Source organism: Triticum urartu, chromosome 1A (genome assembly GCF_056163025.1).
Source record: "Triticum urartu cultivar PI428250 chromosome 1A, HENAU_Tu73, whole genome shotgun sequence".
Taxonomy (NCBI): Eukaryota; Viridiplantae; Streptophyta; class Magnoliopsida; order Poales; family Poaceae; genus Triticum; species Triticum urartu.
In genome coordinates, this window is record NC_141873.1 from 448,937,370 (window position 1) to 449,009,458 (window position 72,089).

At 45.1% G+C, this 72,089-nt stretch overlaps 1 protein-coding gene, 1 long non-coding RNA gene and 1 pseudogene across 5 annotated transcripts; 1 reads left to right on the forward strand and 2 right to left on the reverse strand.

The window, feature by feature from the left end:
• Positions 1 to 14,500: 14,500 nt before the first annotated feature.
• On the reverse strand, positions 14,501 to 17,103 carry LOC125535257 (uncharacterized). 3 transcript variants are annotated; one of them, XR_007294607.2, is made up of 6 exons: positions 16,888 to 17,103; positions 16,699 to 16,781; positions 16,048 to 16,105; positions 15,415 to 15,491; positions 15,074 to 15,172; positions 14,501 to 14,947 (listed from the first exon to the last, which is right to left on the reverse strand). It is a non-coding gene; the product is annotated as an uncharacterized LOC125535257 (long non-coding RNA). The 3 variants fall into 3 exon arrangements; XR_015613965.1 differs by having other exon boundaries at positions 15,297 to 15,491; XR_015613964.1 differs by having other exon boundaries at positions 15,074 to 15,491.
• Positions 17,104 to 22,566: 5,463 nt separating this feature from the next.
• LOC147991648 (uncharacterized) lies at positions 22,567 to 28,397 on the forward strand (annotated as a pseudogene).
• Positions 28,398 to 28,460: 63 nt separating this feature from the next.
• LOC125517347 (pyruvate, phosphate dikinase 2) lies at positions 28,461 to 48,013 on the reverse strand. Of its 2 annotated transcripts, XM_048682543.2 has the most exons (20): positions 47,750 to 48,013; positions 47,444 to 47,652; positions 37,367 to 37,423; positions 36,887 to 37,258; positions 35,146 to 35,308; positions 34,801 to 35,036; positions 34,356 to 34,484; positions 33,873 to 34,052; positions 33,312 to 33,455; positions 33,015 to 33,179; positions 32,698 to 32,859; positions 32,459 to 32,548; positions 32,162 to 32,300; positions 30,325 to 30,502; positions 29,994 to 30,123; positions 29,633 to 29,761; positions 29,284 to 29,421; positions 29,018 to 29,095; positions 28,846 to 28,937; positions 28,461 to 28,757 (listed from the first exon to the last, which is right to left on the reverse strand). In XM_048682543.2, the coding sequence occupies exons 2-20, from the start codon at positions 47,636 to 47,638 to the stop codon at positions 28,715 to 28,717; spliced, it is 2,820 nt and encodes a 939-aa protein (XP_048538500.1). In that variant the 5' UTR covers positions 47,639 to 47,652; positions 47,750 to 48,013; the 3' UTR covers positions 28,461 to 28,714. The 2 variants fall into 2 exon arrangements, with proteins under 2 accessions (XP_048538500.1, XP_048538506.1); XM_048682549.2 differs by lacking the exons at positions 36,887 to 37,258; positions 37,367 to 37,423.
• Positions 48,014 to 72,089: the final 24,076 nt, after the last annotated feature.

Genomic DNA, 72,089 nt, shown 5'->3' on the forward strand with positions numbered 1-72,089 from the left:
GATAGGGAAACGTGTTCCCCTTGTGGGCGAAACATAATCACTGCCTCTTTTCGCCTTGTATTTTCTTCCATGGGCAGCATGGAACGACATGATATCCGTGCTGAAATTTAAACTTATTCAGGGTTCATTTGGCCTTTCTATACACTAATTGAGTTTCCTAGGCATTTAATGTCCATAATTCAAATCTGAACTACAAATACATGCTCCAGTTCACCAAAATGGCTAGAAAAATTATACATGTGTCCTTGGGTGCATGTTTAGGTCTCATGCCAGGAATGGGAACGAATCACAACCGTACCGGTGTCCTGGCTCGTCCTCAAACATTTTGAATCTCGGTTTTTAAGTCCCCATAAATCCTAAACTCGCCAAGAAGTCATCAAAGGTGGCATGGTGTCACGTCATGGCACATATATGTTCTGGTAAAAACATTGCCAATTTGGGCCAAGCTTTATTACAAACCTCTTACAAACCGGAGCCTGTCGCAAGAACCCTCGTGGTTTCGATAGGGAAATGTGTCCCCTTGTGGGCCAAACGATAATCACTCTCTCTTCTAGCCTTGTATTTTCTATTTCATGCGACACGGAACAACTGGAGATTCGCGCTGAACTTTGAAATTATTTAGGGTTTGTTTGACCTTTTTTATTCATTAATTGAGTTTTCTAGGCATTTAATGTCCATAATTCAAATCTGAACTACAAATACATGCTCCAGTGCACCAAAATGGCTAGAAAAAATGTACATGTTTCCTTGGGGTGCATGTTTAGGTCCCATGGAACGAATGAGAACGAATTTAACCATCTCGCCATCCTAGCTTGGCCACAAACATTGCGAACCTCGGTTTTTAAATCTCTGTAAATCCAAAACTCACCAGGAAATCATGAAACTTGGCATGGTGTCACTACATGGTACATATAATTGTCCAATTTGGGCGAAGCTATATTACAAGCCTTTTACAAACCGGAGCCTGTCGCAACCCTCGTGGTTCCAGTAGGGAAACATGCCCCTCTTGTGGGCGAAATGATAATCGCTGCCTCTTCTCGCCTTGAACTTTGTTTCCTACAGGCAACATAGAATAACGGGAGTGTCGGGCTGAAATTTGAAACTGTTCAGGGTTCGTTTGGCCATTATATATATATATATATATATATATATTACTAATTACTAAGTTTTCTATGCATTTAATGTAGTCCATAATTCAAATTTGAACTACAACCACATGCTTCAGTGAAGCAAAATGGGTGGGAAATCATACATGTGTCATTGGGTGCGTGTTTAGGTCTCGTTTAAGGAATGATAATGAATTACAAACTTGTCGTCGTCCTGAAACATTGAGAATCTCAGTTTTTAAATCCGAGTAAATCAAAAAGTCACCTAAAAACATGAAACTTGTCATGGTTTCATGACATGGCACATATATGTTGTGGTAAAAAAATCATCCAGTTTGAGAAGAGGCGCACACATTAGTAGCCAACGAAGTCCTTTTTGAAACAAAAAACTGACACAATAATATCGCAAATGGTTGTATTATATTAACCGTGTCGAAATTTAACCATACTCAGTGGCGTGCGTGCAGCTGTTTGATTAGACGGGACGAGCACGAGAAGTCCGCCATGCAGGCTCGACGGGACGCGTGCGAGCAGTCTGTTGCGTAGGCTCGACGGGACGCAGGCATCCTATCCACCTCGCAGGCTTGACGGGACACGTGTGAACAGCAAGGCTGCCCATGCTCACCGGGAAGCGAGCTCTTTGACCTCCATGCACCAGCCGCCGCCCGCCTCGCTCACAACTTCTCCATTAATGGATTAATTAAAGCACCTAGACGGAGGGTGTTTGCTTGTGATCCCATGGAAGCATTTTCTTTGTTCGTGTTTTCAACTCGTATTCCGCCCTAATTTAAATTGCCACATAGGGCAACGGATAATACGACCACAAATAAAATGGCAACGGATAATACGACGACAAATTTACAATGGCACAGATAATAATTGTCTCACATATTCCAGATAATTTAAAATGCCACACGTGGCAAAGCCCGAAAGACACAGGGGCAAGAGAAGAAGGAAATTGCAGACAACGATCTGGGTTGCTACTGTCTCTACTAGTCGATGGATCGCCGGGCGGCGAAATCCTCCAGCTCCTTCTTCAATTCCTCACGACTTTGCTTCAAAGCAGCCACGGATTCCTCCACCTCCTCCTCACGCTCGATCCGAAGCTTCCTTAAGCCACCCATCAGTTCCTCGATGACCGCTTTCAGCGTCATCTCTGAGGCACTGCTCTGCTCATGCAACATCTTCTAGCTGGCGGCCTCCTCCTCCTTCTCGGGGACCAACTTGAGGAGCTTCGCATTGTCACCCATGAGTTGCTCGACGAGGCTGGTCGCCTTGTCAACCGAGGCATCACTGATCTTGAGCAGCTTCATCAAGCCGTCGACCAGCTCCTGCTGCGTAGTGATGCCAGCGAGAATGTCGTCATCGCCGGTGAAGGACTTCAGGAATGCCGGCTTGTCGTGATGGCCGACGCCGCGAATGCGCTTGTGAGAGCCCTTGCGTGACCATGAGATCTCGTTCGAGGGCTCCGCGGCGCGCCCAGACATCTATGCTACGGCTGCGGCTTTGCAGCGGGACCTCTCTAGTGCTTCCACGGCCTTGGTCTTTGCTGCCTGGTTATATGTCCGCCCTAAACTCCTCCTACCGATCATGGCAGAACGACTTGACAGAAAAAACCAGTTTTGTGGGTGATGAGGAGAGGAACTGTGAAGTAATTTTCGAGTGGGTAGTTTTTATAGCTCGGTGCTAAGTGTGAACACATATTAGTTTGATAGGTGTGAACAGATTTGCAATTACTTATTACGTTGTAATCAGCAATGTGACAAGAAACCACGTGGTTGCTCGCCGTTCAGGCGGCCGCGGCGCGCTCCGCTCTGGCGTCCCTGCGCGCGCTCTGCTCGCCGTTGAGGCAAAGTTACAATGGCAACGGTTAATAATTATTAATAATTGTCTTACATATTCAGGATAATTTAAAATGCCAAATGCGGCAAGGCCCAGAACACTCATGACCTACATATGCATACAATTATAATAAAATATAAGCTAAAAGGCTGAGCTGGCAGCCTTCGGACGATGGTCTTCTCGGACTCCATGGTCAGCATAGCACCCTTGCAGTCGTTCACTCTTAGTGTCTTGACCGGCCTCCGCCTACGGAGCTGCTGGCGCTGTGAGGCTCTTGGGGCTGCTGGGCCTCTTCTAGAAGAGCTTGACAGCGTGCAATCGCGTGCATGAAAACTCCGCGGAACGCTCCATTTCCATGTCTCTGGCCTGGTAGCAAATTCCGTTGATCACCTACATCCTCAAGATATCATGTTCGTGATGTTCTACTTCGTCGAGGACGTCAACTCTGCCAAGGATGCGCTCGAGCCTGGCCACCACATCATCGGGATCGAGGTTGACACGGCCGCCGCGGGCAATGATGAAGCTGCAGGCTGCCTTTGTCTTGACTGAATCGCAGAGGTCCTCTGCCCATTCCTTGCGGGGCATCAGGCTCTCGATGAGCACTGGTGACGGCGGTTCTTCAGGTGGGTCATCGATCATGCCACCGAGCAGCTCTGGATGTTTTGCACGGTGGATGGCAAACTGCTCATCACACCTCCTCTGCAATATGTCAATTGTGCTCCCAAGGACTGTGACGCCGATATCGCTGCCGATGGGCCATGGTGCCTGCACCGGTCGATGAAGCTCTTGCTCCCCGACCTGCTCCGGCTCGTTCTCCTCGCCGAAGGTGTAACACAGGTAGGCGTCGACGTCGAAGCTTTTGTCGTTGCCTGGCATGCTTCAAATAACTAATGGTAGATGGGTGAGAACTAGATCTTCGCAGAGTGTCGCGGCAGTGCGTTGCCGCCTGGTTATATGCAGCAAGCCGTTAGCTGGTGGCGGGAAACCGGTGAGGGAATAGGCGTGGATTTCATAATTCACCCATGTGGAGCGTGGGAAGCATTCGCTGGAGCGCGGGAAGACTAAGTGGAGCACACACACAACCCGAATACCGTATCTGGTGCCACGTGTTATTTATCACACAAGTGTTAGCATAAGGAAATGCATGTATAACTTACTAATCATCGCACGCGAGTACTCGCAGACGCATCGTGTGTGATACTCCTAGCCACCGCAAGCAACTAGTTTACATTTTTCAAAGTTTTTTGTACACACAGAATTGCACACGAACTAAATGTATTAACCGTCTGTGTTGTAAATTCTCATCACAAACAGTTCATCTGAGTCGGCTATTTGCCATGTATCACACACATCTTGTTAATTTGAACCATTTCTATTGCGTTCGCTAATCGAAAACGGTTCGTCCGAGTGAACCGTATGCCCTATATCACACACACCTTGATCTGGCTAACCGTTTATGTTACACTCCCTAATAGCAAACGGTTCATCGGAGCAAACTGTATGTCGTATATCGCACACACATTGATATGGCTACCCGTTTCTGTTGTTATGCCTCATCGCAAACAGTACGAACTGGTTAACCGTGTGCCCAGCATTGCACACGCAACTAAAATCTGAACCGTGTTTTATGCATCCTCCATCGCAAATGTTTTGCAACTTTTTTGATGGTTTTTTTACATCCCCGTTTTTTATTAATGCATCACACATAGTTTCGTCAAAGGGTCTCTGATCATAGTGTCACGTTAGCAGCATCCTGCAGTAGTGGAAATGCATACGCCATGTAATTGATTTACTTTATCGCTATGAGTTAGAAATAGTTGGAGAAGCAATAGTTGGTGAGATGACCACGACGCTACGATGGAGATCAAGGTGTCAAGCCGGTGACGATGGAGATCATGACGATGAATTGGAGATGAAGATCAAAAGCACAAGATGATGATGGCCATATCATGTCACATATTTTGATTACATGTGATGTTTATCTTTTATGCATCTTATTTTGCTTAGTATAACGGTAGCATTATAAGATGATCCCTTCACTAAATTTCAAGGTAAAAGTGTTCTCCCTAAGTATGCACCATTGCTACAGTTTGTCGTGTTGAGACACCACGTGATGATCGGGTGTGATAGACTCTACGTTCACATACAACGGGTGCAAGGCAGTTTTGCACATGCAGAATACTTGGGTTAAACATGACGAGCCTGGCATGTACAGACTTGGCCTCGGAACACTGGAGACCGAAAGGTCGAACGTGAATCATATAGTAGATAGGATCAACATAGAGATGTTCACCATTGATGACTACCCCATCTCATGTGATGATCGGACATGGGTTAGTTGATTTGGATCACGTATCACTTAGATGACTTGAGGGATGTCTATTTAAGTGGGAGTTCTTTAGTAATTTGATTAATTGGAATTAATTTATCATGAACTTAGTCTTGATAGTTTTGCATATATATATGTTGTAGATCAATAGCTCGTGATATAGCCCCTCTATATTTTTTATATGTTCCTAGAGAAAACTAAGTTGAAAGATTATAGTAGCAATGATGCGGACTGGGTCCGTGATCTGAGGATTATCCTCATTGTTACACAGGAGAATTATGTCCTTGATGCACCGCTAGGTGACAAGCCTGTTGCAGGAGCAGATGCAGACGTTATGAACGTTTTGCAAGCTCGATATGATGACTACTTGATAGTTTAGTGCACCATGCTTTACGGCTTAGAGCCAGGACTTCAAAAACATTTTGAACGCCATAGAGTATATGAGATGTTCCAAGAGCTGAAAATTGGTATTTCAGATTCATGCCCGTGTCGAGAGGTATGAGACCTCTGACAAGTACGTTGCCTACAAGATGGAGGAGTATAGCTTAGCCAGTGAGCATGAACTCGGAATGTCTGGGTACCACAATCGCTTGAATCAAGTAATCTTCCAGATAAGATAGTGATTGACAGAATTCTCTAGTCACTATCACCAAGCTACTAGAACTTCGTGATGAACTATGATATGCAAGGGATGACAAAAACGATTCCCAAGCTCTTCGCGATGCTGGAATCGGTGAAGGTAGAAATCAAGAAAGAGCGTCAAGTGTTGATGGTTAACAAAACAACTAGTTTCAAGAAAAAGGGCAAGGGAAAAAGGGAAGTTCAAGAAGAATGCCAAACAAGTTGCCACTCCCGGGAAGAAGCCGAAAGCTTGACCCAAGCCTGAAACTGAGTGCTTCTATTGCAAAGGGAATGGTCACTTGAAGCGGAACTGCCCCAAATACTTGGCAGATAAGAAGGATGGCTAAGTGAACAAAGGTATATTTGATATACATGTTATTGATGTGTACCTTACTAGTATTCGTAGTATCCCCTGGGTATTTGATATTGGTTCAGTTGCTAAGATTAGTAACTTGAAACATGAGTGGCAGAATAAACAAAGACTAGTTAAGGGTGAGGTGATGATGTGTGTTGGAAATAATTCCAAGGTTGATACGATCACCATCGCACACTCCCTCTACCTTCGGGATTAATGTTGAATCTAAATAAATGTTTTTGGTGTTTGTGTTGAGCATGAATATGATTGGATCATGTTTATTGCAATATGTTTATTCATTTAAGTTAGAGAATAATTTTTGTTCTGTTTACATGAATAAAACCTTCTGTGGTCATACACCCAATGTGAATGGTTTATTGAATCTCAATCATAGTGATACACATATTCATAATATTGATGCCAAAATATACAAAGTTGATGATGATAGTGCAACATACTTGTGGCACTGCCGTTTAGGTCATATTGATGTAAAGCGCATGAAGAAACTCCATGCGGATGGATATTTCGAAACACTTGATTATGAATCATTTGATACTTGCGAACCATGCCTTATGGGCAAGATGACTAAAACTATGTTCTTCAAAACAATGGAGCGATCCCATGACTTATTGGAAATAATACATATCGATGTAGGTGGTCCAATGAGTGTTGAGGCACGCAGCCGGTATCATTATTTTCTGACCTTCATAGATGATTTGAGCAGATATGGGTATATCTACTTGATGAACACAAGTCTAAAACATTTTGACTAGTTCAAAGAATTTCATAGTGAAGTGGAGAATCATCGTAACAAGAAAATAAAGTTTCTACAATCTGATCGCGAAGGCGAATATTTGAGTTACGAGTTTGGCCTTCATTTAAAACAATGTGGAATTGTTTCACAACTCACGCCACCTGGAACACCACAGCGTAATGGTGTGTCCGAACATCGTAAACCGTACTTTATTGGATATGGTGCATTCTATGATGTCTCTTACCGATTTACCACTATCATTTTGGAATTATGCATTAGAGACAGCCGCATTCACGTTAAATATGGCACCGTCTAAACCCGTTGAGATGACACCTTATGAACTGTGGTTTGGCAAGAAACCTAAGCTATTGTTTCTTAAAAGTTTGGGGATGCAACGCTTATGTCAAAAAGCTTCAGCCTGATAAGCTCGAACCCAAAGCGGAGAAGTGCGTCTTCATAGGATACCAGAAAGCTATTGGGTATACCTTCTACCACAGATCCAAAAGGGTAAAACTCTTTTGCATAGAATGGGTCCTTTCTAGAGAAGGAGTTTCTCTCGAAAGAAGTGAGTTGGAGGAAAGTAGAACTTGATGAGGTAATTATACCTTCTCTCAAATTGGAAAGTAGCACATCAGAGAAATTGGTTCACGTGATGCCTACACCAACTAGAGAGGAAGTTAATGATGATGATTATGAAACTTCAGATCAAGTTACTACTGGACCTGTAGGTCGAACAGAGCACGTTCCACACCAAAGTGGTACGGTAACCCAGTCTTGGAAATCATGTTACTAGACCATGACGAACCTACGAACTATGAAGAAGCTATGATGAGCCCAGATTCTGATAGATGGCTTGAGGCCATAAAATCTGAGATAGGATCCATGTATGAGAACAAAGTGTGGACTTTGGTGGACTTGCCCGATGATCGACAAGCCATTGAGAATAAATGGATCTTGAAGAAGAAGACAGGCGTTAATGTAATGTTGCCATTTACAAAGCTCGACTTGTCGTGAAAGGTTTTCGACAAGTTCAAGGGTTGACTACGATGAGATCTTCTCACCTATAGCGATGTTTAAAGTCATTCCAAATCATCTTAGCAATTGCCGCATTTTATAATTATGAAATTTGGCAAATGGGCATCAAAACTACATTTCTTAATGGATTTCTTAAAGAAGAGTTTTATATGATGCAACGAGAAGGTTTTTTCGATCCTAAAGGTTCTAACAAAGTGTGCAAGCGCCAGCGATCCATCTATGGACTGGTGCAAGCATCTCGAAGTTGAAATATATGCTTTGATGAGGTGATCAAAGCATATGGTTTTATACAGAGTTACGATGAAGCCTGTATTTACAAGGAAGTGAGTGGGAGCTCTGTAGCATTTCTGATGTAATATGTGGATGACATATTGTTGATTGGAAATGATATAGAATTTCTGGATAGCATAAAAGGATACTTGAATAAGAATTTTTCAATGAAAGACCTCGGTGAAGCTGCTTACATATTATGCGTCAAGATCTATAGAGATAGATGAAGATGGTTGATAAGATTTTCAATGAGTACATACCTTCACAAGATTTTGAAGGAATTCAAAATGGGTCAGTCAAAGAAAAGGTTCTTGCCTATGTAACAAGGTGTGAAGTTGAGTAAGACTCAAAACCCAACCATGGCAGAATATAGAGAGAGAATGAAATTCATTCCCTATGCCTCAGTAATAGGTTCTATAAAGTACGCCATGCTGTGTACCAGACCTGTTGTGTGCCTTGTAATGATTTTGGCAAGAGGGTACAATAGTGATCCAGCAGTGGATCACTCAACAGTGCTCAAAATTATCGTTAGGTACCTAAGAGGACTAAGGAAATGTTTCTCAGTTATGAAGGTCATAAAGAGTTCGTCGTAAAGAGTTACGTCGATACAAGCTTTGACACCGATTCGGATGACTTTGAGTTTCATTCTGGATACATATTGAAAGTGGGAGCAATTAGCTAGAGTAGCTCCATTCAGAGCATTGTAGACATGGAAATTTGCAAAATACATATGGATCTGAATGTGACAGACCCGTTGACTGAACCTCTCTCACAAGCAAAACATGATCATACCTTAGTACTCTTTGGGTGTTAATCACATGATGATGTTAACTAGATAATTGACTCTAGTAAACTCTTTGGGTGTTGGTCACATTGTGATGTGAACTATGGGTGTTAATCACATGGTGATGTGAACTAGATTATTGACTCTAGTGCAAGTGGGAGACTGAAGGAAATATGCCCTAGAGGCAATAATAAAGTTGTTATTTTATATTTCCTTATTCATGATAAAAGTTTATTAATCATGCTAGAATGTATTGATCGAAAACCTAAATACATGTGTGAATACATAAACAAATACCGTGTCCCTAGTAAGCCTCTACCAGACTAGATGATTGATCAAAGATGGTTAAGGTTTCCTAACCATAGACATGTGTTGTCATTTGATAACGGGATCACATCATTAGGAGAATGATGTGATGGACAAGACCCATCCGTTAGCTTAGCATATTGATTGTTCAGTTTATTGCTATTGCTTTCTTCATGTCAAATACATATTCCTTTGACTATGAGATTATGGAACTCCCGGATACCGGAGGAATGCCTTATGTGCTATCAAACATCACAACGTAACTAGGTGATCATAAAGATGCTCTACAGGTATCGCCGAAGGTGTTTGTTGAGTTGGCATAGAATGAGATTAGGATTTGTCACTCCGAGTATCGGAGAGGTGTCTCTAGGCCCTCTCGGTAATACACATCATAAGCTTGCAAGAAAACGACTAAGGAGTTAGTCACGAGGTGATGTATTACGGAACAAGTAAAGAGACTTGCCAGTAACGATATTGAACTAGGTATGAAGATACCAATGATCGAATCTCAGGCAAGTAACATACCGATAGACAAAGGGAATTATGTATGTTGTCATAACGGTTCGACCGATAAAGATCTTCGTAGAATATGTAGGAGCCAATATGGGCATCCAGGTTCCGCTATTGGTTATTGACCGGAGAGGTGTCTCAGTCATGTCTACATAGTTGTCAAACCCGTAGGGTCCGCACGCTTAACGTTCGATGACGATATAGTATTATATGAGTTATGTGATTTGGCGACCGAATGTTGTTCGGAGTCCTGGATGATATACGGACATGAAGAGGAGTCTCGAAATGGTCGAGAGGTAAAGATTGATATAGGACGATGGTATTGGGACACCGGGAGTGTTTCGGGGGTTACCGAGTACTTATCGGGTCACCGGAAGGGGTTTCGGGCACCCCTGACAAAAGATATGGGCCTTATGGGCCAAGAGGGGAAACGCACCAGCCACAAGGGGCTGGTCTGCCCCCCATATGGGCCGGTGCTACCTCTTTTAGCACTATGTTGGTTTTCCCCAAAGAGGAAGGGATGATGCAGCATAGTAGCGTAAGTATTTCCCTCAATTTTTGAGAACCAAGGTATCAATCCAGTAGGAGGCTACGCGCGAGTCCCTCGCACCTGCACAAAACAAATAAATCCTCGCAACCAATGCAAATAGGGGTTGCCAATCCCTATAGGGCCACTTACGAGAGTGAGATCTGATAGATATGATAAGATAATATTTTTGGTATTTTTATGATAAAGATGCAAAGTAAAATAAAGGCAAAGTAAATAGCAAAGTAAATAACTAAGTAGTAGGAGATTAATATGATAAAGATAGACCCGGGGGCCATAGGTTTCACTAGTGGCTTCTCTCGAGAGCATAAGTATTCTACGGTGGGTGAACAAATTACTATTGAGCAATTGACAGAATTGAGCATAGTTATGAGAATATCTAGGTATGATCATGTATATAGGCATCACGTCCGAGACAAGTAGACCGACTCCTGCCTGCATCTACTACTATTACTCCACTCATCGACTGCTATCCAGCATGCATCTAGAGTATTAAGTTAACAGAGTAACGCCTTAAGCAAGATGACATGATGTAGAGGGATAGACTCATGCAATATGATGAAAACACCATCTTGTTATCCTCGATGGCAACAATACAATACGTGCCTTTCTGCCCCTACTGTCACTGGGAAAGGACACCGCAAGATTGAACCCAAACCTAAGCACTTCTCCCATTGCAAGAAAGATCAATCTAGTAGGCCAAACCAAACTGATAATTCGAAGAGACTTGCAAAGATAACCAATCATACATAAAAGAATTCAGAGAAGATTCAAATATTATTCATAGATAGACTTGATCATAAACCCACAATTCATCGGTCTCAACAAACACACCGCAAAAGGAAGATTGAATGGTTCTCCACAAGAGAGGGGGAGAACATTGTATTGAGATCCAAAAAGAGAGAATAAGCCATCTAGCTACTAACTATGGATCCGTAGGTCTGAGGTAAACTACTCACACTTCATCGGAGAGGCTATGGTGTTGATGTAGAAGCCCTCTGTGATCGATGCCCCCTCCGGCGGAGCTCCGGAACAGGCCCCAAGATGGGATCTCGTGGATACAGAAAGTTACGATGGTGGAATTAGGGTTTTGGCTCTGTATCTGATCGTTTGGGGGTACGTGGGTATATATAGGAGGAAGAAGTACGACGGTGGCGCAACAGGGGGCCCACGAGGGTGGAGGGCGCTCCTGGGGGGCAGGCGCGCCCCCCTACCTCGTGGCCTCCTATTATGTGGCTTGACGTAGGGTCCAAGTCTTCTGAGTTGTATTCGATGAGAAAATCACGTTCCCGAAGGTTTCATTCCATTTGGACTCCGTTTGATATTCCTTTTCTTCGAAACCCTAAAATAGGCAAAAAAAACAGCAATTCTGGGCTGGGCCTCCGGTTAATAGGTTAGTCCCAAAAATAATATAAAAGTGGATAATAAAGCCCAATAGTGTCCAAAATAGTAGATAATATAGCATGGAGCAATCAAAAATTATAGATACGTTGGAGATGTATCAGCCGGCCTAAGAGGAGGAGGAAAGACGGGAAGGGAAAGGAAAGAGAGGAATAGGATTCCCCCTTCCTTCCCTCTCCCCCTCTCTTTCCTTCCCCCTCCGACATATATGGCAGGGGGAGCGCGGCTAGGGAGGAGCCCAAGTAGGATTCAGACCTACTTGGGGCGCCTCCTGGCCTCTCCCCTCCCCCTCCCACCTATATATATATATGTGGGGGGGGGAGGGGGCGCCTAGCACACCCCAGACAATTGTTTAGCCGTGTGCGGTGCACCCCTCCACCGTTTACTCCACCCGTCATATTTTCATAGTGCTTAGGCGAAGCCCTGCGAGGATCACTTCACCATCACCATCACCAAACCGTCATGCTGACGGAACTCATCTACTACCTCGATGTCTTGCTGGATCAAGAAGGCGAGGGACGTCACCGAGCTGATCGTGTGCATAACATGGAGGTGTCGTGCGTTCGGTACTTGATTGGTTGAAGTGCGATGAAGTTCGACTACATCAACCGCGTTGTGAAACGCTTCCGCTTATGGTCTACAAGGGTACGTAGACACACTCTCCCCTCATTGCTATCCATCTCTATGGATAGATCATTGCGTGTGCGTAGAAAATATTTTGTTTTCCATGCAACGATTCCCAACACCACAAGGCAGGGGTTGCGCCCTAGGGGGGCCTCCACCATTGTGGACAGCCGCTGGGTCCCCCTCTATTGATTCTTTTGCCAATATTTTTTATTAATTCCAAAAATATTCTCCTTTAAGTTTCAGGTCATTCCGAAAACTTTTATTTCTGCACAAAAATAACACCATGGCAATTCTGCTGAAAACAGCGTCAGTCCGGGTTAGTTCCATTCAAATCATGCAAATTAGAGTCCAAAACAAGGGCAAAAGTGTTTGAAAAAGTAGATACGATGGGGACGTATCACCCCCGCTGAATCAAACATCCGACAACGGTCTCGGAGACTACACCCAGTGGGTGCACTCAGTGTGCCCCCACTGGATCGACTTTCCACTCGGTACGGCCTGACCGATCCGAGTGGAAGATTACAAAAAAACATTCTCAGACCCCCGCCGAATCAAACATTCGACGGCAGTCTTAGGGACTACACCCACTGGGTGCACTCAGCGTGCCCCCACCGGATCAATCCCCACTCAGCGTGGCCTAACCGGCGCGAGTGGTGAACTACAAGCAAAAAATCTGAAGACCCCCGCCGAATCAAACATTCGACGGTGGTGTCGGGGACTACAGCTACACCCAGTGGATGCACTCAGCGTGCCCTCACTGGATCAACCCCCACTCGGTGTGGCCTGACTGGCGCGAGTGGTGATCTACAAGAAAAAAATACTAAGGCCCCTGTCGAATCAAACATTAGACGGTGGTCTCGGGGACTACACCCAGTGGATGCACTCAGCGTGCCCTCATTGGATCGATTTTCCACTCGGTACGGCCTGACCGGTCCAAGTGGAGAACATTAGAATGTAAGGCTACGACTAAACAAGTACTAAATCAAGAACACCCAGTGGGTGTGCAGAATCAAGACAAACGGGACAAAATCCAATCAGAAATCCACTTACAATCGCACTTACTCGAACATTCACGTGAAGGGTCATGCTGGCGTCATAAGCTAACTTGCTGCCTTCATACACCGCCTACAAACGCTGCATCATCAGATCAGCCTGGATCATGGCTTCCTTGCTGGCCCCGGCCTGGTCTTCTGGAACATGATGTAGAGTGAAAACAGTCGACACAGGAACACTCGACGCAGGAGTTGACGATGCAGCTGGAGGGATCGGCACTTGTGGTTGCCAGCACGTCCCGAAATTGGAAGAGTTGATACCAAAGGCGGAGCAGTCGACAGTGGAGCAGTGGAGATAGCGCCAGCTTGAGATGAACCACCAGGCTTCTGAAGCACGCTGTAGGCGGTGTTCTGCTCGACGACGCCCTCCGAGTGAAACTACGACGAGTGCTCGAGGTCGTACCTCCACCACTCGCACCTTTCGGAAGCTCGTCCTCATCATCGTCAGGAAGTTGTATGATATCTAATGGTTCTGCGGCCACTCGACATCGACAACTCATTCAATCGATGAGTCAACCAATGGAACAAGATAGAGGGCAAACGTATCTCACCTCGCTGAGAAGTGGCCACGTCTACGGTGTCCTCTGCATGCTCCTCATCAACTTGCATGGGCGACGTAACCTAAGTAGCAGCTCTGACACACAAAGTTCACTCGGTCAGCAAAGGCATAAAGGTTTGCAGTAGTAAGATAGAAAGTGAAAAAGAAGAAGCACTCACGTTGAAGCGATAGGCACAGTAACCACTACTATAAAAAAGGCTACTAGCACCGCGGGTAAACTGGCTACTAGCGGCGCGGGTACCCGCGCTACTAGTATCGCGCTACAGCTAAGTCGATAGTAGTAGCGCGGATGCAACCCACGCTACTACTAAGTCTGTTAGTAGTAGCACGGAAGGCACCGCGCTACTACTATATCAACCAACGCTACTACTATCCTAAGTAGTAGTAGTAGCGTGCACTTTTCCTCCCGCGCTACTACTAGCTAATTAGGAATTAAAAATAAAATTTAGATGCATTATTCCTGGATAGAAATAGACATGCCCAGTGCAAAATAAACTCATGTCAAGGAACAACATCTCAACTGAAAGAAATCACGACATCCCATTTAACATCAGAAGAACACAACCATCATCTAAAAGGTGGGTACCTTCCCTATCATTCCACCACCAACCTAAAAAAATCACTTCTCTAGATGTATCTACCAAGGCTTGGAGTTCAGGCGCCGGTGGACCTCCCCCCTGACGGTGGCGTCGAGGACCTCCACCTCGGCGACCTCCGATGGCGCAATCACCTGGATGATCATCTGTGTGCAGTAGTTACCGGGCTTCATGGTGAAGTCCACCTCCAAGTGGTTGAAGAGGTAAGTGAAAACCACACCCATCGGGCCCTGGTAATCCTCCTCGATCACCCCTGCACCCACATCAGGAAAGTGAAAACTTGTTGGTTCACGTCCTGTTTCCAAATCTAGTATTGTATTTGTTTTCTTTATTGTGCATGCACATGAATCAATAGTAACAGCTGAAGGCTGGTCCTTACTTGTTGCTCGACACGTGAAGAAGGTCGGGTCCCCTCCTTATTGCACGAACGAATCCAAGGAAGACACTATCGGTGGCTCCGAACCCGGCTTCCGCTTATCTGTAGACAAGGAATAGTTTCAGCTAACAAAGGAAAATGAGAACAAAGAGCAATCAGTAATTGTGAGACAAGAAATAACTTCTGTTGTAACCCGTGCATTGTGTTCTATCCCAAGCTAAACTACCTAGTATCTATAGTGGTCATGGTCAACTCGCTTTCATTTTCATAAAATCATGTATCTGTCGTGTTCCTCCCCAGGTTTACGTCGGGCTCATTTGGCTCTGGCAACGTGGCATTCTCACCGGCCAGCATCATGACAACCGAAGACATCACCGGCCTGTTCCTAGGTTGCACGTGGGCAATTAGTAGATAAATGCATCTGAAAAATAGATGTAAATGAGGCAACGACCAAAGTTAACTTCTTGAAATCAGATAAAAAAGGTGGAAGATATGAAGTGCAGCAACAGCTTTTGTGATATGAGAAATGCTAGCTAGTATAAAAATCATTATGTAAAACACAAAAAAGTTAACTTGTGTGGCCACAAGTTTGCAGCTATTCAAGCAATTCAGACCATTAGTAATTAACCTGGCCGAGGATACTCCTAGCATATATAACATAGTAGGCTCAAGCAATTGTTAGCTTCATTCTGTAAATCCTAGAGATGTATGCAAGGTATATTCATCCATCCAACTACATGCCTGAATTGCTCTACCAAAAATTTCATCAGTCCACTGACAGGAATCACACCCAAACAGTCTCTACAGCTTCTGGCTACATCCTAACTAACTTCTGCGCATATTTTAGTTGTGTTCTTATGTTGACTATCAATGTACTAAAGTCGTAATCTTATCTTCACCGGGTTAAATGTGGCTCGGCTAACTCCCTAATGCAAGTAAATTCTTGAGCCCAAGGAGGAAGAGTATTGGGGACTGACCTGAATGGCAACCTACCACTTCAGCAAACCAGCAGTGTCGTCTCTCCCCGTCAACCATCTATAACACCAAACCGATAAAACAAGCCTAATGAAATGTACTCTGCTTATATGTGCCTATTTTATTCGACGAAACATATTTTCAAGAAAAATGATGTCAAACTGTACACTGGAAGACCATATCAAAGTCCAAAACGACATTTATAGTGAAATGATGTGACATTCAAACATTCAGATCCATTGTTATCTACAAACGTATGGACCAATAAATATACTACTTTGTGCTACACGAATTGCAACCTGCGGAAAATGCAAAGGTCGACAATCATCTTTAGAAGAAGAATAAACAAAATCCCTCGATATTGTTAACCCTTTTATCACCGAGACGCTACAACTGGTCATGCCAAATTAGATTGATCAACTACAGTTTTGGATGGTAGACTCGCGTGCACTCTCCCAAAGCATAATGGTCAAGCATCTACCTAAAACAAATATTCAGGTCTATTCATGAGGTTCATCGTGCTTCCAGGGTTTCGAGCTCCACCATTGACACTGGACAACAAACATAAGGTTTCTGGCTGATCTGCTTGTTCGCAGAGTGATTAGGACAGTAGCGAAATTAACTAGGATTCAGAGTTAGGTCGGTAATTTTACCACGCCAGGGAACTTGTGGATCCTCTCCTCGTACTCTAGCGCCGGCTGCTAGCTCTCCCCCTCGGCGCCCACCTGCGCCTCGTCTTTAATCGCCGGAAAGGGGGAAGCAGGAAAGGGGTTCGTCAGCTAGGAGCACAAGGTGGGCAGCGGAATGGATGGGAACACGAACGGGGGCTGGGTTTAATTTACCTCGTGTGCCGCCGCCGTCGTCGTCGTCGCTGTCGTCGTTGGCGTGGAAGAGGGAGGCGGCGGACAAGAAGGTCGTCTCCATGGTGAACTCTGTGTTTGGGCAGCTCACTCGGTCGGTCAGCTCCTGCTTTGGTCGGATGAGGGCTGGGTTGAGCCGGGGAGATGGAGGAGGCGGCGCCGGTGTGGGAGAAGGAGAAGGGAATGAGAAGAGTGGTGGGTGTGGTGGATCATGTGGATGGTGCAGCAGTAAGTAGTAGCGTGGGTGTCTCACATGTGCTATAGCTATTCATTTAGTAGTAGCGCCAGTTACCCCACACTACTACTATGACATGTCCCGGGGGGAGGCGCGTCAGAGACCACTTAGTAGTAGCGAGGGTTATAAACCCGCGCTACTACTATCAATTTAGTAGTAGCGGGTGTTATAAACCCGCGCTACTAGTAAGTAGCAGCAGCGGGGGTATAAACCCACGCTGCTAGTAAGCGTCTGCCTATAAGCTTTTCCCTAGTAGTGAACCTTTATCCTGGGCAAGGCCTTCTGAGGTTTGGGTGGAACAGTCTTGGCTTGCTTGGCAGTTTTTTCAGTCGGGTCAGGAGTTGGCGTCCGAGTGCACTTCTGGTTCCTGACACTCGACACCGCAGTCTTGCTCTGGCCGGCTGTCGGATCTTGAGTCTGCTTGGTACAGCGCATAGTGCATGGTGGCGACTCGACCTCTTCACTATCATCAGAGTCGTCGCTGTCATCTTCACTATTGTCTGCATAATCAAAGTCGGCACTCCTGCCCTCGCTTTTCGCTCCTCCGGTGAATTGTTCCTCGTTCGGCATGGGCGAGTACATCTTCATGAATGCCTGCAATATACAGATTTCAACATCAATCGGGTTCCAATTCAGTTGCATATTGAAAACAGAGATGATTCACTCGCCAAGTTATGTCTCACCTCTCTTGGTGGATGCTCGGCATCGAAGGGCAGAATTCATTTGGCTCCGCGTGGGTTATCACAGGCTCCGGTGATGCTCCTAAGCCACTGGCCACGGTAACCTCACCGACCTCTTCTGGATGGGTCCTGGCAGTGCCGTCTGCACCCGAGTACAACCACATGGGATGGTCACGCGCTTGCAGAGTCTGGATGTGCCGACTGGGGAACACCTCCAGCAGATCTAGGCCCGTCACTCCACCTCGGATCAGCTCAACGACTGCTTCAACCAAGATCCCCACATTGCCCTTCTCCTCCTCATCCACAATCAACGAATGGGGGCGCAGAGTCTCTCTAGAGAGAAAGGGGAAGACCAGTCGATGCACCAGGAGTCGGAATGTCTTTGCAGTAGAACCAGGTCGACTGCCACCCCCTAACCGACTCGGGAAAGGTCGTGGAAGGGAAGGTGCTCCTACCCCTCATTTGAACACCTAAACCCCCACACATCTGGATCACGTGGGTTGTCGTGTCACTCGTGTTGGCTTTCTTGACCGATTGGGATTGGCAAGTAAAAATGTGTTTGAATAGCCCCCAGTGGGGATGGAATCCCAGGAAGTTTTCACACATTGAGACAAAGGCAGCAAGATACGATATGGTGTTCAGAGGAAAGTGGTAGATTTGTGCACCAAAGAAGTTCAAGAAGCCACAGAAGAATGGATGCGGAGGCAAAGAAAATCCTCTTTCCACATGAGTGAGAAGAAGAACCCGCTCGCCGTCACGCGGTGCAGGCTCGAACTCCCCTTCCGGCAACCTCCAAGATCCGGGCGCCAGCAGGCCGTCGGTGACGAGCCCCTCCAAATCATCCTCAATGACCGACAAGGGGATCCAATCACCCTAGATCCAGCCAGGCGGCAGAGCGGACCGTGAGCTCGACCCCCTCTTGCCCTTGGCCACCTTCTTAGCGCGCTCTAGTGCCTTCGTCTTGTCTTTTGCCATCTCCGCGGTGGTCGACGGGAACGAGCAGAGCGGCGTTGCGCTGAGGTGGGAGAAGCAGAGAGACGGGGGAAGGGGAAAAGTGGAGGACAATGTTGCACGCCTCGTCAGCATCGACTTTTATACCCGCGCGTCTGAGTGGCCGACCTATGGGCCTGCGCAATCTCAGTGCATCCCATAACCGGCGCCATCCCGATATGTGGCGAAAAATGTGGAGCAAAGATCGAGGAGTCCCTCCCCACTTGCCCGCTTACCGTGGTGCAGCCGACCCGCGCGCTTCTCCAAATTTCAAATCCCGCAGAATCCGGGTCCAGTAAATCAATTGAATGCGTCAGAGATATCCAAATCCAGTCTGTTTGATGCTCTGCTATTTGTTTCACTCGGACACTCAAGAAGCCAGAATCGATCAAGGCAACTGGTAGAGGATTTAACAACTCGCATACTTTCAGACCCATAAAAAGTGTCTCCAAGACATTGAGTCGAGCCGAAATCAGCTTCAATCCTTCGTCACTCGGACCTCAATCCATTCGGGGGCTAATAACAATGACATGTACCTAGGGTAGGGTCCTAGGCCTGACCTACATACCCTACCCAAGGACACTACGCAAGAGGCCAAGACCTACAAAGATAGAAAGAAGATACCGACTGGAATCATCACAGAGTGTAACTCACTCGACAGAAGATCCACTCGGATATCCCACTTCCACTCGATCGTTGTTATTCACTTGGAATACAAGATTTCACTCAAAGGACAGGAGACCTAGAGTCACCCAAGGATAGCAACGGTCAGACAATCACTCCATCGGCATAAAGATCATTAAACACGGGCGTTACCAGTAACGTTCGTACCTTTATTCTCTCATTGAACCCTTGCGTAACTGAGGGCTGCAAGGAGTCGGCATACTCTATATAAGCCACCCCTCCCCTCTTGCACAAGGGTTCGCACCCCCTGTAACTCAACACTCCAATCAATAAAGTCTCCGCGGCACCGAGACGTAGGGATATTACCTCCTCCAAGAGGGGCCTAAACTCGTAAATCTGAGTGTATAATCGCGTCGTAGCTAGACTCTGCCCTCTCCTACGTACCCCCTACCTCTACCCATACTCTATTGAGTCAGCCTCGGGGCCCCAGCCTGAATCGTCGATGTAGAGCATGCCGTGGCGACTCTTGGTCATGTGGCCGATCTCGTATCCCTCGATCCTTGGGAGAGCTCCCTCCAAGAACTCGACACCATCGAGCGACAGCCCCATGGTGGGCGCCAACTATCGTGGTTTTGTCATGGCAGATGTCCTCGTGAAAGGACTTAGTCGTGAGGCCATCGTCGCAAGGTGGTAGCTTGAATGGGGTTGATTGGAATCAAAAGGCAAGGGTTTACCCAGGTTCGGCCCCTCCCTATGGAGGTAATAGCCTACTTCCTGCTTGATTGATATTGATGATGATGATCTCAATTACAAGAGTGCGACTTGGCTATCCTAGTACTCGAGAGCTTGTAAGTTAAGTCTTTCTACCTCAGGGGCTCTCCTTTATATATAGGTCGAGGCCCTTGGCTTACAACAGAGTCCGGGTCGTACTACGACCCATGCCCTAATTAGTTTCCTACTCGTCTTGCTTCCCAAGTAAGGGAATTACGACATCCTTCGTTGAGCCGCCGCCTCTGGCACTAGGACATGAGCAGTCCCACTCTACGAGTCGCCCCATGGGCCTTGAGGTCTTGATCACCACAGCCATGTTAAGTCTTATTCGCCAGGCTACCGCCAGATAACCTGGCCCTGAACGGGCGAGTCATTCCGTGGGGTTATATCCCCAACAAGATGGATGTGTGGCCACACAAGGAAGGACCGAGCCCGGAATGATGATATACGAGATAGAGTTGGGGTAGTGCCGATTGAAGAGAATCTTGTCCAACATCAGCTGGGATGATTTGGGCATATTCAATGCATGCCTCCAGAAGCGTCAGTGTATAGCGGACGGCTAAAGCGTGCCAATAATGTCAAGAGAGGTCTGGGTAGACCGAACTTCACATGGAGGAGTCCGTAAAGAGGGATCTGAAGGACTGGAGTATCGACAGAGAACTAGCCATGGACAAGGGTGCGTGGAAGCTTGCTATCCATGTGCCAGAACCATGAGTTGGTTACGAGATCTTATGGGTTTCACCTCTAGCCTACCCCAACTTGTTTGGGGCTAAAGGATTTGTTGTTGTTGTTGTGATGCTAGATGCTCATCTGCGTGAAGTCTATGCCAAATTTCATGGAGTTTGGACATTTCAGCAGCTCTCGGCAAAAAAAGACAAATTTGGGGTTATAAGAAAGTGCATTGTTCACATACTATTTTGACTGGTTTTTTTATTTTTTATTTTTGCCATGAGCTCCTCAGATGTCCGAACAAGCTGAACTTTGGCACGATCATCACGCATAGGAACATCTTCCACCTAAAAAAGAATTAAGAATTTTTTGAATTGCTTTAGTATTCTTTTTTAAATTTACTGTTCACTGGATGCAGATGAGCCTCGACACCGAATTGAATATATAACATATAAATATGATACATACATGGTCGTATTTATTGTTTTTGCAAACATGTGCCAGTAATAACTGTTACTGGGAGGATTTTGTTAGATGTGTATAGTCCCTTTTCGGTACATCCCCATTTGTATAAGGGGTTTCTTGCATTTTACCTCACATGTATATGTAATGGCCTTTGGCCCTCAGTGAATACTAGTTGCTCATTATCTAACATGGTATCAGATGCTAGGTTAGTCTCGCTCTCCCGCACGATGCAACTTCGTGCTCTCCTTCCTAGCCTACCTCGTCTCCGGCCACTCCCGCTCGATTCCGGCTGACTGCTGCACAATCCATCGCCGCCTGCTACTATTCATGCCGCCGCGGCCGCACCTGCCCCTGCCGGCTTCCTCTACGGCCTCCTCTACCAGCGCGGCTGCTACCTCTTGAGCACTGCGTTGGTTTTCCCTTGAAGAGGAAAGGGTGATGCAGCAAAGTAGCGTAAGTATTTCCCTCAGTTTTTGAAAACCAAGGTATCAATCCAGTAGGAGACTACACTCAAGTCCCTCGTACCTACACAAACAAATAAGAACCTCGCAACCAACGCGATAAAGGGGTTGTCAATCCCTTCACGGTCACTTACGAGAGTGAAATCTGATAGAGATAATAATAATAAGATAAATATTTTTGGTATTTTTATGATATAGATAGGAAAATAAAGATTGCAAAATAAAATAGATTGGAAAGTTATATGATAAAAGATAGACCCGGGGGCCATAGGTTTCACTAGTGGCTTCTCTCAAGATAGCATAAGTATTACGGTGGGTGAACAAATTACTGTCGAGCAATTGATAGAAAAGTGAATAATTATGAGAATATCTAGGCATGATCATGTATATAGGCATCACGTCCGCGACAAGTAGACCAAAACGATTCTGCATCTACTACTATTACTCCACACATCGACCGCTATCCAGCATGCATCAGAGTATTAAGTTCATAAGAACAGAGTAATGCATTAGGCAAGATGACATGATGTAGAGGGATAAACTCAAGTAATATGATATAAACCCCATCTTTTTATCCTCAATGGCAACAATACAATACGTGTCTTGCTGCCCCTGCTGTCACTGGGAAAGGACACCGCAAGATTGAACCCAAAGCTAAACACTTCTCCCATTGCAAGAAAGATCAATCTAGTAGGCCAAAACAAATTGATAATTCGAAGAGAGTTGCACAGATAACTAATCATACATAAAAGATTTCAGGGAAGAATCAAATATTGTTCATAGATAAACTTGATCATAAACCCACAATTCATCGGATCTCGACAAACACACCGCAAAAAGAGTTACATCAAATAGATATCCAAGAAGATCGACGAGAACATTGTATTGAGATCCAAAGAGAGAGAAGAAGCCATCTAGCTAATAACTATGGACCCGAAGGTCTGAGATAAACTACTCACACATCATTGGAGAGGCTATGGTGTTGATGTAGAAGCCCTCAGTGATTGATTCCCCCTCCGGCGGAGCTCCGGAAAAGGCCCCAAGATGGGATCTCTTGGGTACATAAGGTTGCGGCGGTGGAAATAGGGTTTTAGTGGTGCTCCTGGATGTTTTGGGGGTATATGAATATATAGGAGGAAGAAGTAGGTCGGTGGAGCCACGAGGGGCCCACGAGGGTGGAAGGCACACCCAGGGGGGTAGGCACGCCCGCCTGCCTCGTGGCCTCCTCGTTGATTTCTTGATGTCCACTCCAAGTCCCCTGGATCATGTTTGTTCCAAAAATAACTCTCCCGAAGGTTTTATTCCGTTTGGATTCCATTTGATATTCCTTTTCTGCGAAACACTGAAATAGGCAAAAAAACAGCAACTGGCACTGGGCCTCCGGTTAATAGGTTAGTCCCAAAAAATAATATAAAATAGCATATTAAAGCCCATTAACATCCAAAACAGATAATATAATAGCATGGAACAATCAAAAATTATAGATACTTTGGAGACATATCAGCGGCCGCACCTACCCAAGGCCGTGCCGCTCCCGTCCAGCGGCCGCTACTCCTGTTTCCCGCGACGCCCCTGTTTCCCGCCCTTGTTCGGCTACTGCCGCTGCCACTGCCTCGTCCAGGCGCCGCCATCCCAGGATCCCCGGCTTGGCTACTTCCGCTCGGCGACTCTGCTTTCGCTCGAGCGAGCGTGCCCTTGCCCGATCCAGTATCGGGGGCCATGCTTCGAGCGCGCGAGTTGCCCAATCCTGATACAGTTTTTGGATCCGTTGACTTAAAAAAGGGCTCCTCATGTCTTCTTCAGGCTATGTCGTTGTTCCTCGGTGCTCGGTGATCTTCGATGGCACCAACTATGCTGAGTTTGCGGGTTTTATGCGTATCCATATGCGTGGTCTTCTGCTGTGGGGTGTTCTATCTGGCGAGGTCCCCTGTCCGCCATGTCCTATTGCTCCCGTTGCACCTACCCCACCGGTACCGCCAGTTCTTGCTGTTGATGCTTCTCAGGCTGATCGGGATGTAGCCAAGGTGCTTGATGATGCTGCGGTTGATGCTTATGATCAGCAGGTATCAGCTTATTCAGATGCTCTTTCCGTCTACCGTGATGATCGGTATGCTTACACTCAGTGGTGCAATGATGATGCTCGAGTTGCTGCTGTTCTTACTGTGAGTGTCCTCCCTCTTTGCTTCGGAGTTCATGGGCCTTGGCACTGTTGTAGCGATGTGGTCTTACCTCTGTCAGCGCTATCAGCCCTCTGGTGATGCTCTTTACTTATCTGTGGTGCGTCAGGAGTATGATCTTCAGCAAGGTGATTCATCTGTTGACGAGTTCTACACACAGAGTTCTGCCATCTGGCGCCAGCTTGACTCTCTTCGGACTGTTGTCTGTGGATCTTGCCGTTGTTGTCATACTATGCGGTCTGACTTGGAGTTTCAGCGTGTCCATGAGTTCTTATCTCACCTCCGATCTGAGTTTGAGCCTTGACGTGCTCACTTGCTTGCTCATGGTCGTGTTCCTATCTCGGAGGTACTTGCTGAGCTTCGTGCTAAGGAGACCCGCCTTCGTTCTGCTGGGTTGCTTGCAGTCTCTTCTGTGTTGGCTGCCCGAGCCCCTGTGTTGTCTGCTCGTCCCACTGCTCCACCACTCCTGCCCACACCTTTGAGGGGTGGGTCGCCTTCCTTATGTTGAGAAGGGTCGGTCGTGCCGTGACACCTTCTATGACTACTGCTCCAGGCCAGGTCACCCAGAGTCTGATTGTCGCCAGAAGCAGCAAAACCAGAGGCGCTCCTCTTCCAATGGGGCTCCTATGTCATCATCGACTCCGTCACTCACTGACCAGGACATTGTGCGCCTCAAGCGCCTTCTGGCTTCCTCCGGTTCTTCCTCGACGGGCTCTGCTGCTGCTATGACTGCTGTCTCCACTTCATCACCGCCGACATCTACACCGTCAGGTACATCCTCGTGGGTTCTGGACTCTGGAGCTTCCTTTCATATGTCTTCTGATTCTTCAGTGTTGTCCCCTCTTCACCCTCTTGATTCTCCTATTAATGTTCTTACTGCCGATGGCACATCCCTTCCTGTTGCTAGTCGTGGTCTTCTTTCCACTCCATCATTTTCTGTTCCTAGTGTTTCTCATGTTCCTCGCCTTACCATGAGTCTTTTTTCCGCTACCCAACTTACTGATTCTGGTTATCGTGTCATTCTTGATACCGACTCTTGCTCCATTCGGGATCATCGCACCAAGGCTTTGGTTGGTGCTGGCCCCCGGCGCCGTGAGTCAGAGGGCCTTTGGGAGGTTGACTGGCTTTGTGTTCCTTCCGCTGCCACCACTTCTGCTAGCTTCCATGCTCTTGCTGCCTCTTCATCTGCGTCCTTCCAGCAGTGGCATCATTGCCTTGGTCACATCTGTGGCTCTCGCTTGTCATCTTTAGTGCGTCAGGGCCTCTCAGGGTCTGTATCTGGAGATGTTTCTTTACATTGTAATGGTTGTAGACTTGGCAAACAGATCCAGTTACCTTATCTTACCAGTGAGTTGGTCTCTCAGCGTCCTTTTGACTTAGTTCATTCTGATGTCTGGGTCCTGCTCCCTTTGATTTGAAAGGTGATCATCGCTACTATGTTTTGTTTATTGATGATTTCTCTCGCTACACTTGGCTCTACTTCATGAAATCTCGTAGCGAGGTTCTCTATATACAAACGATTTGCTGCCATGGTTCACACCCAGTTTTCCACGCCCATTCATACTTTTCATATTGACTCAATTGGAGAGTATATCTCCCAGTTGTTGTGTGGTTTTCTTGCGGAATAGGGTACTCTTGCCCAGTTCTCATGTCCTGGTGCTCATGCTCAGAATGGCGTTGCTGAACGAAAGCATCATCATCTGCTTGAGACGGCTCGTGCGCTGATGATTGCCGCTTCTCTTCCACCCCACTTTTGGGCTCAGGCTGTTTCTACATCCACCTATCTCATCAACATTCAACCATCGACTGCTCTGTTGGGTAGTATTCCTATGGAGTGTCTCACTAGTCGTTCTCCTGACTACTCAGCTCTTCGTATGTTTGGACTGTGTGCTATGTCCTTCTTGCCCCGCGAGAACGCACCAAACTGACTGCTTAGTCAGTTGAGTGTGTTTTTCTTGGCTACAGTGATGAGCACAAGGGCTATCGCTGCTGGGATTCTGTTGGTCGTCGCTTACGCATCTCGCGTGATGTGACCTTTGACGAGTCTCGTTCTTACTACCCACGTCCTTCTTCCTCGAGCTTCTCTGTGGATGATATTTCCTTTCTTCTTCTTCCCGATACATCTTGCTATGTGCCTCATGTTTCACTTATTCCACCGGCCCCTCTCATTCCTTCTCCCTCACCACCAACCCCCTCTTCTTCATCCTCCTCCTCCACCTCTCCACCATCATCTCCAGTCCATCCCCCTCTCTCACTGTTTCCTCTCGAGTACACTCGTCGTCCTCATACTGATGATGCTTCCCCTGATTCGCCAGACGCACCTTCCACCTCTAATGCACCTCCGTTCACGCCTCCCCCAGTTCTTAACCTCCATGCTCGGCCTCGCCCTCCGCCTGATCGCTATTCTCCTGATCAGTACAGTCTCTCAGATATTGCTGAGCCCACTTCCTATCGGACTGCCATGACTCAGCCTGAATGGCAGCTTGCGATGGCCGAAGAACTTGCTGCCCTTGAGCGCTATGGCACATGGGATCTGGTTTCCCTCCCTTCCGGTGTTCGTCCTATCACCTGCAAGTGGGTCTACAAGATTAAGACTCTCTTCGATGGTTCTCTTGAGCGCTACAAAGCTCGTCTTCTGGCACGTGGTTTTCAGCAGGAGCAGGGACGCGATTATGACGAGACATTCGCTCCTGTCGCCCACATGACCACTTCCCGCACTCTCCTTGCTGTGGCTTCTGTTCGTCATTGGTCTATCTCTCAACTTGATGTCCAGAACGCCTTTCTCAATGGCGAGTTGTGTGAGGAGGTTTATATGCAGCCACCACCGGGGTACTATGCTCCTGATGGTATGGTATGTAGGCTTCGCCGCTCCCTCTATGGTCTTAAACAGGCCCCTCGCACCTGGTTTGAGCGTTTCGCCTCTGTGGTGACTGCCGCTGGTTTCTTGCCCAGTGATCATGATCCCGCGTTGTTTGTTCACACGTCTCCTCGTGATCGGACTCTTCTCCTTCTCTATGTTGATGACATGATCATTACTGGTGACGACTCTGACTACATTGCTTTGTTAAGGCTCGCCTTCGCGACCAGTTCCTCATGACTGATCTTGATCCACTTTGCTATTTTCTTGGGATTGAGATCTCCTCGACCCCTGATGGCTTCTACATCTCTCAAGAAAAATATATTCAGGGTCTTCTTGCTCGCGCTTCTCTCGGTGATGAGCGCACAGTTGTGACTCCTATGGAGCTTAATGTTCAGCTCCGTGCCTCTGATGGTGACCCTCTTCCTAATCCCACTCGCTATCGTCACCTTGTTGGCAGTCTTGTCTATCTTGCTGTTACGCGTCCTGACATCTCCTATCCTGTCCACATCCTGAGTCAGTTTGTTTCAGCCCCCACCTCTGTCCACTATAATCACCTCCTTCGTGTTCTACGATATCTTCGTGGCACGATCTCTCAGCGCCTCTTCTTTCCCCTCTCCAGCTCTCTTGAGCTCCAGGCCTACTCTAATGCTACCTGGGCTAGTGATCCCTCTGATCGACGCTCGTTGTCTGCTTACTGCAGTTTCTCGCTCGAGTACAGAGGCTGAGTTGCGAGCCATGGCTATGTTGACAGCTGAGGTGATCTAGTTACGGTGGTTACTTGAGGATTTTGGTGTGTCTGCTACTACCTCGACTCCCTTACTGTCAGACAGTACCGGTGCTATCAGCATTGCGCGTGACCCGGTGAAGTATGAGCTCACCAAGCACATCGGTGTGGATGTCCACTTTGTGCGTGCTGCTGTGCAGGATCAGACTCTCGCTCTCCACTATGTGTCCTCTGAGTTACAGTTGGCGGACTTCTTCACGAAGGCACAGACTCGAGCGAAGCATGGTTTTCTTCTCTCCAAACTCAGTGTTGTTGATCCACCATGAGTTTAAGGGGGGTGTTAGATGTGTATAGTCCCTTTTCGGTATATTCCCATTTGTATAAGGGGTTTTTTGCACTTTACCTCACATGTATATGTAATGGCCTTTGGCCCTCAGTGAATACTAGTTGCTCATTATCTAACAGATCTGTTGGCATCAATAAGTGTACATATCTGGTACTATTAATTTCCTTTGACAGGATTTGGACAATTCACAGCAGTAGTTATTTATGTGGTTTAGCTGGACATGCTTTACATTTGAAAACATGGCATGTTTAACTTTTGTTCGATTAGGCAGGCATTCTAAGGAAACTACAATATGTGCTCAAAGTTTGTAGGGGAAACATCATTTTATAATTGCTCCATTTGTTTGCTGAGTTTTTGTGTACAGGCATCAATTTTGTTTCCTGAGTTAGATTGCTCTAGAAGTTGGACTCGGACAGATGACAGAGTCTGAACTTCCAACTAAAATCAAGTGAAAAGATATTTGATTTACGCAATTGGGATGGGATCACATGCTTCACTTTCACAAGCAACTCGTAGCAGCCACTGAACAAAGGAAGAAATGGAATCACTTAAATTGATAGCACAGATAATCGCCACCTTTTATTCGATTTATCTTCGTCATCATCGCTGTTTGGTACATTACCATGGTAGTTCAGGGGAAATGCAGAGAAGCAGCCATTTCAGGCTTACACGCGCATACGCATCATAGACTACATATATGAAACGGCCTTTGTTAGGCGGCAGAGTTTCCACAAGTCCATGGCTATGTCTTATTTATCTTCACCAGATGCACCAACAGCAGGCTATCCGGTTGACGGGGCAGCGTCCTCAGACAAGGACCTGGGCTGCAGCTAGCCTAGCAATCGGGACCCTGCAAAAAGGTTCCATATCAAGATGTTAACGGCTATAAATAGCGTCAAGGTAGTGCTAATCCTCCAAATTTCAATATTTCAGCCAACCTGAACGGGGAGCATGAAACATAATCCAGCCCAGCCTTTGCGAAAAAAGCAACTGAAGATGGCTCTCCACCATGTTCACCGCAGATGCCCACCTGTTTGGAAACACGAAATCGATCAGTCAAATGAACTAAGAATGAATTCTGCACAACAGTGTCCTCGGTGGAATACTTACCTTCAAGTTAGGCCTCGCTTTGCGACCCCTCTCTGTAGCAATCTTTACTAGCTCCCCCACTCCTCTCTGATCAAGCACCTGGCATATTCATTGACAGGTAAGTTGCCAAGTACAATATGATAAGGTTATGGCTATACAAAAAAAATCAAGAGAAGAACATGCCAAATGCCTAGATATGTGAGGTGCTCACGTATGTGAAGGATGATAATATGGGTGGTACTACAAACAAACTTGAAGTGGTACGGTCCCAGTCATAACAAATTTACCTCAAATGGGTCATGCTGGAGGATACCCTGAGCCAGATAGATGGGGAGGAACTTCCCCACATCATCCCTACTGTAACCAAATGTCATCTGCGTGAGGTCGTTTGTTCCGAAAGAGAAGAACTCAGCCTGCTCTGCTATCTGTCAATGGATGTGCAACCAGCACAACGATGTCAGCTACATGCGTATTTTCCCTTGATATATCTGATAAACTAATTCTTTGCATTTGGAGAACTCCTATCGACCAAGAGTTCTGCTAACTAATGCGTGTATTATTCAGTTTACATGCTGAACGTCAATGGCCAACATTTATGGTTTTACAGAAAGAACAGAGCTATCACAAGCTTTTTACCTCATCTGCCACTAGAGCAGCCCTGGGAATTTCAATCATAGTCCCAACTTTGTAATCAATGGTTTTCCCCATATTGGTGAAAACATTGTTAGCAATTTGGCGGATAAGAGCCACCTGATGTCCCAATTCCTGGCAAAACCAAATGTCAATTGTCACAAGGAAAAATCAACTGCTGAATCAAACTTGCAATAATAAAATCAAGTGCGGTTTGAAGAGAAATGAAAAGGTCAGGTTTCCATAAATAGGTGGTGTATAGTTGTATCCCATCAAATGGATTATGTCATTTTTCAACTGCACCAACTGTGAAGTGAAGGTACACCTCTATACCAGCCAAAGAAGATACATGTGAAGAAAGACATACCTGAGGTGTTCCAACAAGAGGAACCATTATCTCTGGAAATACTTGAATACCCTGGTTGGTCATGGATATAGCAGCTTCAAAGATGGCCCGGGCTTGCATTTCTGTTAATTCAGGATACGAAATACCAAGCCTGAAATATTAGCATCAAAAGCATTAGTAAAGGAAAGAAAACAGAATTGCGAATGAGAACAGGCAAGTAAATGAATGGGAAAGGAAAACTTGATCCAACAGTGGTTGCATTAAAAATATGAAAAAGATTTACACTTTATTCTGTTGATCAAATGGATATAGTTCAATCTCCAGCATAGCTAAACAAATAAACAACACCAACCTGCAACCACGGAAACCAAGCATTGGGTTTACTTCTGAAAGTTTCTCCATTCTTGCAAGGACATCATCCTCAGCGGCTCCGGTTTCAGCACATAGTTCACGCACAATATCCTCCACATGCCCTTCTGGAAGGAACTCATGAAGTGGAGGGTCCAACAGCCGAATAGTCACCGGGAGCCCTGAAATGCAAACATTGATGTTCAGGTGGTTCTGTGTGACAAAATGTAGTTTGGATTCCCTTGCAAAAAGTGCAGTCTATAACTAATGTTGTATGCCATCAATAGAAAGTGTTTATTTGATATCAGTTTCCATGGGACATGTTATTACAAGCCCTGGCAGAATTCTATACTCTAAACTACATGATGAATGCCAAAAAAATACCTCAAGGTTAGAAGCACAATTCTTATAAGATCCTGTAATCTTGCAAGTTTATCTACTTTGTGTGTTCACAGTTAACACCCAATAGTCAATATTCGCTTATTTAAGAAAGTATAAACCAGCTCGGGATATTTGAACTCTAGTGCACCTCATCTAGTGAGAAAGGACAATATACTACTCCCTCCGTTCCTCAATCTAGTGCGCATAGATTCCAGCCCAGGTACCAATGTGTGTGCTGGCGTTTATTTTTGGACGAGAAAGCCCTTGGTTTGTCCGAGAGTACTAGTTCGCTGGTATGCTGGCTTCCGTCTGTCCCAGCGAGCATCTACGGCCAGCAAGCAACCGGCCAGGGAAGCGGAATGCTGGCCAAGGACGCGGCGATGCCTGCCATGGACGCTGGACACGAATGGTGCTTCTTGCTCCTGTGAGCCGCTGCCGCTGCCGCACAAGAAGCCGACGCCGGCGTGCTGCCACCATGTGCAAGAACTCCCATCCTCGTCACAGGGGTGAAGCAGATGAGGAAGTTGGTTGGCACCTGTAGGAGCTGCATGGTGAATGGCGGCGTCCTCGGAGTGGCTCACTCGCAGGCGAACGATGGTGCGACCTGACCGACGCCCCGTGACGGCCACCACGGCGGTGGATCCCATAGCAGGCACGCGAGCAGAGGGAGGGGAATGGGAGACGATGATGTGGCGGCCCACGGCGGTGGATCCCACAGTCCAGGAGCGCCCTTCATCGACATTGGCGTCCACGCCCGCGGCGGCGCCCATGACGACCTCGTCGTCCACCCTCATGAAGCTGGCGGCCAGGGTCCCGCGCACACCTGCATGCCTTGTGCAGCCGCCCCATCTCCTCGGCGAGCACCATGGCGCTAGGAAGGTCCGCTTGACGGCCAAGCTGACAGCCAGATCCCGCTGCCCGCGTCCACCGCCAACAACCCCTATGTCGCCTTCTTGACTGAGCCGCTCCGCCCGACGGCACCTTCCTTGCCGCTAGTCAAATCCTGCCGCCACCAGTCGATTCCCTCTCAGGATGCGGAACCTGCTCTGCGCTCTGCGCTCTGCGCCGCCGGCCATGGACACGGGGACACGAAGACGATGCTTGCGGGAGCAGGGGATAGCCGAGGGAGGAGGTGCGCTACAGGAATAGGATAAGGGATATTTTCGTCAAGAATGGGGCAAAGTAGCAAACACGCACTACATTCCGGAATTTTCATAAAAATCTTAGGCGCACTATAAAACGGAATGGAGGGAGTAGCAAACACGCACTACATTTCGGAATTTTCACAAAAATCTTAGGCGCACTATAAAACGGAATGGAGGGAGTACTTCCTCCATCCGAAATTAGTTGACGCTCAAACGGATGTATCTAGCACTGAAATACGTCTAGATACATCTGTTTGAGAGTCATCTAATTCCAGACGGAGGGAGTATATGAATACATAGAGATTTTCCACATACCATCCATGGCACGGAAAATGCCTTCAAAGTCAGACCTCTGGTAAGGCAGAAGACGATCTAGTGCTTTCTGCCTCAGTTCGACAGTTGGAGCCATTATCATCTGCCTCACAGCCTTAATCCTCTCATCAGAAGCAAAGAACTACAAAGTATACAAAGGAGAACATTAGCCTTTTTTTAATTGCCTAGAAGAGCAGACTTGTGTCCATAAAGTTCACTTCGAAAGTTGAACTGCAGAAAATAACTATCATAACAAAATAAATCCTCAAAAAAGCAAACAGTAAAGAAATTAACACCAACCATGTGTTCTGTCCGACAGAGTCCAATTCCTTCTGCCCCATTTTTCCTTGCTGCCAATGCATCCCCAGGGGTGTCTGCATTAGCCATAACCTAGAACACGCAAGATATGCATAATAAGGATTTTTTGTTGAAGCTTGTGTAATGCTTAGGCCTAACGCAGTTAACAAGACTGATGTAAATTTTAGTTAAAGTCAAATTGAGGCAGTTTCTGTTCTTGTTTTTATTCCTAGGAAGTTTACCTTGAGCTGCCTAACTTCATCAACCCAGGACATGAAAGTTTCCAAGTCAGCACTAAGGGCTGGTGGGGAAAGTGGCTGCTTGCCAAGGATCACTTCACCAGTTGATCCATTGAGTGATATCCAGTCACCTTCATAGAGCATCTTGTCTTCAATAGCTACCACCTATGCGTATAGACCATATACCAAAGTAAGCACCTCTATAGTACAAAATGATGAACACAGATTTATCATACTCCCATTATGAATTTTAAGGCTGGAATGAAGTGTTGCGTCTAACAATGTATTTCCTAGACATCTGCAGCAATAAGTTGAATCACCTTTTCAATTTCATTTACACGGATGCTTGAGCACCCTGACACACAGCATTTTCCCCAGCCACGTGCTACAACGGCAGCATGAGAAGTCATACCACCTCTTGCTGTAAGAATTCCAGCGGCTGCATGCATGCCACCAACATCTTCTGGGCTGGTCTCTGTCCTCACCTTTACATTCAGAAAGTTCAAAAAGTATCAGGATAACTCAAGAATAGGACAAGTCCAACCCAAAAGGACATAGGAAAATGAAGGAGACATCCTGCTATAAAAAAAAGGAGGATGATAAGGACATGTACAGACCAGAATAGCAGATTTCCCTTGGGCATGCCATGCTTCAGCATCCTCGGCAGTAAATACAATTTGACCCACAGCAGCCCCAGGTGATGCTGGTAAGCCTGTAGTAATAACTTTGCCTTTGTATGAAGCAGCCTCGGGGTTCGCAAACTGGTTGTCATAACATAAGGGTAATAAAACTGAGTCAATATATTGCCAATATCCAGTTGCAAATAAAATTCAAACGAGGGATGTCAACATAAGGGTTAAAATAAGGTTTCAGAAACCAATACATCTGATTAAATTTGAACTTGTAAAGTAAGAAAGCAAGCAACTATCTATATACATCAGATTTTAGTAATATGTCAGAATCATAGGCCTATTGAATGAGTATACTATCTTCATTAAATATGAATGCATTCTCAGCATGCAAACGATGTGGTTCTTGTGTAAAATCATTAGGTAATGCAAATATATCCTGAAAGAGCAGATAATTTATTGGGATAACACAGGCAGTAACAAATTGCATGCATGTATTTATATGTATCAGTTTTATAGACCATTTGGGCATATTTGATTATCTTATACCTGTGGATGAAGAAGCTGGTCCAAGTGGCCTGGTTCTACCATCTTAATCGCTGTATTGCGATCAACAAGAGCCTCATTAACCATGTCTACAGCAATCTTCACAGCTCCTGTGCCAGTACGCTTTCCGGATCTGCATTGTAGCATCCAGAGCCTATTTTCTTGAACTGTAAATTCAATATCCTGAATTAAACATGAAAAATGCAAGTTATTCCCCATTGGAAATAGTAGGGGTTCAGGTTAATCTTTTGACATATTAAGGCAGGATCATGACCAAAGAGCATTCATGTCATGTGGGCAATTGTAGAGAGCACTGTAATGGTGCTTGAAAATGATCACATAAACTAATTAGATAGCCAAGTTCTTCACGATGTTTCAGAATAAGTTTTATATCACGCTATGGGCCAAACGCCTTGTTTCATAAAACAGCAACACTGACAGGCCCCTCAGCAGAGCTTCCTGCAAACAGTTGGTAAACTAACATACCATCATTTCCTTATAGTGGCTCTCCAGTATGTCACAGTTTTCAACAAGCTCTGCATAGGCCTCCGGCATGTGATCCCTCATGGCATCAAGATCCTCCGGGGTTCTGATTCCAGCAACCACATCCTCACCCTGCATAAGGCAAAAAAACAGTTAATTTTTTTTTAATGTTTTCTCATAGCTGCATAGCAGCAGGAAAAACCCCAAAGCACAGGGGGGATGCAAGAGTTGAGTTTTCAGATTACAGAAGAATCACAGGTTCAGGGAAACAGTTAAATTATGCACAGCCATTCAATGAATATGCAATATCCACAGACTGTATTATCTTGATTGCATAATCTATTTTAATAAAAGTGGGCAACATACTGCTCTTTTGCTGTGCGCACATACGCAGAGCATGGCAGCTAGAACTTAGAAGCAACCAGGAGCGATCAGAACCGAGCCATACCTGAGCATTGACTAGGAACTCGCCATAAAGCTTCTTCTCCCCGGTGCTAGGGTTCCTAGTGAAGAGGACACCAGTGCCGGAGGTGTTCCCCATGTTGCCAAACACCATGCACTGCACGTTCACGGCGGTGCCCCTAAGTCCGGTGATCTGATTAATGCTTCTATACTTGTTCGCTCTCGGACTGTCCCACGAGTCGAACACGGCCAACACCGCTAACTGCAGTTGCCTCTTGGGGTCTATGCCAAGGCAAGAAACAACAAACATATACACATATCAACTGGGTGCCAAAAACACAATGTCAGTTTCAAAATATATAAATAAAAAGGTGAAGTTCATGAATTCAACCTGAGGGAAATTGTTCTCCTTTGGCTTCAACGTAGACGTTCTTGTACTGACCCACTAGCTCCCTGAGGTCATTGGCAGTGAGGTCGGTGTCGTTGTCCACCCCCTTGGTTGCTTTCATGGCTTCCAGCTTCTCTTCGAAAAGCGCATGGGGAATGTCCATGACCTGGCAAGAGGAAATATCCTGCTAAGGAACAAGGATCCTGCTACTACTGCTAGTTGCTAGTAGGAATTACTGTAAACAAAACGTCGAGCCAACTTTTCGGTACAAAAGAAACTGCTATTCAGTGAGGAACGCACATCCCAAAATGCAGTATTGGAAATCCAGTTGCCAGATTAACTGGGCTGGATCCAGCTGACGTTCCTCCTTTTGTGGAACAATATACTACCAAGCAAACGAGTAAGAGGAATTTGATTAGCTCAGGCGTTCGACCCACAGCCTTCTTGTGCTAAAACAAAATCTGTTCGATCCAAACGAGTAATGACTCGGTGTTTCCTCTTTTACCAGGGCGCACCAGTCGGAGCCGATCTAGCCGCCGAGGCACAGCCTCCATGAGGGGCACAGCGGCGGCCGGGCGGTCCGGCCTCCAACCGCGCGGGCTCCGCCGCCGCCGCCGTCCTGCCGCGCTCGCAAGTGAACCGGTGAAGTGGAGTCTTTTTTTCTTTTCTTTTTTTTTGATTTGCTGGTGAAGTGGGGTCATTGGTGGGCATTGGACTGGTGGAGTGGAGTATTTTTTTTTCTTTTCTTTTCTTTTACGTAGAACAGAGGGAGTACTAGTAAATAAACTTGGTAATACCATTGGACTGCAGTTTCACTCTAGAGCTACTAGAAGACAACACCAACTTGGCAGGTTTGTCTAAACCTACTACTGTATATGAATTAATATTGCAGATGTCATGGCTCAATGAAGTCGGAGCTGAAATTTTTTGTCATGTTTTTCGTCACCCCAAACTGACTGTCTTAATTGTTTTGCTTTCTAAGAACAAGACAAATCTTTTCATGAAAACAGACAGGTTGTGCTACGGTAGAATGCTTGTCTTATTGTATTATCAAAGTTTTTCTCGTTGCTTTTTGTCTTACTATTTCAGAAGTAACGGTGTCAAAGTTTGCCTCCTTTTTTGTTTATCTTATTTTCAGAGTGGGGTGAAATAATAGTGTCAAACCGTAAGACAGAGGTCACCTTCATCAGTCATTCCTTTCTCGGAGAGAAACAGTTGCGGTCAAAATACGGCAGTGTTGCCGTGCAAACTGTCCTTGGGAATCTGATTAACTGTGCTGACAGTAACAGAAAAAGAATGCTTCTGAAAGTGTTTGCGGTTCAGCTTTCTTCATCTGATGAAATAAAAACTCCTCTTTATAAAGCAACCCAATTCATTTATTTGTTTCATATTTTTATTAAGCTGTTTTGTTCTCTTGTAAATTACTCCTACTCGCTAGCCAAACGTACTTATATACTTGAATAAAAAACAATAATTTTCGACGGTTAAAAAGCAAGCATACAAGAACCCCCACGTAATCCTTGTCACCTTCGTCATAATGCAGCAGCAGCAGCAGCCAACGTCTCGGCGACGCAACCCGCGTCAGACGCACGTCGCTCCCTCCCTCCCAAAGCAACGGCTGCTCGACGCACGCAAATTAACTCTACTCGTCCAAGCAAGCGATGGAGCGACCAGGTAGCTAGCGGCGCACATGCATGCATGGAGCTAGGCTTAGCTTAGTCAGAGCCGGGTGTGGTATACTCACGACGTTGCCGAACATGTCGAGGAAGCGGCGGTACGAGTCGTAGGCGAAGCGGTCGCCGCTCTTGGCCGCCAGCCCGGCGGCCACCTCGTCGTTGAGCCCCAGGTTGAGCACCGTGTCCATCATCCCGGGCATGGACACCGCGGCGCCGGAGCGGACGGAGAGGAGCAGCGGCCGCGCCGGGTCGCCGAGGCGCGCGCCCATGTACTCCTCCACCCAGCGCAGGCCCTCCAGGGTCTCCTCCCACAGCCCCGGCGGCAGCGCCCTCCCCGCCGCCTGGTACTGCTCGCACGCCTCCGTCGACACCGTGAACCCCGGCGGCACCGACAGCCCGATGCTCGCCATCTCCGCCAAGTTGGCGCCCTTCCCGCCCAACTGCACACGCCATGCATCCACGATCCAGTCATCATAATCAGCATATATGGTGAATTATTAGTGAAAATACATCAACTGAGAGTGATGGATCTAACGATTAGTACGTACCAGGTCCTTCATGGCCTTGTTGCCCTCACTCTTGCCCTTGCCGAAGTGGAACACCCTCTGCACGCGCGCGCATTGAGCAGGAGCCATTAGTGCGACGCAATGCTACAGGCCACACCGGCCAGTGACGACGAACAGTAGTAGTAGTACAACTCGATAGCTGCTGATGAATGAGCTCGTTGGATGCTCATGGAGTGAGAGCCGGGTTCTATTTATAGCAAGGGGAGGGCGCGGAGGCCTTGGCCACGTAGAAATGGCGTGGCACCCCGGTGAGACCCACCGTGGGACGTCACCGCACGGTCGTCGCATACGGGGGACGGACCAGCCCGGGGGAGGGGCCGGGTGAGCGCGTGCTCGTCCGGTGAGCTCGGTGCCAAGTGTCATGTATCTCTAACGTCGATTCTCAAACTGTTCTGGACCGTGCAAGTCATCCAATGCAGGCCTGTATAGGTCCATAGGACAGTGGACGCATCTTTCTCCCGTAAATCGAAGATAAACATGAAGGCCTTATGAGCGTCCAGATCACTGTCACGCCCGCATCTAACCGCCTTAACCATCTGAACCCGCCACCCATCCCTCCCGCGCTTTTCATATGATGCACCGTATTCATGTCGGCCCAAAGCCAGCGGTCGGTATTGATGCCCACGATTTGACCGAACAAGAGGGTGGTGCAGAGGACGTGACCTCTCACTGCTGACATTGAAGCAGAGCGTCGGCCAAGAAAGCGCCACCCTTGCTTGCCCGGCTGAACGCGCCTTTTCGTCGCATTCGAACGACCACATGTTGTCCGTCTTTCTTCACTAAAACACGCGTGTGTGCTAAGAAACCTACTCCGGCCATACGTCTGTTCGCGAGCTGCACATCATTAAACACAACGCCGGTTGTCTCCGGTTGTCCCCCTGCTATTTAAACGATATTAGACGCCGGGTAAAAATAACACCACACTCCGTTCTCATCTTCTCCTTGCACATCATTTTCTTCACAAGCTCCATGGCATCCGCGCGAGCAGGAAGCCGAGTTCTCCGGCATAAAAGCTGGTTGGGTGGCCCGTCGAGCCCGCCGGATACGAGTGAGTCAACTCTCTACTCTGCATGCGTCGACGGTCCAGGCGGCTACAGACCAGCTCAGGGAGGCAGAAGCTCCAAGCCAGCGCGTCGCTTAGCAACTCGCCGCTTCAAGCCAGCTCGCCGAGAAGTGGTGTGTTGCTCCAGGCCGGCACGCGGTGGACCACGGCGACACAAGCATTGTGGCTGCCGTGGACGACGGCGTGTTGCACCACTCCTCCTGTACATGCGACCGCGCCATCTGCCGTCAACGTGTCTGTGACCGCGCCCTGCCGACGGAGGTCAGTGACGCGGCATCCAGCACGTCCGCGTCCGTCGCCACCGTCAAGGAGAAGTAAAACATGGGAGGCTGTCGCCACTTGGGTCCCATGAAGGCCACCGCCGAGGCGACGCCGGCGTACACAGCCGGGGTCTTGCCCAGTCGCAATTTATCGTCTTCCCCTTCCCATCCAGCTAAAGCACATCGCGGCGGTTCCACCCCGATGATCGGCGTTGCCAAACATGGAGAAGCGAGTTGCCCTTTGCGCTGAAGCATATGCCTCCGGGGCTCACGGCAGTCCGACGAGCGGACTGCCGAACTTGAGGAAGACAAAGGGATCCGTCGCGGTCGGCTGTAGACTACTTTAGTGTATCCATGTCGCGGGAATGGAGCTCTGCCTTTCGGACGTGCACATAGTTTTAGTTAAAATATGTTCAAAATGTAATGAATTTCGTTCGGCCTATATGAAGTCCGCTGTGTTCGCATGAATTTCATCTGATTTGTTAAAAAAATGTTTGAATATGTGCGGCTAGAGTTGGATGACGGCCTCCCGCATTCCCGCATCCGTGTCCGCGGATGAGTGCGGGAGGAAATATACTGGTCGGCGCGTTGGAGATTGCCCTAATGTGTGAAAACCAACTCTTAGGGTGCCATGTATATGTGGCTATACCCTACCTTTTTCTATTTGCCACCACGAAGTATGGTTGTTGTTGGTTATTACGTGAGTTCCGTTAGCTCGACGTATTTTTTGCGCCGCTGATGTACGTACGTAAGTTTATCTTCGATGCAAATGGAAAAGATCAGAGGCTGCCATCGTATCCCCAGTTTAAGGTGCACGTCGTCCGTTGGCACCCAGCTGGGCAGCTCAAGGTGCGGTGCGTGAAGCTGTACGAACCGGCGAGCCAAAGTGACACCAGCTCAGTGCCCGCGCCACGCGGTTGAGGAACGGAACGGAACGAAAAGGATAGCGGCGTCGGTCGTGGCATGCCGGATGGGGGAAATGGGTTGGGCCCGCGTAAAGTGGTTGGTGCGCGCCGGACGGATTCGCGCCGCGGCTCAGGCTCGGCAACACGTACGCACGCTCCCCCCTAATCTCTGCAGGGATACGATCCCTTTTTTCTGAGGAGTTTGCATGCCGTCAATGACCATTTCGCGACTACGACATCACTTGTCAGGCTAAACCTTCTTGGGAAAGGATATCAGGCATATGATGTTCATGCGAAAATTCAATCAATCGTGTATATAAAATGCATTGTTGGTAGGAACCCGGAAAACTGCAGAGGAATCGTGTAGCCAGCGGGTAGAAACTAGGAGGAAATGGTGTGCGTGACAGGCTAACTCACCATGCTCTCTTTGAAGAACAAAATTTAAAGAAAAACAATTCAACCTGAAGAACGTGCTTGATCGGTGTTCATTGACGACCTGCACGGCGGCGTGTGGTACCGGGCGAAGACATTTCGTTTAAAAACGAGTCTGCGTGGCGGCCTCTTCTCTAAAGGATCGAATCGAAGATCGTCTACCGCGGGTCAAACGAAGATAAGGCAGGGAACGACACGACAGAGCTGGAGCAGAGTGTTTCGCATTTGAACGGTGGCTCCGATCAAATCACTTGCGCACGCATTTGTGGTGGTTTTGTTCCAAAAAAGAAAAAGAAAAGTGTGGTGGTTTTGGATTGCTTCTCCCGCCGTGGCCGGAGCGGATAGTATCGGCACGTACACCGTACACGGTTCCGTGCTGTCACGCAACCACCATCGGTCCGCGGCTCCGAGCGGTTGCAGCAGCAGCACAAAGCTACCCGGGCCCAGCCGGGTCCGATATGAACGGGCAAAACGAACCCGCGGGGTGCGAGTCCCAGGCACCCTACATCGGAAAGCCGTGTACCGCGGAGGTGCGAGGGGTGCCATGCTGAAATTAAAATTAAAAACGTCACGCTATCGAGCGGTACGTGATCTGTGCTCCGTTTTTTTTAAAGAACTGTGCTCGGTTTCTCTGTCACGCTCCACGGGTAGGGCTGGAAGTCAAGACTGGGCCGACCAGCTCGGCCCATTAGAGCTCGTTAAGGTTAAGATACAGAGTTAGCTTCACCTCAAAACCCCTAAAAAAAAGCTTCACCTCAAAAAGATATGGAGTTAGCTCAGCTAAGCTTGTGTTAATATAACGAACTCATATTTAAACTTGGCTCAACTCATGTAACTCAGGAGCTAGGTATATGTGTTATGTGTGCAATAATCTATAAAAGTACATTTACAGGCACATGTTTTTCTCCAAAAATAATAACAATCTACCATTTACACTAAGATGTCACTCGGCACACTCCGTAGAAGATAACAATCAATAATACCACCCCCCCTCCCCAAATAAAAATATCAACAATAATATTGGCACTAATCTCGCGCCCCTTATGATTGGCAAGTTTAATGAGTTCAACCTTTAGATCAATCCATTAGACTTGTTTTTTTTGCGAGGGTTAGACTTGTTTTGTTAATGATCTTAGATTTAAAACTTCGCTCGACCCGTTAGTCAACGAGCTCGAGTCGAGCTGAGCCAAACCACGAGCTAATTGTTTAGCTCATGGGCTTCGAGTTTTAATTTCGGACCTATACATCGGGATAGCTAACACTCAAAAAAGGGACAAAAGGATCATACGACTCAATAAACTAAAGTGAACTCATAAATTAGTGCCAGCAAGAAAGTCTAAAATTTATTGAAAATGACGCGCATCAGATCTTGTCAAAATCTCATCGAGAGATTTATGTGCAAAATGTGTTGAAAGCTTACAGATAACTGGGCGGCTGAAAACTCATCACAGTAAAGGGAAGGAAGGTGCAATTTCATGATGGGTAGTGCTCAGTGTTTCCTGGTGTCCACGTGGCTTTGGTCTTTTGAGTCGTAAAAGTGGTTGTGGTTGTAGTGTGTTGGGAGCATTTGGTGGACCGTCTACATGGTCGTGAGAGTGAGTCGCTTCTGGAGTGTCACTTTTGTAGTGTTTGTATCGGTTTTCGCCCGGTTTTCCTAAATTAACTGGGCAATTCTCTTCTTCTTAATTAATCGATGAGGCAATCCTTTTGCCTCTGTTTCGAATTTTTTTTTTGCCAAATCAGCAGCCGCCAAAACAATTTTGTTGCGACTTCAGAAAACATAAAATCTACCAAGCCTACGGGTGAACTCATATTCATGTTTTTTTAGACATTTTACGGTATAAATTACTACTGTTATGGAGTGGTAGCAGCTTAGATCAGCCATTCATAAGTTGGATATTCTGAGCATTTCACATTTTAATCCGTGTGTTTATTCACGTTAAGGATGAACTTGATGCACAGAGATTTATGGATCTCATGCACCATGATCTCTTGAGTAAAAATAATTTTAAAAGATCAAAAATTACCAGCCCACGTGACAAACTCGTTTGACATAGAAATAAATTGCTAGGAATGCATGAGTTTTATTCCAAATAAAAATAGGGTTACAATCACCTGTACTAGCTCTGAAATACTACACAAGCTACATGCAGAAACCTATGCACTGACACCTCCCATTATCTACATGTGTATCAATCGCTAACGTTGCTAAGCAAAGTCGTTGTCATATAGTAGAATTGGTTGACGGTTTAGTACATGAACCCGAACCCGTGGGTAATTCAGCCTCTGGTTTTCTAAGCATGACGGTGGTTTTCCACAACCATATTTAAAAAATAACATGCAACATATGCCAAATCACAATGTAGTGCAGGCAAGCAAGCGTATACATTGCGCGTGCTCACTTGGAACCGACATATTCTAGCATATTTTGAATAGATATGCATTAAGTACGAAAGACAATACTTTGCACGAGTATTTTGTGTACGTGCAACCTAGGTGGCACGTGTGCCTAGTTATGGATGCAAAGTTTGATCTCTTAGTTTGTAAAAATAACGAGGTCTCCAAAACAAGAAAATGGCAATAATAAATAAGTTACTAAGTTAAATTTGTTCTACATCGACTTATAACGTTTAGTACTATTATTATCCTCGAGGGATTCTCTTCAACCGTAATGAGTGGGTTTTTAGACTAGATGAGACCTTGTAAACATTGCGATAATTAGCTAAGAGTTGTGTGCATTAATCGATGCAGAGGCTTGGAGCACGGTCTTCTTCTTTTTTAAGAATTTCCAAGGTAAATACACAGCTTCCAAAGTTTGAACCAAAATACTTTGAAGAAGCGTTATGCTGCTGCTCCCGTTGCATTTTTTTTTTGCAATCCACTCCTGTTGCAATTTGCCAGTAAATAAACACACATTGAACAGATCGATGCTGAAAACATGTGCGCCGTATATACAACCTAGGTAGGACGTGGTTTTCTCGTGATGGTGCCAAGTGAAATGAACCTCCGCGACATAGACAAATGCCATTCGTGCATGCATGGACTGATCTACCCTGGTGCTACTTGGCTGCTGCTGTCAAAACCCCCGTGATTTCTTGTGCGATTGTACTCCATACATATCAAAAGTAATCTGGTTCTTGTTTTAACCTGCGTGATCACAGCCTTGGCCACTTGCTTGATGGTCATGTTTATGGACTTAATCAAATTGCTAGATTGCCAAAATGCGTTTGTCCATGCCTTACCGTGGATTCCAAGCCTGATTCCTTTCACATTCTCCATGTACTGGAACATGGAAGGAAATTAGCTCTTTGCCTAGGCCAAGTTGTGCCTGTTTTTCTGGTTTGGTGAAACCAGGGGCTTGAGTTGCAATCCGAATAGCAGAGTTCTGCCTAGCCATACATGCATCTATGCAGCGCAAGAAAATTGGAAAATGTCTGTACTTAGTAGATGGCAGCCTCACAGATCTGAGTTACGCATAACTTTATCTGATTTCGGACACTCCAAACGATGGATTGGTTCTGCAGTTTTAACCTTTTTCTTAAATGGTCCTTTTTGTACCTGCTATTGAACAAAATTTCCTACATTTTGTTCTGTTACTAGAGATAATTGGTCATGTGTGGCAGCAGGGTATAAATATTGTATTACGTTAGCTCATAATTTACCGTACATATTAATGTGATTGTGTGAGAAAGTAGGATTTTATTTGGTAAGCACTTACTCCCCCCGTAAAGAAATATAAGATCATTTGGTCATGTGTTGCAGAGAGAGTACTTGGTAATGTTTATTGTCTTATCAAAGAAAAAATAATTTTATGTGGTAAGTCAATAAGTGGTGGACTAACTGAGCTACTCCCTCCGTTCGGAATTACTTGTCTCGGATATGGATGTATCTAGAACTAAAATACATCTAGATACATCCGTTTCTGCGACAAGCAATTCCGAACGGAGGGAGTAGTTTTTAAGGGAACAGATGGAAAAAAAATAGAAATGAAAAAAAATAGGAACAGGAAGGGGGAAACGCATTTGGACAATGAAAGAAAGGCGAAATTTTGGAGAGCGAAATAGGGAGCCTTATCTCTCTTTTTAAGTAGTGTAGACTAGGTAATTGCGCGCGCATTGCAGCAAGGACATAAACATTATAGTAGTGATTTGCCTGCCTGTATTAATGTGATTGTGCCTAAAATATATTATTATATTTTATTTGGTAAACACTTATCTGGTAAGCATTTATTGGCTAGAAAACAAAAAAAAATGGAAGTCAATAAAAGTTGGGGTGTTGAGCCGGTTTTCAAAGAAAACTGATAAAAAAAATCAAAGAATCGGGGGAAAACAATTAAAACAAGGAGAGGTAGGGGCAATTGTATGTAAAGCTAGACGAAGGACGAGTGGTGGATAGAATATCTTTTCCATTTAAATAAAAATTGGTATAGAGAAACAAACTCCTTGATTGTTAAACTGGCAACAACAACCGTCAAATAGAGAAAAGACTGATCATTCGGTCCATAGACCATAGAGGCCGGTTCCGAGGGTAATGTCTTTCTTTTTGAGAAGTTCTGAGGGTAATGTCTCGGTATCACTTAATATTGCAAGACTGAACGTGGCATTACCTTAGCGCCCGCTAAATGGGCCACGCTCATGAGCACATAAGCACGAAATACACATGAAAAATACACTATGCACGCAAGAATGTATGCTAGTTCCTTTTTCCTGTTATTTTTCTTATTTTTAATTGTCCTAACAAATAGATGGTGAACATTTTAGATGAATGTTCATGGAATGTAAACATTTGATTGCACAATTTTAAAAAAATCATACCACTAAAAAATATTCGTGTTGTTTCAAAAATGTTCACACGTTTAAAAATTATTTATGCTTTCTTAATAATGTTCATGAAAATATAGAATTTATTCATGTAATTAGTAAAAAAGTGTCAACTATTCAAAAAAAAGTCATGGAATTTTAAAAACATTCACAAAAATCTTATGTTACAAGACATGTTACAGTACAATTTATACACTCTAGCAAACCTTCACGCATTAATACAATTTTAATATGTTCTAGATGTTCATGAAATATTAAAAAAATGTTCATGCGACTATAAAAAAATGTTCATGACAAATAGAAAAATATTTTTACCATTTTAAAAAATTGTCCACAACACTTAAAAAAGTTCATACATATTTAAAATGTAAAAAAAATTGCGTAATTTTTCTGAAATATTCCTGACATGTAGACAAAATTTCTTAGAGTAAACGAAGCATATAAAAAAAGTTCATGAAAGAAAAATTAAAGAAATGAGAAAAAAAAAGAAAAACTGCAAAATTGTAACAAAAGACATGGAAAAGAAGAAAGTAAAAAAAAACGGGTTGAATTTTCCCAAAACCGGCGGAAGGTTCTCAAAACCAGTCTCAGCGGCTATTGGGTCAACCCACTCGCAGGAACCCTATAGACAAAAGCTCTATACTTCACAATAAGCGAGATTTAGCCATGCCGCGGGTTCTGAGAAAGAAGGGTGGATCCTCTAGGTGGCATACTCAGCCCAGATATGACATACTTATTTTAAAGATGATGTTCAACCCATTGGAAGGTCTAGTTCACTGCGAGTATATTTGAATGTCAGACGAAATACAGCGTACTAAACTATTTTCATGACCATACATTTCAATCCACGGATGGTTACAAATTATTTGGAAGACCAATTTTTTTTGTTAACTCTAGTTTGTTTTGGTTGCCAACTTTGATCAACTCATAAGTAAGCAAAACATTGAGCAATATTTTGGCTAGCTAAACATTTAGCATGGGAAGCTTTGGATCAAACTAAGCATATCCACTGCGACATTCGCTACTGAGGTCATTGTCTTTTCACTTCTTACATCATAGACTAAAAAGAAACAACGCCTCCGCTAAGCTCTGTCTGGTCATTTTTATATCTCACCTGTTAATAGAGAAGTTGAATCCTAATCATCTCTGCCTTTTGTTTTGAGGGGGTAATCATCTCTACCTTGATTTTGGATAGTTTATTAGAAAAGTCTCTAAACATCTAAATTTAGTTACGCTTGCCAAACCGTTCTACAACCGTTCTACAGTGAACTTGTTGTAAGATGATACGGGAAACCCACCAAAGAAAACTATGTTGTCATGTTTGCCAGAGTTGAATTAAGTAAAACCGTACCCGCATGTTTTAGTTTAACCAAATATCAAATCACAAAAAAATTATTGAACAACACACTACAAATGAAGACCTCTTCTATTTTTTTAGTTAGCCATACATGGTTTTCTATACCGAGATTACATAGCTGAATGTCAAAATATGTAAAGACAACTCGACTGTCAACGTGTACAATGGCAAACATTGACTTACAATTGGATCATTCCTCTTTTTGTGTGTTTTGAAATGAGATCTACTATTCAAGTGCCCCACCCCCTTTGTTTCAATCAAGAAAGAAAAAAGATTGACAAACTATGGTGAAGTTATGTTGTCATTGGTCACCAATGAACCTAGCTATATGTACAATGACGTATTGGAAAAAAAGGAACTTTGAGTGTAATAAGTATGTGGATCTAGCATACTCCCCCGTTCGCGAATAAGTGTACTTCTAGCTTTTGTTCTAAGCCAGAGTTTTAAAAGCTTTGACCAAATTTATTGGGAAAAATAGCAGCATTTATGACACTAAATTAGCATCACTGGATCCGTCTTGAAATGTACTTTTATAATGTACCAATTTAATGTCATATATGTTACTTCTTTTTCTATAAAATTAGTCAAAATTTTAACACTTTGACTTAGGACAAAAGATAGAAGTGCAATTATTCGCGGATGGAGGGAGTATATAGCTTTGGCCTCACGGAATGTGAATCATACAACCCCCTATGCGACTTATACTTCAATTTGAGACAATATAGATGAGAAAATGCCGAGCACTTCTGTTAAGAAAAATGTAGATCATTTTAGTTGCCAAGAACCCATGAACAAGAGAATGCATTCCATCGTATTGTAATTTTGAAGATACTTAGTCATGTGTAAATCGAGTGCTCATATTGTGGATCTACCTCAAACACGTAGTACCTAGTAAACTAGTAATTAGACAAGCGTCTGCGTTTGTATTGTGCTTTAAAGAAATGAGAAAAATAAATGATCTTCCGTAGTACTTCAGCATATATGTACTACATCCGTCTTAAAATAAATGTCTCAATCTTGACATAATTTTGTACTACTAGAGTTAGTACAAAGTTGAGAAATTTATTTTAAAACGGAGAGAGTATTGTTTAGTTGAGACTGACTAAACTGACGCGGTGCTTTGCATGATCGCACGGATGCCATTTGAATCAGGAAAAAGCCCGCACAAGTCAACCGGAAACGATAACACTCCAGTGGCACACACGAGTCGCGAACTGTTTACCTTCTTTGTGGCGGGCATCGGCGCCGCGACTGCGTTGGGAGGCGAGCAATGCCGGCCCCGCGCCGGGTGGGTCACCGCCTTCGATTTCGCTTGCCGGGCTCTCGGCGCCGCCACCGATCGGGCCGCCTCCCTGCTCCTCCCGCCGCCGCTCGTGGTCGGCCTCTGCACGCACACGGCTCTCGAAACCGACGGCATCCTTCCCGCCTCACCTGCACCGATTCATCCATACGCCAGCTACTTCACCGCGTGATCGGTCACCGGAGCAGAATCGAAACAGGGCGGTGGAGCACCAGCCGGCGTACGTACCTGACCGGAGCGGAGCTGAGCTGAGCTAGCGGGAGCGCGGTGGAGCTCCAACGATGCGGGACTGCGGGAGAACCACGGGATCGTGGGCGTGGAGGGCCGGGGTAGATGTATCTGTGTATGTTTGTGTATGTCAGTACGTATGGGCGGCAGCGCGTGTGATCGAGGCGAGATCGCACGGAGAAAGGGGAGACGAACGGGTGAATCCGGCGGCTGTGGAATATACCGTCCGCGACATGTGGCGCGAGGGTGGTCACAGGTGAGCCAGTCGCGGCGGGTGCACCTTATCCCGGCCCTTGGCCCCGTTGCCTCCCAGCGTCGTCGCCACGAGTGGCTGTAGACGCGAAGACCCCCGGCTCCAGGGAATTCCCGAAGCCCGGTTCCGGCAAGTGGTGGAGAACACCGGAGTTCATCAACCTCACGGCCCCCCTTTTTTGTGGCATCGACCGTAGCAGGACCACTCTCACAAGCTGATGTGACGTCAGAAATATCACTTTTGAGAATATGGTTGATTGGGGTTAATTCCTGCCTAAGGGCTTCTGTAGCAGATCTCCAAAAATCATATTTAGAGCGAAAATTTCTGGTGTGAGGGATTAATCCTTAGCTTGCACGCCACTCTCTCATCCCAAATGAACAACCGCCGCCTCCACCTCGATTTCACTTCCTAGATGCCGCCGCTGCTGCCACCTACCTCTCTGTCATCCAATGGCGGGGCTACAATAAGGCTGGATGGGCCATGCCCTACCCAACATTTTGAAATTTATACATTTTTTTTACCATTGAGCCTTAGAACACCAGCCCATATGCTATTTTTTTCATTTTGGCCCGCCCAGAGTTGGGCATCAAGCTCCACCACTGTTGTCCTTCCTCCACCTTGCCGCTGCTAGAGACTAGTGGTAGGGCTAAGCCCCGACATTGGTCGATGAAGGTGGCGGTGGGGAGGTCTCCGCTAACGCAGCCTTCGGCAGTGAGATGCAATTTATGAACGACGACTTGAGGCAAAGGGTATGGCTGTGCAGTCGCGGCGTGGCAGTTTTGGCCCGGCTGACAATCTTTGAGCGAGATGTTGACTAGCGAGTAGAAATAGGTGAAAACCAGCTTTCTGCAAAACAAAATCACAAGCCATTTCCATTGTCATATCCACGCATATAAATGTCACGTTTGTTACGACTCCTTGTCTGTAACTTGCCAATACATTCAAAATATTGACATATATAATTGTTACATTTTACTCTCTCTATTCCACAATATAAGGTGTATTGATTTCTGTGCAAGTCAATCATTTAAATGTTTGACCAAGATTATAGAACAAAATGACAACATCTGCAATACCTAATAAATAAAATATGAAACTACTTTTCATGATGGATCAAATGATATAAATTTTGTATTTTGTATTATGTAGTTTGATATATTTTTCTAAAGAACATGTACTCGTTTGACTTTCGGAAAAACAAAATACACCTTACATAAAGGAACGGAGAGAGGGAGTATGTTGTAGAGTTATCTGACAACGAGTAAGAGGTGCACAGTAGGGTCACAAGTCTACACTTAACTTGCCAGAGGCGTTAATGGGACACCATAGTTACCTTTTATGCTTTCCGTTGTGTTTTATTTTGAGCTAGCCTTCGGGTTAGTAGACTGTAATAAATCATATTCTGGATCTGCGATTTAGTACTTATTACATATGATATTCTTGATATTTCATCATGTACTATGAGTGCTAGTGTCACATCCCAAAAGAATTTCAATTTTTGGAATGTGAACTATTAATTTAGGTTTTTTCTTGCATTTTGCTTGCTATTGCTTGAGCCTAAATAGATTTGACTAGGTTTTGAGTGACATTTGGGCCTCAAAAAATTTATGGAATTATTTGAAACCCTAAAATCATTTTTAGAGTTTATTTTATAATGCCAACATGGAGCTTATAAAAATTCTGTGGCATTTTATTTTATTATTGGGATGGGAATAATTTCCCTTAAGCACCAAATATTGAATGGGCATCTATGAAGTTTTTCCAAAATGCCTGGAGTAAATTTGATATTTGAATCAAATCCCAATTCAAAATGAAAAGAGAGAAAAGTAAAACAAAAAACCTAAACTTATCCAACCCAACCTAGCGGCCCACTAGCCCAACTCTTGTCTCACGCCCATCAAGCGAGTGTGCGCGCAACGCAGCCAGCCGAAACCGGCCCAGCCTCACCCCAAACATCTCGCTTCTCTCCCTATGACATGCCGACCCCACTTGTTGGGGGTCTCCCTATCCTTCTGATGTGCACACAGCGCACAACCTCACAACCACCTCCCAAGTCGCGCCTGAGCCCCATCGGTTGCGCTCTCCCAATTCCTTAGCTTACGCACGCCTTCTCGCCGCCAGTCCGTCGCATCGGAGCTCCAAATCGCCGCCACCTGAGCAAGCTCCAACGAGGAATTCTGCACAACCCTCGGTGAGGAAATTACTTAAACTTTAAAGTATTGGTCATGAGGGACTATATATCATCGGGTGGACTCTATACTAGCATCGATCTTGAGAAAATTCTTGTTCAAGTTTTCAAATTGCATACACCTTATATGGAAAGACATAACTGGCATGATGAGCATATCAAATCTTGTGGGTAAAGTATAAAACTTTTGTAGAGAGTAAAACTATTCGAATAGCCGAAGCCCGGCTCCAGGGAATTCCCTAAAGCCCAGTTCCGGCAAGTGGTGGAGAACACCGGAGTTCATCAACCTCACGGGCCCCCTTTTTTGTGGCATCCACCGTAGAAGGACCACTCTCACATGATGACGTGACGTTGGAAATATCACTTTTGAGAATATGGTTGATTGGGGTTAATTCCTGTCTAAGGGTCCGCATCCGTCCGGTCAGCGGAAGCCGTCCAACACGGGCTTGTATCGGTCCACCGCGCAATCCGAATGCACTTTATCTTGTAAATTAGACAAAGTGGGGGAAGCTTTTTGGTAGTCCAGACAGTAGATACGTAGGACCATGACATCCCCGGCTCACCCAATCCCCCCTTTCGGTCCCATTTCCTTCCACGTCGCCCTTTCTTTCCCTTGCTTTGCATCCTCGCCCTCCACCTCCGCTGCCACCATTGCACGCCTCTTTGCCACTACAGAGGCATTGCTGGACGTCTGCAACCAGCACCGATGCACCTGCTCGCCTCTACGATGGCCTTGTCCACCCTTGATGAATGACCCACAAGTATAGGGTATCAATTCTAGCTCTTTTCGATAAGTAAGAGTGTCGAACCTAACACGGAGCAGAAGGAAATGACAAGTTGTTTCCGGCAAGGTAATGTCTGCAAGTGCTGGAATTGTAAGTAACAGAGTAGTTTGATAGCAAGATATTTTGTAACGAGCAAGTAATGATAATAGTAACAAAAGTGCAGCAAGGTAGCCCAATCCTTTTGAGGCAAAGGAATGCCAAAACGGTCTCTTATAATAAGCAAAGCGTTCTTGAGGGTACACGGGAATTTCATCTAGTCACTTTCATCATGTTGATTCGATTCGTGTTCGCTACTTTGATAATTTAATATGTGGGTGGACCGGTGCTGAGGTGTTGTTCTTACTTGAACAAACCTCCTACTTATGATTAACCCCCTCGCAAGCATCCGCAACTACGAGAAAAGTATTAAGGATAAATCCTAACCATAGCATTAAACTTTTGGATCCAATCGGTCCCTTACGGAATAGCGCATAAACTAGGGTTTGAGCTTCTGTCACTCTCACAACCCATCATCTAATAACTACTCCACAATGCATTCCCTTAGGCCCAAATATGGTGAAGTGTCATGTAGTCGGCGTTCACATGACACCACTAAGGGAATCACAACATACATACTATCAAAATATCGAACACATATCAAGTTCACATGATTACTTGCAACATGATTTCTCCTGTGACCTCAAGAACAAAAGTAACTACTCACAAGTTATAAACATGCTCAAGATCAGAGGGGTATTAAATAGCATAATGGATCTGAACATATAATCTTCCACCAAATAAACCATATAGTAATCAACTACAAGATGTAATCAACACTACTAGTCACCCACGAGCACCAATCTATAGTTCCGGTAACAAGATTGAACACAAGAGGTGAACTAGGGTTTGAGATGAGATGGTGCGGTTGAAGATGTTGATGGAGATTGCCCTCCCCAATATGGGAGAGTTGTTGGTGATGATGATGACGATGATTTCCCCCTCCAGGAGGGAAGTTCCCCCGGCGGAATCGCTCCGCCGAAGGGCAAAAGTGCCCCTGCCCAAGTTCCACCTCGAGACGGCGGCGCTCCATCCCGAAAGTCCTCCCCTATTTTTTTCTAGGTCAAAATGACTTATATACCAGAAGATGGGCACCGGAGGTGGGCCTGGGTGAGAACAACCCACCAGGGTGCGTCTGGGCTCCCTGGCGCGCCCAAGTGGGTTATGCCCACCTAGTGGGCCTCCTATGGTACTTATTTGCTCCAATATTCTTCATATATTCCATAAAATTCTCCGTAAAGTTTCAGCTTGTTTGGAGTTGTGCATAATAGGTAGCCTGACGTAGCTTTTCTAGGTCCAGATTTCCAGCTGCCAGAATTCTCCCTCTTTGTGTGTACCTTGCAAATTATGAGAGAAAAGGCATTATAATTACTCAAAAAGCATTATTATGCACAAAAACATCATAAATAACAGTAAGAAAACATGATGCAAAATGGACGTATCAACTCCCCCAAGATTAGACCTCGCTTGTCCTCAAGCGAAAACCGAAATCGAAAAACATGTTCACATGCTTAGAGAGAGAGGTGTCAATAAAAACAAAATACGGACATAGAAGCATCATGTTGATTATTATAATAGCAACAAACTTAAACATAAGACTTTTATTCATAGTCAAGATCGAAACCCAGGCTGTCACACTATCGAAGTATGAAGCATAAACTCTATTAGAGACAAACAAACTATGTTTTCAATCAACTTTGCAACTACAATTCATCACCTTTTCAGGAAGGGTCACATATCGTAGCCTTTAGGCAAGTCCACATACTCAACCATCATTTAGTATTCTATGATTGCTAACACTCATCGCATACACATGAGCAAAACATTTCAACCGGACACATAGAAAGATAGGGGCTTATAGTTTTGCCTCCCAACGAATTCACCTCAAGGGTGATGTCAACAATAATAACTCATGCCACCCATATTCAACTGGACATATGTGTGCCTAGATCTTCCCTCATCACATGATGCTTGCCAAAGGAGAAAAATAAAAAGGAATAGAGAGACAACTTTGAATCTTTGCATAAAAGTAAATACATAAAAGTAAAAGATGGGCCCTTCGCGGAGGGAAGGAGAGGTTGACATGCGCTTATTTGTTCATATGCTCAACCCCTTAGTGCAAAAGAATGTCACGTTGTATTGCCCCTTGTGATGGCAACCTTTATTATGCAGTCTGTCGCTTTTATTCTTCACCATCACAAGTTCATACAATGCTCAATTTTCTCATACACTAAATGATCTCACACTTTTAGAAGCAATTTTTATTGCCTTATTGCACCGATGACAACTTACTTGAAGGATCTGACTCAATCCTTAGGTAGGTATGGTAGACACTTGAAAATAAGATTTGGGTTTAAGGGTTTTTGGATGCACAAGTAGTATCTCTACTTAGTGCGGAATTTTTGGCTAGCAAAGATAGGAGGCAAGCACCACATGTTAAAGGATCCATGACAATATGACTTCTATGTGAATATGAACAAACATAAATCATTAAGTTGTCTTCCTTGTCCAACGTCAACAATTCTGGCATACAATATTTTGATGGGGGCTCACAATCACAAAAGATTTCTAGGATAGTATATTTATATGTGAATCTTCTCTTGTGAGGACCCCGATTCCAAGTCACATCGATCTAGCCGGTAACACCTCATATCACTTTGCGGCCTCACGCATGGTATTTCCACGGGTGTCGCCTTACCATGGCCCGGGACCGTTTGCGCCTTTTGGCTCACGTATATGATAGTGTCGCTAGCATCCATATGACAGAGAACCTGGGCCGACATGGCTAGTCGTGAACCCAAAGCAGCACTAACCTATGGGAACAGGCATACATGAATCACATCGAGCATGTCGGTCAGCAGCGTGTGAATCCGGGCTGTAGCACTGGCTAACAGGACTCCGGGAACCCGGGCTGTAGTAGGCTAGGCAGGACTCCGGATGTCACCGCGTGACATTTCCCCAAAGGGACAGACACATGAACAAAGTTGTAGCGACCAGACCTCAAACGGTCCAATCTCTATGCTCATGTGTCATCCCTAGATCAGTAATGCTGACACCACACAGTACTTGAAGGATTTATAACAGAGTAGCAATCACACACTTATTACATCGAGTGTCTCAATAGAGAACTTATTACAATAAATATGGCTTAAGGCCATCTAATAACGATAACATCGGAAGGCTTAGAAGATAGTGAGTCCATCAACTCCAACGGCATCACTGAGTATAGAACCACGACCTAAAACTCCTTAATCATCGTCTGAAAAGTCTACAATATTAACGTTGTAGCCCGAAACGGGTCAGCACATGGAATATGCTGGCAAAGTAACACATAGAGAGTAATGGAATGAAACAGCTATACTATATGCATATTTGGCTGGTGGAAAGCTCTATGGTTACAGTTTTGCGTAAAGCTAATTTTTCCCTACTGCAAAGGAATAAATTTTATTTAACTATCATGGTAGTTGTTAAACATTGAGAATGGTTGACAACATTCTCAATCCCAATTAAGCATCATCATTAAACAAAACCCATCAAAATTAAATTTTAGAGTAACATGTTGAGATTCACATGATAATCCAAGTACTAGATACTCAAGATGTCCATAACCGGGGACACGGCTAACCATGATTAGTTTATACACTCTGCAGAGGTTTGCGCACTTTTCCCCACAAGACTCGATCGCCTCCATTTGGTTTCTCGCACTACACGGTGTTTGAGGAACGGATGACCGAGACATAGTCTTTCAGAAGCGCTAGCACCTTACGATGGATAGACCGTTACACCTACTTTCCCCTACATCTGCTAGTCTACCCTGTAAGAGTTCGCACGACTTAATCAACTATGCTAGAGCCCATAATAGCTTGTGGCTGCACACGGAAGTTTCTAGTATGAAAAATCTCATGATCCCTTTGGGCCTGGGTGGCGGTCCATAAAGAAAAACAGGCAATCCTAGAATACCCAGGTACCTCAATCCACCCAGATGTGTGTTTAAGTTGCCACCTTAGATAAACCATTAATTAACAAACTCACATCTGTCATGGATATCACTCATCCAATCCACGTCTACTAGCATATCATGGCATAATAGGCAAACGTAGAAGTAACTCCCAAAGGTTTGATAATACAATAGGTAATAGGTACTACCTCAACTACTTCCCATCCCACAATTTAATTAGATCCTAATCATGCAATGTTTGAGGATTGATCTAATGCAATAAAACTGGGTAGTAGGAGGTATGATCAAAGTGTTACTTGGCTTGCTGATGATCCGCGAAACCTAGAGATTCGAAGTAACAGGCGGCGCACTCCGGGTATTCTATCACAGACAAACAAACAAGCATACAATAAGTATTCATCTAATGCACAGGTAAAACTCGAATAAGAGATCTAACCAGAAAGTTCAACTTAAGAACTCCGGTTTGCAAAAAGAATCAAATCAAACGAAGCAACGTAAGTCAAACGACAAAAGAAACAGGCTTCATTTACTATTCTGGATCTAGGGCAATTTTTACAGTAGCAAAAACTTATTTAAGTTGGTTAAACGGATAGAGGGTTTCGAGACAAAACTCCAGGCGCTTGAATCGCCTGATTCCGATAAACGAGTGAAAAGTTATACTAAAACGAAAATCGGATCAGGAATCGCGATCAGAAAAATCGCGGATTTAATCCGAGAAAAGAAAAACGACAGACGTTCGCTAGAACGAACGAACGAACGCTCGCTATTTAAATAAATCGGAAAAACCGATCTATTTAAAAAAACTGAAACTAAAAAAACGAACAAAACTATTGGAAAACCGAACGGTTTTTCGGAAAAAACCGGCGACTAAAAAAAAACTACCCCGGCAACTCCGGCGGCGGCGGTGGTCGACGACGGCGCGGGGGTCGGCGGCGGTGCTGGGGCGGCGGCGGTCGGGGCGCTAGGGTTTGGAGGCCCCGGGCTGGGCTCCCCGGCTTATAAAGCCTGGACGGGCCTAGTGTCCAGGTCGGACACGGCCCGTAGGTTGGTTGCGTTTTTTTTATTCCGCATAGAAAAACAAATAAAAGGAATAGTAAACGGACTCCAAAAATCCCGAAATAAATTTCCCCGGCTTCTAAAATCAAGCCACACAAGGTGAAAATTTATTTGGGGCCTAAATGCAATTTTGAAAAACGCACATTTTTCCTAAATTCAAATAAAAATCGAAAAACTCCGAAATAAAATCTTATTTGATTTTATTATTAAATCCTCAATATTTCTTTATTTTGGGAAAGTCATTTTATTCCCTCTCTCATATTTTTGTAATAGAAATAATTAATGATAAAATAATTAAAATCAAATGATCGTATTCTCAAAATTTGAGAAAACTCAAATATGAAAATAACGAAATCCCCAACTCTCTCCGTGGGTCCTTGAGTTGCGTAGAATTTCTAGGATCAAAACCAAAAGCAAATAAATTATGATATGCAATGATGATCTAATGTATAACATTCCAAATTGAAAATTTGGGATGTTACAAACCTAGCCCCCTTAAGATGAATCTCGCCCTCGAGATTCGGGTTGGCTAGAAAATAGGTGAGGGTGGTCCTTGAGCAAATTTTCCTCTCGCTCCCAGGTGGCTTCATCCTCCGTGTGGTGGCTCCACTGAACCTTACAAAACTTGATAACCTTGCCGCCGGTGACTCGGCTGGCAAACTCGAGAATCTTAACTGGTTTCTCCTCATAGGTCAAATTGTTATCCAACTGAATTGCTTCCAATGGCACTGTGTCTCTCAAGGGTATGTCAGCCATCTCCGCGTGGCATTTCTTCAACTGAGAAACGTGGAACACATCATGAACTCCTGACAATCCTTCAGGAAATTCCAACTTGTAGGCCACTTCTCCCATATGTTCCAATACTCGGTATGGTCCTACAAATCGTGGCGCTAACTTTCCCTTAACACCAAAGCACTTTATTCCCCGAAGTGGGGATACTCGAAGATAAACTCTGTCTCCGACTTCGTAAACTGTCTCCTTGCGTTTTGAATCTGCATAACTCTTCTGCCTAGATTGAGCTACCTTGAGCCTATCGCGAATCAATTTCACCTTCTGTTCAGACTCTTTAATCAAATCAGGCCCAAACAACTGGCGGTCTCCAACTTCATTCCACGACAACGGTGTCCTGCACCTCCTTCTGTACAAGGCTTCGAAAGGGGCCATCTTTAAACTGGATTGATAGCTGTTGTTGTAAGAGAATTCTGCATATGGCAAATTGTCGTCCCAACTAGATCCATAATCTAGCGCACAAGCTCTCAGCATGTCCTCCAAAATCTGATTGACTCTCTCGGTCTGTCCATCTGTCTGTGGATGAAAAGCTGTGCTGAACTCTAGCCTGGTACCCAAAGTTTCACGCAACTGATTCCAGAACTTTGAGGTAAACTAGGTTCCTCTATCTGATACTATACTCCTCGGAACTCCATGTAAGCATACAATCCTGGTCATGTATATCTTTGCCAACTTAGCACTGGTGTAAGTGGTCTTTACCGGGATGAAATGAGCTACTTACGTCAACTGATCAACTAGAACCCAAATCGAGTCATAGCCTAAATGAGTCCTGGGTAATCCCGTGATAAAATCCATGCCTAACTTATCCCACTTCCATTCGGGTATCAGCAATGGCTGTAGCAATCCTGCTGGCTTCTGATGCTTTGCCTTTACTCTCTGACATACGTCACAAACCGCTACATACTCCGCAATATCTTTCTTCATTCTGGTCCACCATAAAGTATCCTTCAAATCTAAATACATCTTGGTATTTCCTGGGTGAATCGAATATGGTGAATCATGTGCCTCTTGCAGAATCAACTTCCTGATCTCCGGGTCATTGGGCACATAAACACGGTCTTCAAACCATAGGGTGTCGTGCTCATCCTCGCGAAATCCTTTAGCCTTTCCTTCGCTCATTTTCTCCTTTATAGAGGCAATTTCCTTGTCAGTCTTCTGAGCTTCTCTGATGCTATCCATCAAAGTTGACTGAATCTCCAATGCTGCTACATAGCCTCTCGGAACTATTTCCAAACATAGCTCACGAAGATCCTCGGCTAACACTTTTGGTATTTCTCCCGTCATCAGTGTATTGACATGGCTCTTATGGCTCAATGCGTTAGCTACTACATTAGCCTTTCCGGGATGGTAATGCAATCTCATATCATAATCCTTGATGAGCTCCAACCATCTCCTTTGTCTGAGGTTTAACTCCTTCTGCATGAAAATGTATTTCAAACTCTTGTGATTCGTGTACACCTCGCAATGATTTCCAATGAGGAAATGTCTCCATGTTTTCAATGCATGCACTACGGCTGCTAACTCCAAATCATGCGTGGCATAATTCAATTCGTGGGGTTTCAGTTGTCGTGAGGCATATGAAACAACTCTCCCTTCCTGCATAAGCACTGCTCCAAGTCCTCGTCGTGAAGCGTCGCAATACACCTCATAATCCTTGGTCTGGTCTGGCAAAATCAACACTGGTGAAGTAACCAAGCATTTCTTTAACTCCTGGAAACTAGCCTCACACTCCTCAATCCATATGAACTTGGTATCCTTCTTTAACAACTCCGTCATAGGTTTTGCAATTTTGGAGAAATTCTTAATAGATCTCCGGTAGTATCCTGCGAGTCCAAGGAAACTCCGGATCTCTCCAACTGTTGTTGGTGCCTCCCACTTGGTCATGGTATCAACTTTAGTGGGATCAGCTGCTATTCCTTCTCCGGATATAACGTGTCCGAGGAATCCTACTTCCTTCAACCAAAACTCACATTTGCTAAACTTGGCATATAGTTGATGTTCCCTGAGCTTTCCAAGAACCAAACGCAAATGTTTATTATGCTCCTCTTCATTCTTCGAGTAAACCAGAATATCATCAATGAACACCACGACGAACTTATCCAAGAACTCCATAAACACTTTGTTCATCATGTTCATAAAATAGGCAGGTGCGTTAGTCAGACCAAATGACATAACGGTATACTCGTACAGCCCATACCTGGTGGTAAAAGCTGTCTTAGGTATATCCTGTTCTTGAATCTTCAACTGGTGGTATCCTGATCGCAGATCGATCTTGGAAAATACCTTAGCTCCTTGCAATCGATCAAACAAATCATTGATCATTGGTAGTGGGTACTTGTTCTTGATCATTACTTCATTCAACCCACGATAGTCAACAACCATCCTTAACGATCCATCCTTTTTCTCCACTAGAAGTACTGGTGATCCCTAAGGCGACGAACTTGGGTGAATGTAACCTTTATCCAGTAACTCCTTAATCTGCTTCTTAATCTCCACCAAATCCTTTGCGGGCATCCTGTATGGTCTCTTTGATATTGGCCCTGTGCCTGGCAATAGCTCAATCAAAAACTCAATATCTCTATCCGGTGCCATGCCTGGCAACTCTTCGGTAAATACGTCAGGGAAATCCCTTACCACTGGTACTTCCTCCTGCACAACTCCTGATAAAGAATTTACTTGTGTCCTATTTGGCGCATGCCGAGATACATACTTGATCCTTCTTCCTTCTGGCGTCGTAAGTAAAATTGTCTTACTGGCGCAATCGATGTTTCCCCCATACATCAACAGCCAATCCATACCGAGAATTACATCCAAACCTTGGGATTCCAGAATAATTAAATCCGTTGGGAAAATATGCCTTCCTATACTTAATGGCACTTGGAAACATCCTTGACTGGCCATATACTCCACTCCTAGTGAGCTTACTAGCATAGGTGTTCTAAGAACCTTAGTGGGAAAGTTATACTTATCCACAAATCCCCTTGATATGTATGAATGTGATGCACCAGTATAAAAAAAACGAGTGCAGTAAATGACTTAACCAAAAACTTACCGATTACTGCATCCGGCTGCTCTTCAACCTCCTCCACATTAACGTGGTTCACCTGTCCCCTGTTGAAAGGGTTCGACTTCTTCCCAGAGCTTCCATTGCCATTCTGGCCTTCAGGACATTCATTGGCATAATGTCCGGTCTTCTGACACTTAAAGCAAGTGACTTGGCTCAGGTCTTTCTTGGCTGGGGTTGATGGGTTGGTACGGTTCTGGCCGTTGCGTCCTCCATTACCATTACCATTCTTGGTGCCATTGTGATTGTGCAAGGTACCTCCTCCATGAGTATGCTGAAAATGCCCTCCCGATCTAGGGGTAAATCGCGGCTTCTGCTGAGCTCTTGAATTGTACTTTCCTTGTGCATACTTCCTCTTGCGATTTTCAATTTGCTGCTGCTTCCCTTCAATCATAAGAGCATGATCTACCAACTTCTGGTAGTTGTTGAAGGTTGCTACCATCAACTACATGCTCAACTCATCATTCAGTTCTTCCAGAAACTTCTCCTGCTTAGCTGCATCCGTAGCAATGTCATCTGGGGCATAACATGCTAATTTACTAAAGTCCTCCACATACTGGCCAACTGTCCGTCCTCCTTGGCGCAAGTTGCGAAACTCTCGCTTCTTCAAGGCCATAGCTCCTGCTAAAACATGGGCAGTTTGAAAAGTCTGCTGAAACTGATCCCATGTGACAGTGTCGACAGGGAAAGTGGCTGTGAAATTCTCCCACCATGATGGTGCGGGTCCTTCAAGCTGATGTGCGGCAAACTTCACCTTCTCCGCATCTGTGCATCCTGCTGTGGTCAACTCTCTAGCTGTCTTGCGGAGCCAATCATCTGCTACTATCGGCTCGGTGCTACTGGAAAACACCGGCGGATTCAGCCTAAGAAAACGGGCTAAGTGATCAACAGGTGGTGGTGGTGGTGGTGGGTTGTTGTTGTTCCCCTGATTCTGATTCTGGACTAGCAACTGCATCAATGTGTTCTGCTGCTGGATCAACTGGGTGAGCTCCGGTGGGAAGGTAAATCCGGGGTCACATCTCGGAGGCATCTGAGGGTTTAGAAAAAATTAGATTTAAGAATAGAGGGGGTCTAAAGAGAAAACACTACCCATATGCACATAAGGCAAAAGCAAACAATTCACTTCATTCAATCAAACAAGGGCATACAATCGATCTAACTATCGCAGAAGTGCTCGGACTAATGTATTTACATGGTGGACTACTACTACTGATGAGGTGGTCTACTAGAAATATTCTTCGGTTGCAGACTCCATGATATCTGCTCCGGCTTCATCAACATAGTCATCATCGCTATCATCTGGGTCCGAGTCGGTGTCGTCGATGATGATGTAGTCTTCCGGGCGAATCTCCTTGGGTTCTTCGTCTTCATCTACTGGTATAGGGCCTCCCATAAATATCCCGATCTTCATTGTTATGTCGGCATTCTTATCCACTAATACTTCAATTTCTTCTTCATAATCTTCATGTGTAGCCTTGAGTTCTTCCTCCAGTTCCTTGATTCTTGTCCTTGCCTTCTTCAGGTCTATCATGTCGGCGCACACCCGGTTCTCCTGACGTTGAATGTGCTGGTTTAATTCCTGGATAAAAGCTGCAATTGATCTATCCTTTTTGGTGCTGATCATCTCCCAGTGCTCATCTCGGTGCCCACAAATCTGGTAGATAGTATCCTTGAGATCATTGCGGTAGACTTCTCCAATGCGTCCCATGGCGATGTGAGCTGCCATGCTCTTTCCTAGACTCTAAGTTGGTGCATCAAAAGAAAACTCTATGGGCTCAGTGACTGGCATGAACGTCCTTCCTGGAACTTGAACTTGAATCATCCAACGCTCTTCTTCAGGTAAGGTGGCGTTGTAGGTTCCGGTGAAGCTTGGAACTCCTATGTTCAGGTATCTGGTGACTTCCTTCAGGTGATGTCCAAAGGGTGTATCTTCATCAGGTTGCGTGAAGTTATTCCTTGCATCCGCCATCCTAAAGAGTAGAAAAGATGAGAGGTCAGAAGAGAAGAGAGTGAATAGTGATCTAGGTCTTTAGCTTAGTGGTCGTGTCCTACAGTCAGCGTGTGCTCTGATACCATCTTTGTAGCGACCAGACCTCAAACGGTCCAATCTCTGTGCTCAGGTGTCATCCCTGGATCAGTAATGCTGACACCACACAGTACTTGAAGGATTTATAACAGAGTAGCAATCACACACTTATTACATCGAGTGTCTCAATAGAGAACTTATTACAATAAATATGGCTTAAGGCCATCTAATAACGATAACAGCGGAAGGCCTAGAAGATAGTGAGTCCATCAACTCCAACGGCATCACTGAGTATAGAACCACGACCTAAAACTCCTTAATCGTCGTCTGAAAAGTCTGCAACATTAACGTTGCAGTCCAAAACGGGTCAGCACATGGAATATGCTGGCAAAGTAACACATAGAGAGTAATGGAATGAAACAGCTATACTATATGCATATTTGGCTGGTGGAAAGCTCTATGGTTACAGTTTTGCGTAAAGCTAATTTTTCCCTACTTCAAAGGAATAAATTTTATTTAACAATCATGGTAGTTGTTAAACATTGAGAATGGCTGACAGCATTCTCAATCCCAATTAAGCATCATCATTAAACAAAACCCATCAAAATTAAATTTTAGAGTAACATGTTGAGATTCACATGATAATCCAAGTACTAGATACTCAAGATGTCCATAACCGGGGACACGGCTAACCATGATTAGTTTATACACTCTGCAGAGGTTTGCGCACTTTTCCCCACAAGACTCGATCGCCTCCGTTTGGTTTCTCGCACTACACGGTGTTTGAGAAACGGATGACCGAGACATAGTCTTTCAGAAGCGCTAGCACCTTACGATGGATAGACCGTTACACCTACCTTCCCCTACATCTGCTAGTCTACCCTGTAAGAGTTCGCATGACTTAATCAACTATGCTAGAGCCCATAATAGCTTGTGGCTGCACACGGAAGTTTCTAGTATGAAAAATCTCATGATCCCTTTGGGCCTGGGTGGCGGTCCATAAAGAAAAATAGGCAATCCTAGAATACCCAGGTACCTCAATCCACCCAGATGTGTGTTTAAGTTGTCACCTTAGATAAACCATTAATTAACAAACTCACATCTGTCATGGATATCACTCACCCAATCCACGTCTACTAGCATAGCATGGCATAATAGGCAAACGTAGAACTAACTCCCAAAGATTTGATAATACAATAGGTAATAGGTACTACCTCAACTACTTCCCATTCCACAATTTAATTAGATCCTAATCATGCAATGTTTGAGGATTGATCTAATGTAATAAAACTGGGTAGTAGGAGGTATGATCAAAGTGTTACTTGCCTTGCTGATGATCCGCGAAACCTAGAGATTCGAAGTAACAGGCGGCGCACTCCGGGTATTCTATTGCAGACAAACAAACAAGCATACAATAAGTATTCATCTAATGCACAGGTAAAACTCAAATAAGAGATCTAACCAGAAAGTTCAACTTAAGAACTCCGGTTTGCAAAAAGAATCAAATCAAACGAAGCAACGTAAGTCAAACGACAAAAGAAACAGGCTTCGTTTACTATTCTGGATCTAGGGCAATTTTTACAGTGGCAAAAACTTGTTTAAGTTGGTTAAACGGATAGAGGGTTTCGAGACGAAATTCCAGGCTCTTGAATAGCCTGATTCCGATAAACGAGAGAAAAGTTATACTAAAACGAAAATCGGATCAGAAATCGCGATCAGAAAAATCACGGATTTAATCCGAGAAAAGAAAAACGACGAACGTTTGCTAGAACGAACGGACAAACGCTCGCTATTTAAATAAATCGGAAAAAACGATCTATTTAAAAAAACCGAAACTAAAAAAAAGAACAAAATCGTCGGAAAACCGAACGGTTTTTCGGAAAAAAAAACCGGCGACTAAAAAAAACTACCCCTGCAACTCCGGCGGCGGCGGTCGGCGGCGGCAGCGGCGGCGGCGGCGGTGCTGGGGAGGCGGCGGTCGGGGCGCTAGGGTTTGGAGGCCCCGGGCTGGGCTCCCCGGCTTATAAAGCCTGGATGGGCCTAGTGTCCGGGTCGGAAACGACACGTAGGTCGGTTGCGTTTTTTTATTCCGCGCAGAAAAACAAATAAAAGGATTACTAAACGGACTCCAAAAATCCCGAAATAAATTTTCCCCGGCTTCTAAAATCAAGCCGCACAAGGTGAACATTTATTTGGGGCCTAAATGCAATTTTGAAAAACGCACATTTTTCCTAAATTCAAATAAAATATCGAAAAACTCCGAAATAAAATCTTATTTGATTTTATTATTAAATCCTCAATATTTCTTTATTTTGGGAAAGTCATTTTATTCCCTCTCTCATATTTTTGTAATAGAAATAATTGATGATAAAATAATTAAAATCAAATGATCCTATTCTCAAAATTTGAGAAAACTCAAATATGAAAATAATGAAATACCCAACTCTCTCCGTGGGTCCTTGAGTTGCGTAGAATTTCTAGGATCAAAACCAAAAGCAAATAAATTATGATATGCAATGATGATCTAATGTATAACATTCCAAATTGAAAATTTGGGATGTTACAGAAGTGAAACACATGCCGGCCAGTCAAGTGTTCTAAGCAGTAGTGCTGGGCTAGCAGGACTCCGGTGAACCGGGCTGTAGCGGACTACTATGGCTCATGGAAGCACTAGACTACATTTCCCCATAAGAGAGGCTGCCAAGGATAAACAACTAGATTGTCGGATCCCACACATACCAAGCATTTCAATCATATACACAATATGCTCGATATGTGTAAATACAACATGGCATCACAACATAACTCTACGACTCAAACATTTATTCATTAGGCTCCGAGGAGCGAGATATTACAAACATGGGTGTCATGACCCAACAATCATAGCATACAAATCAAAGCACATGCAGAATCTTAACATGTCTGAGTACAGACATCTACAAATGAAAAAGGCTAAGAAGCCTGACTATCTACCAGATCCTGCCGAGGACACAAGATCGTAGCTGAGGTATCGAGCTAAACGTCGAAGCCCACGCGGAACTACTAGCGAGACTGAAGTCTCTCTGCAAAATATAAATTAAGCAAACGTGAGTACAAAAGTACTCAGCAAGACTTACATCAGAACTAGCTACATATGCATCGGCATCAACAAAGGGATGGTGGGGTTTAACTGCAGCAAGCCAGCTTTGACTCAGTAGCTAACCAGAACTACGACCGCAAGCAACTCTTTTGAGGTGGCGCACACGAGTCCATATATTCACCATATCAATACACCACTACGGATCCGCTCCCGTCTCCCTACGAGAAGGCCATCCATAACACTCACGCTTATCTTGCGAGTTTTAGAGTATCCACTTTCACTTGTCTATGAACTATGCAAGGGGTCCAAGTTTCCATATCCGAGGAATCCGGCTATTCGAATAGATAATGATAACCCTGCAGGGGTGTACTTCTTCACACACGCTCCCACCACTTATCACCATATACACGTCATGTATCTCGGCAACCTTCAAGCGGAAGCCTGGCGAGGGTGTCGGCCACAGCCTACCTAAACACTCAAGTCTCTAGTCCAGGTTTATCGCCTATTCAGGTTCCATCCGCAGGGAGTCCGGCCGAGGTTTCCACATACGGCTCCGAGCGATGTGAACAGGGTTCCCGAGACACCAAACGGGCACCCGGTACACCGTGCCACAGTGTATCTACCGCATCGTAGCCCACCCCTAGGGTCAGCGCTATGCACGACCGCCAGCACATAACCTACAAACACCAGAAACTAGTTGCAACTCCTGGACAGAGTACTAGGGTGATTAAGAAGCTGAGAGGGTCAATTAAGGATCCCAATGAGTGGTAGTAGCTGTTCATGGATCACAGACACAGAACTCAGTTCCTGAGGACAGTTTCAATGAGACAACCCACCATGTACTCCTACATGGCCTCTCACCACTACCTTTACCAAATCGTGTTCACGCACTTAGCTCACACACAGTAGGACATGTTCACACTCCTCCGATTCATCCCTGATGAATCAGACCTGACACAACTCTATGCAATAGCAGGCATGACAAACAAGCTTGAATGAGTAGGCACATCAGGGCTCAAACAACTCCTACTCATGCTAGTGGGTTTCATCTATTTACTGTGGCAATGACAGGTCATGAAGAGGAAAAGGGTTCAACTACCGCAGCATGTAACAGTTGAATCGTTGTTGTCCTAATGCAGTAAAAGAGAGCAGGAGCGAGAGAGTGGGATTGTATCGGAATGAACAAGGGGGTTTTGCTTGCCTGGCACTTCTGAAGATAATATAGTTCTTCATCGGTGTCATCGATCATGTCGTCAGAAACATCATCGTCTGAGAGGGGATGGTTACCGGCAGACAGAGAAGGACACAATCAATGCAATGAAACAATATGATGCATGAATGTGACATGGCAATATGCTATTGATTGGCCTAATGCAACTAGCAATCATATTAAATGAAGTTGGTTTGAACCAAGGGTTCAAATTCAAACTCCATATGTGCTTATTTAAATGTCAATTATGCAAATTGCCCTCTACAGCAACCCTAGGTTGTTCAAACATGCATTTAAATGCCATAAACAGATTCCTTGAATTTTTCTGATAATTTTTCATATATAATTTATTTCATTCCGAGTTATAGATAATTTTCTATGAATTTTAGAAGTTTTGGCTATTTTCTGGAATTAAATAAATCATTTAGATTTATTTAAAAATAAAGAAAAGCATTTACTGCGTCAGCCTTGCATAATGCTGATGTCATCTGGTCAACAGACGCAGTCCAGGTCAAACCTGACCAGCGTCTAGGGTCACAGACCTGGACTGGAGATGACTGGAGATGCTCTACGCGGTGCAGCGAGCTCGGTGGACACGCGCCCGGGACCAAATGGTCACCGGAGTGTCAGCGGCGGCGAGCGCAGGCGGCGGCGGAGTTCGATCATCGGTGAAACAACGACTACGGCGTCCAACCGAGAAAATGGAGAGGGGGAGGAGGAGCAGCAGCTCACGGAGGTTGCAGCAGGCGTCGAAGCGAGATCGGGGAAGGCCAGAGCTGAGCGGGGCGGCGAGGCGAATCTCCGGCGGCCGAGGAGGGGAAAGCAGCGGGGGTGGCGCTTCGGGGCCCTTCCGGTAGCTTGGCTCGGTGAGGAGGTAGGGAACGAGGTGGCGAAGCTCAGGGATAGCTCGGGGCAGCTCGGGGAACACGGTGGACGCGGTGACGGCAAGCGGCGGCGACGGTCTCGCTCGGCCGTGCGCGTGAGAGAGAGCAGAGGAGGGGGAGGGGGTCCAGAGCGAGAGGGGAGAGACGCAGGGGGTCGAGGGCGTCTCCGTGGCGCGTTCAGAAGAGCCGGGGCATCGCGGTGGAAGCAGGAGCTGGCGCGCGCGCGACGAGCACGCGCCCTGTCTACTGGCACGGGGAGGAAGACGACAGAGGGGGCTGCGGTGGTGGGCTGGGCCGGCAATAGGTAGGTGGGCCGAGGTAAGTCCAGGTAACTCTCTCTCTCTCTCTCTCTGTTTCTGTTTTTTTTGTTCTGTTTGTTTTTATTTTATCTTTGCCACTGCTTTTAAAATTCAAAACAGCTTCAAAAATAGTGTCAATTATCCTCTAATAATTTCATGTTGCAAAATGGACTTTTCCAAATGCACATAAAATATATCAGAGGTATTTGGAGATATATCCTATATATATTTGGGTATATTTCCAAATTCAAATAGGATAGTGATTTAAATTCAGTGCCCAAAATATTCCACAAAAATGTTCCCTATTTTTGGTTTGGTCTCAAAGCCTTGCCAAAAATTAAGAAGCATTTATGAAGGCATTTTGGAAACAATGAATGCAATTTAAAGGGTTCTTGCCCTTCTTTTAAATTGATTTCTGAGGCTTTCACTTTCCTCATTTCAAGTTTCTTGAAATTAACAGGATGCATGATGCTCACTGATGCAACTATCTCCAAACAATTCTAGGGTTGTGACAACTCACCCCCACTAAACAAGAATCTCGTCCTGAGATTCAAGACGTGAGGTACGACGATAGAGGGGGTACAAACTAACATGATCTTCATGATCCATTGCTTCAGATCGATCTTGGCATCCTTCCTTTCAAGATCTTCATCCAACACGATGACGACGGACAAGAACTCTACCGGAATCGATCTTCTCGAAGATCGGGCAACTCAAGATCAACTCTTAGGGTGAGATATAAAACTCCTGAAGAGCTGAGACACGAAACATACATTCGGGGGGATGGGGTGTAACAGATGACGAAGGTCCACTAAGTAGGCAACAAATCCACGCTCGATCACGACGTAGCGAGGAGTTAACTGCCATGATTCCACAACGGGGCACCTTGAGGAAGGTGACTCATTGATCTATCCCCTTAAGTGGCAAAAAGAATTACTTTTGATACAGAGATCATTGAAACTCTCTACACCAGCCTAAGACAAATCACCAACAGACATTTGGCAGTGTTCAAAGGAATGGCATACCCGGACTCGAATGGGTGATGTGGACTACCTTGTTGAAGACAACGCAACGAATGATTTTTGTTTATCATCGGAAATGGATGGGACTCATGGTAAGTCCACTTCTGAAGATGATCCTTCTTCAGCAATTGAGAATGGCAGCCCATGGGAAACTGGCACAATGGCCATGCAAGCTGGAAACAAAATGCTAATGTTGGAAATGTTCCAACCATCATATCTGCCTGAGATTCAGATCTGGTTGATAACATGATATTTCAGACAACATGCCTGGAAAGAAGGGTTGCAACACAAATCGACGAGATGACGTTGCAACATTCTCAGGGAATGAACTACGATAGCAAGCTCCAAAACATGAGCAGGTTTTGCTACAACATGTGAACACGCTATCCCAGACAAGCATGACCACACAGTAGTCTTATAATAAAACACTACCGAGTTCAGGTTGGGAACCATCATTGAGGATATTGAAGTCCTTGTGCACTTATCGATGAACTTCTTATCCTTGAGCAAGTCAATCAGTGGCTTGGTGTGCTAGGAACACATATAGAATGGAGGCGGCCAACCTATCAAACCATAGGGCACTTCGCACGTGCATGACTAACTTGGGATGATTCCAGAGGAGGCAAAATAAACTTTCTCAAATTCACGGCGGCAACTTGCATCGATTGCACGTGAACCAGAGGAAGTCACTTCTTTCATCCAGACAGATACTTCATGAATGGGGCATGAAAAAAAATGCTTACACAAGTTTCCAATGCTAGCTGGATGTTCAACACGAATCATGGAGGAGACAAAATGCTGCTGATGGACTCAACAACAACTCATCGGAATTTCCATATCACTGGACTTCCACCATCATGTGAACACGGTGATAGCATTGGTCAGACCAAAGATGTAATGGTGTATGCTCGAGGGATCAACCACGAGTAAGACAACATTACGAACATCATTGGTTCTGATTTGACTTGACGATAGCCCATACTCAAGTAAAGGTTTTGACAAGGTAATAGATCCAACAACTGATCACGAGGACCAATCGATGGAGATATCATCTTTGTTCATCACACACACACACACACACAAAAAGATATCCCTTAACATGAACTAAGTCAGACAGGCTTTATCTTCCAACTCTCCAAGTTGTTGTTTAGCTCAACCAACTAGCTCAGGGATATCCAACACAGATTCTTGGAGAAGGGGTGATTTATAAGAAAACCCATTTAATCACGAACTCAACATACCGGTCAGGTGACAACCAGGTAATACTTCCGAGAAGATCTTCGGAAAATCACGAACCACCGATATGTTACTAAGCTCGAGAACAATCTTGCTTTTCAGGGCAAGACGATATGATCAACTAAGAAAGGATAGACACAGTACCAACTCTTGATCGAAGAGTGCACCAGGAAAATGGACTAGGTAGCACGATCAATCTTAGAATGATGATTCAATAACCAACACGCTAAGAATGAGAATATTGTCCATTAACTACCAAGCAACGAGGTTGCTAGGAGTACCGATTTCACACATCACAGTTCACTTGTCGGCATTCCGGTTATGGCAACACGGGACCGAGGAATGAACAATGATGGCGAGAGTATCGCTGCATCAAAAATTCATAAGAGAAGGTGTAATTCTCATGACGTTCCTGACATAAAAGTGGGTAATACTTCAGGGTAGAATAGAATCAAAGATTGATTGCATTTGATTTGCGGAATACAACTGCTTTGACCCAATCCTAGAAATGGATGGGGTACTGGAGTTTGTTTCTCCTAGTCATTCTGAACTAGAATGGCTTGACGGACCACAGGAATAATAAGCATCGATAACACGGATGCACAATTACTCCTGACTATCAATTGATAGATGATGGTTGGAATACAAATAAAGAGGGACAACTCAAGGGAATATATATCTTTCTGAGTTGTGGATACATAGGTTAGTATGTTGAGCAAAGCTCAACATTTCTCCCGGATAACCCATGTAGAAAGGTAGAACTCGCAGATTCACAATGTAGAATGGATAACTCATTAAGAGCACTCTGGTTGTGATCTTTTGATTCAAACGAATTTTTGCCAAGGATGATTCATGGTATTTGGAAGAATGATATACCACGGACCTCGAAGACTATCACAAAGATTACTAATATCCTAAAGGTATGAGCAACACTATCAACACGAGGTAAGTAGAGTGGATCTTGGGTCAAGAACCCAGGAGTAGAATACCTACTACTAAATGGCATCGCGGAATGCTTTCGAGAATGGTGGCCAGAATCATCACACTGGGGATACAAAGCATTGCTAGATTACTAGGTGACTCCCTAAAACACATATGGTCATAATAATAGCTCCAACATATATGTCGAGACAATAAATTACCTCAACGCACCGGTTAGTGTGCTTATTCTGACCATAAAGGACATCGGGAACGGAAAGAAAGGATTGCAAATGCATCAGATTATCTAGAAACCTGGGATGACTCGGACAGCATAACGGCTGTAAATGCTCAAAAGATTTGAGACATCCTGCAAAATGGTGTCATAACCACTCAACAACGCAATATCAAGGTTCCGAGATCAATTGTTAACACACAGAAATAGTTGGAACTGAACTAAGAATTGAATCCATCAATCCTATAAGTCTATGGATTAGTAACACGTCATCCTGATAGATAGATTAGAAGGCCTAGTTCTTAAACCCCGTAGAAGAGAAGAGGATGACTCAGATCAGAAGGCCATAAGGTAAAGGAGTAAAAAGAGCCTTACGTTCCCTTCCACAATCAATTCCCCTACATAACTAAAGCATTTCTAGACACAACTTCGACCGGTTTGGCTTGGTAATCCTACAGGCAGTCAGGCTTTGATACCAAAGCTGTCAGGACCCCGATTCCAAGTCACATCGATCTAGCCGGTAACACCTCATATCACTTTGCGGCCTCACGCACGGTATTCCCACGGGTGTCGCCTTACCATAGCCCGGGACCGTTTGCGCCTTTTGGCTCACGTATATGATAGTGTCACTAGCATCCATATGACAGAGAACCCGGGCCGACATGGCTAGTCGTGAACCCAAAGCGGCACTAACCTATGGGAACATGCATACATGAATCACATCGAGCATGTCGGTCAGCAGCGTGTGAATCCGGGCTGTAGCACTGGCTAACAGGACTCCGGGAACCTGGGCTATAGCAGGCTAGGCAGGACTCCGGATGTCATCGCGTGACATTTCCCCGAAGGAACGGACACAGGAACGAAGTGAAACACATGCCAGACAATCAAGTGTTCTGAGCAGTAGTGCTGGGCTAGCAGGACTCCGATGAACCGGGCTGTAGCGGACTACTATGGCTCATGGAAGCACTAGACTACATTTCCCCATAAGAGAGGCTGCCAAGGATAAACAACTAGATTGTTGGATCCCACACATACCAAGCATTTCAATCATATACACAATATGCTCGATATGTGTAAATACAACATGGCATCACAACATAACTCTACGACTCAAACATTTATTCATTAGGCTCCGAGGAGCGAGATATTACAAACATGGGTGTCATGACCCAATAATCATAGCATACAAATCAAAGCACATGCGGAAGCTTAACATGTCTGAGTACAGACATCTACAAATGAAAAAGGCTAAGAAGCCTGACTATCTACCAGATCCTGCCGAGGATACAAGATCATAGCTGA

What these genes read in the sequence shown, in the direction of transcription:
- LOC125517347 (XM_048682543.2), bottom strand. Translation starts at nt 47,638, where the DNA reads ATGCCGTCGGTTTCGAGAGCCGTGTGCGTGCAGAGGCCGACCACGAGC. An exon ending in CTGCTCTAGTGGCAGATGAG is followed by an intron (nt 29,422 to 29,632) that starts GTAAAAAGCTTG and finishes ATCCATTGACAG; the next exon opens with ATAGCAGAGCAGGCTGAGTT. An exon ending in GTTTCATGCTCCCCGTTCAG is followed by an intron (nt 28,758 to 28,845) that starts GTTGGCTGAAAT and finishes ACCTTTTTGCAG; the next exon opens with GGTCCCGATTGCTAGGCTAG.